Source organism: Arachis hypogaea, chromosome 6 (genome assembly GCF_003086295.3).
Source record: "Arachis hypogaea cultivar Tifrunner chromosome 6, arahy.Tifrunner.gnm2.J5K5, whole genome shotgun sequence".
Taxonomy (NCBI): Eukaryota; Viridiplantae; Streptophyta; class Magnoliopsida; order Fabales; family Fabaceae; genus Arachis; species Arachis hypogaea.
The window spans coordinates 109,649,887-109,721,975 of record NC_092041.1 but is presented as its reverse complement, the minus strand read 5'-3'; the positions used below and the strand labels follow the sequence as shown (position 1 = coordinate 109,721,975).

General features: G+C 32.7%; 4 protein-coding genes across 9 annotated transcripts; 1 reads left to right on the top strand and 3 right to left on the bottom strand.

The window, feature by feature from the left end:
• Positions 1-18,382: 18,382 nt before the first annotated feature.
• On the bottom strand, positions 18,383-21,572 carry LOC112755614 (exocyst complex component EXO70A1). Its single transcript, XM_025803820.3, has one exon. It carries the CDS (start codon positions 20,747-20,749, stop codon positions 18,710-18,712), a length of 2,040 nt encoding a protein of 679 aa, XP_025659605.1. The 5' UTR covers positions 20,750-21,572; the 3' UTR covers positions 18,383-18,709.
• An 18,224-nt stretch (positions 21,573-39,796) lies between these two features.
• On the top strand, positions 39,797-53,848 carry LOC112755613 (uncharacterized). Of its 6 annotated transcripts, none has more exons than XM_025803818.3 (9): positions 39,797-40,062; positions 40,306-40,456; positions 40,992-41,759; positions 41,933-49,524; positions 50,584-51,391; positions 51,560-52,245; positions 52,836-52,977; positions 53,076-53,157; positions 53,242-53,848. In XM_025803818.3, exons 4-9 carry the CDS (start codon positions 41,938-41,940, stop codon positions 53,342-53,344), a joined length of 9,408 nt encoding a protein of 3,135 aa, XP_025659603.1. In that variant the 5' UTR covers positions 39,797-40,062; positions 40,306-40,456; positions 40,992-41,759; positions 41,933-41,937; the 3' UTR covers positions 53,345-53,848. The 6 variants fall into 6 exon arrangements, with proteins under 6 accessions (XP_025659603.1, XP_025659600.1, XP_025659598.1 ...); XM_025803815.3 differs by having other exon boundaries at positions 39,802-40,062; positions 40,992-41,772; positions 50,587-51,391; XM_025803813.3 differs by having other exon boundaries at positions 39,802-40,062; positions 40,992-41,772.
• Positions 53,849-55,915: 2,067 nt separating this feature from the next.
• Positions 55,916-56,461, bottom strand: LOC112757777 (uncharacterized). The gene has a single exon (XM_025806335.1). The coding sequence runs from the start codon at positions 56,459-56,461 to the stop codon at positions 55,916-55,918; it is 546 nt and encodes a 181-aa protein (XP_025662120.1).
• Positions 56,462-62,344: 5,883 nt separating this feature from the next.
• Positions 62,345-62,881, bottom strand: LOC112757776 (uncharacterized). The gene has a single exon (XM_025806334.1). It carries the CDS (start codon positions 62,879-62,881, stop codon positions 62,345-62,347), a length of 537 nt encoding a protein of 178 aa, XP_025662119.1.
• Positions 62,882-72,089: the final 9,208 nt, after the last annotated feature.

Here is a 72,089-nt window from a genome sequence, read left to right as displayed (position 1 = left end):
TTTTTATTTAAAAATTATTTTTATATTATTATATCTAAATATAATTAATAAATAAAAATATATGTTTACGTGAAATACAAACATCAAATTACCTTTTTAAAAAAATTGAATTACCAATTTTTTTAAGAAAAGTTCACCTAAACAAATTCTTTATATTAATAATTTCAATCGGTTATTTTTATATTATTTTAGAAATAATATATTTTAACATCTAATTAAAAAAATATCATGCATGTGCGTTAAATTAATCAAATGATCAAAATTGAATATTAATTTAAAAAATTATTATTTACTTATATATCTTTTGATTTAATATGCTAATATCACAACGACGACAATAAAAATAATAACATCAACAACGATAAAGTATTATCAACAAGACAACAATAATGACCACAACAATAATAATAGCAGATTAGCAGTAGTATAGCTGCAACAACAAGACACTAGCAAAATAGCAGCAACAGCAATGACAAAAATAAAAGTAACAATAACAATTTATAGAATAAACATCTAAATTGGTTCTAAGAACTTTTAAATTAGACATTTTAGTTTACAATAAATATTTATTCTCTAAAGTCCTAAAAAACGAGATACATTGAACAAATTGATTCTTTCGTCGTGTTTTGATAAATTTATAATAAAGAATTCATATTGTTTTAAAATAATAAAATTAGAGGATAAAATATCCTCTCCTTTAAATAAGGCGTCATATTGTCTTTTATAAAAAAATTATTAGAAAGCGTAAGTTATTCTCTTAATTTTTAAATAAAAAATATTTTGATATTTTTTAAAAATAATATATATACAATATACTTAAATTTTTACCTATTTAAATGTTAAGATGATGAATTAAGAACAATTTTAATAAAATGTTTTTTGGATATTATTTTTTTATATTTATAATAAATAAACTAATTTAAAATTAAAATTTGTATTGAATATAATATTTAAAATGAATAAAAAAAGGCTTTATCACTTAAAAAAAACCTAATTAAATATTATCATTTGTATAATTTATTAAATTAAATAATAAAAAAATTATAAAATTTAAATTGAGTTAGGACCAAATATTAAAATAACAAATTTTACATTAAATTTTAAATTAATTTATATTTTTTATTTGTATCATGCCATCAAGTCAAATGCTTAACGATTAATTTTTTAGACACTGCAAAGGCATAAAGTGAACAATTCTCCTAAGCAAATAAATTCTATTTCTATTTATCTTCTAGAATTGAGAAGAGATGGTTAAAGAATACAAATCTTTATTTATCGGTATCAACTTGTGTTAATTAATTTGTATGATATATAATCTTACAAATATACACGTGACACTTTATAAAATTCAAAATAAAATTAAAATAACGAAGATCAAGCCTTGGAGATAAGACTGTAAATCATCAGTGTTTGTGAAAATAGAGAGGTGGCACTTAGCTGGGCTTTTAATTTAAACTTGTTATTGGTTCTTGGGAGTTGTACCTGCCAGATTACCATTACAGCCGTCTTTTTTGTTTGCTTGGATTTCCAGTATTCCACGTTCCCAATTATGTGTCATTGGGTTGCAAAACATTATTGTTCTCCTTCTCCAGCAGTTCTTGCCCTGCGTCACAGCTTTCAATTTCTCATGTCAAAGGAGTTATTCCCATCTCATCTGTGATTGTTATCCCTTCTCGTACAGTTCAAGTCACTGCAATTGATGTGCATAGGTCGTTCCCAAATCAGTTAAAGTCAAACTTACTTGTATTCTTTCATTTTTTCCATGACATGTAGAGATCCACAACACATTGCTGCTGGCCTTTTTTGCTAGCATCAATTAGATGATCCGCTATTATCATATGCTACCCCTTGATCAACCAATGACCTACCACTTGAACAGTGACTCATTGTCTTAATTGTAATCATTATTTGATTTTGGAATAGACTCCAAATTAAGAAAAGACGAGAAACCAACGTGGTATAGCAAGAACTTGAATGCAATTAATGTGTCTCATCAAGATAGTAATTAGTTGTCAAAATGAAGCCTAAAAATTAAAAAGAGCATCACAAAAAGTCATATTTACTGTATCGATAATTTGATTTTGATAATTATATTTTGAAATATACTTCAAATCAAGAAAATATGAGAAATCAACGTGAGTATCTAGTGAAAATCAGAAGAGATCTCGGCAAAAAATAAGAGAAAAGAAGAACTTAAATATAATTAATAAAACCTAGAAATTAAAAAAAAAACATGATAAAGAAAAGTACGTACTTGGACTAACTCGGCACCTTGAAAATATGAGAAATCAATGTGAGTATCAATTAAAAATTAGAGAGGGTCTTGGTAAAAAATAGGAAATAGCAAGAACTTGAGCGTAATTAATAAATCTAATCAAGATAGTAGATTGTCAAAATAAAATTTAGAAATCAAGAAGAGCATGCTAAAGAGCAATACTTTGGAACTTGGAAAAGATGAAAAATTTACGTGAGTATGCGTTAAAAATCACAAGGCATCTCGGCTGAAAATAAGGAATAGTAAGAACTTGAATGTAATTAATGTGGCTCATTAAGATAGTAGGTTGTCAAAAAAAAGCTTAAAAATCAAGAAGAGCATGATAAAGAACAATACTTGGACATGGCCTCGGTGCCTTGAAAAGATGAGAAATCGCGTCGGTATCCATTAAAATTAGAAGAGATCTCGGCGTAAAATAAGAGATAGCAGGAACTTGAATGCAATTAATGTGTGTCATTAAGATGGTAAAATTGTCAAAATAAAACCTAAAAATAAAAAAGAGCATGACAAAGAGTGATGTTTAAACATTGACTGAGTGCTTTTATTGTATCGATTATTTTATTTTGATAACTATAAGTTTTGAAATATACTTCAAATCAACGTGAGTATCTAATGAAAATTAGAAGAGATGTCGATGAAAAATAAAAGATAGCAAGAACTTAAATGTAATTAACGTGTCTCGTCAAAATAGTAGATTGTCAAAATGAAACCTAAAAATCAAGAAAAACATGATAAAAAAATACAAAAATATTATTCGTAAACTAAAATTAATCACTAAAATTAGTTACTAATGTATTTGTGTATAAATACATGTGTAATTTAATTTATTTTTAATGTGTATTTATATTTTAATATGTACCTAACTTTAATGATTAATTTTAGTGTACACGTAGTATTAATTAAAAAAGTACTTTAAAATTGACCCCATACCTTGAAAAGATGAGAAATGATAGTAAGTATCTATTAAAAATTAAAAAGGGAACTCAATAGAAAATAGAAAATAACAAGAATGCGAATGTAATTTAGAAATCAAGAAGAGCATCATAAAGAGCAATACTTGGAGAGTGACTCCCTGTGTTAAAAATATGAAAAATCAACGTGGATATCCATTAAAAATCACAATGCATCTCAGCAGAAAATAAGAGATAGTAAGAATTTGAATGTAATTAATGTGTCTTATCAAAATAGTAAGTTATCAAAATAAAGCCTAAAAATAAAAAAGAGTATGATAAAATAAAACAATGCTTGAACATTACCTCAGTGCCTTGAAAAGATGAGAAATCAACGTGGGTATCCATTACAAATTAGAAAGGATATCGACAAAAAAATAAGAGATAGCAAGAACTCATGCAATCAACGTGTCTAATCAAGACAGTACATTATCAAAATGAAGCCAAAAAATCAAAGAGAGCATGATAAAGAATAATATTTGGACAATGACTTGGTGTATTGAAAAGTTGAAAAGATATTCGTTAAAAGACACAACAAATTTCAACCAAAAATAGAAGATTGTAAGAACTTAAGTGTAATTAATGTGTCTTGTCAAGATGATAAATTACCAAAACGAAATCTAAAAATCAAGAAGAACATTATTAAGAGCAATATTTGATCTTCTTGGACTCATCACGAATATGTTATTGCAGAACATGCAGTACACACTCCTAGGTTGGGGTGACATCACTACTCGAAGTCGTGGGTATCCATTCCGTTCTTATTCGTTCGAAGCGGATAATTACCCGTTCCAATATAGAGCGAAATCTTGAATAGGGCAGAGGGTCTTAGATAGGACGGAGTAGGGTCGGGTTTAGATATTAGCTACTTCTACCAGCTCCGATATATATAATATATGTGATATATGTAAAATACTTAATAATATTGTATCATATTTAAATTTTTACCTTAATTTATATTATGAATGTGATGATAGTTATATAAATTTTAAATTTTTATTTTATTTGTTGGATTTTAACAATTATAAGGGCGGATAGGGGCGAAGCGGGTATCACTGGGGCAGGAGCTCGCGGGAGTGGGTTAATGTTCAACTTTTTACTACTTGCGAGTAGGTGTGGGAAAATGATAGGCGGCCTGTCAGGGACCTGCAGCCTGGCCTGTGTTTGGCCTGGCCAAACATGGCCTGGTCTGATATAAAAGAGGCACAGACTCAAACTCTTTTAAAAGCCTTAATATATTAATATGTCAGGCCCAAGCTCACTAATTAGCTTTACTAGCCTGTCAGACCTGTCTGTAGCTGTTAAAACATAATTAAATATATAAATAATTTTTAATTATTAACAAAATTATGAGATATTTTAAATTTATTATATTTTATTATAAATATCTTTGTATATTTTAAATACTTTAAAAGATTAAAAATTCTTATAAATATTAAATATGACATATTACATATAAATATTTTTATTATAAAAGAATTTTTTTAAATAATATTTTTATTTTTGTAAAAAAAAAAATACCAAGCCTTTTAACAGGTTTCAGGCAGGCTAGGCTGAACAACAGGCCAAACCTAGTACTTTATAAAGAGCCTATAGCAGGTTACAGGCCAGACTCAGGCCAATTAGCTATATGACAGGCGAGGCCTGTTAAGAATAAAGCCTGGCCTGACCTAGCCTGTTTTCGCCCCTACCTGCGAGTATGAATAGAACAGGTTCTATACGGGTTATTGTAGGGCAGGGCAAGAACCCGCCCCATTACCCCCCTAACTTCTAGCAAAATAAACCACATGAAATAAATGTCATTAAGGCATAGTTATTAAACTTGAACCGACTTGGTCGGTCGAATAAAAAATTCGGTCATTCGGTCATTAATTCAGCTTGGATTATTATTTAAACTGGTTAAGTAATTAATCCAGTCAAAGATAGTCAAATCCGATAAAATTTGGTCAAATTTGTTCAAATCAGTTAAAATCAATCCGGCCAAATCAGATTGAGCGAGCTAAATAAAATTATTTTTCTATACGTATTTTTTAATTTAAATGTATTATGTAAATTAAATTAAATTATATTTATAAATTTTAAAAAAATATTTTATTAATTACAATTATTTTCTATGTTTATAATTGTTATTTTTATTTTTTATAAATATTTAAAGAGTATAATAAATATAAATTTTATAAATACTTAAAAAGTGTAATTAATATAAACTAATTGATGAGTTATTAAAATTTAAAAATAATAATTAATTGAATACAAGGTAAAACTAAAAACATTTATTATGGAAATAAAAAATAAAATAAAATTTTATATAATTATTTAATTATGACTGAATCAAACGATTTAATTTGAGATCCACCGATTGAATTAGTAATTCAATAATTTGGTAATTTGACTGGTTCGATTATCAGTTCGGTTTTGATAACTATAATCAAAGGAAAAGAAACCATATAAGACAAAGTGGTATAAGCCTAAAACACAAATATGAATATTGTCAAATTAACTAGGTTTATATTATTTGTTTGAGAAAGTATAAGGGGCTAACTCCCTAATCAGCCAACTTAAAGAACTTTATTAAAAATTGATTCTTAAAATTGTTAAAAATGAGATTTTGAATAATTAGGATTAAGCAACGTAATTATACTCTTCTCTAATTAGTAGTAGTTATGCTGTGTGGATGTGAAGCTCTATCATCACGTTACTGGGCCGTCAACGCCAACTGACCGTCGTGCAGGTGTTATGTAATGGCCCCACATCTCTGAAAGTGCGCCATTGCAACGATATGGGATATTTCTTTCTTTAGTTATTGGATGTTTCCTTAGTTATAATGCTGGATGTTTCTTTTATTAGTTGGTAGGATGTTTTTTTTTTTGCCCTATGAAAGGTTTCTTTTTAAATAAGTGGATGTTCTTTGATAAATATATGGATGTTCTTTTGTATATAATATATGGGATGTTTCTCTCATCAGTTATTGGATGTTTCCTTCTCACATGAACGTATACTCTGAACCCGAAATAGAGAAGAAACATTCACTAACTTTTGAAGGATGGAACATGGTTCAACCACGCAACGAAAAAGGAGGAGGAGGCGAGGCACGACGAAGGAGGAGGAAGAGATGCTGTGTCACGGCTTCACGGCAGAGATGGTTGAGACACGACGCGATGGAAGAGGCAGATGACACACAAGTGGCGATGGATGGGAAGGCTGTGCAGCGCAGCAGAAGAGGCGTACGATTCAGCATGACTTCTCGATCATGGTAGATGACGTCCTCGCAGCGAAAGCAACACAGCACAATGGGCTTGTTTATGGCAGCACTGGAGGAGGTAATGACAGCGCGCACATGGTCTAGATCGAAGGTTGACGACGCGAGTGACAGTGTGCTGAGTAGGAGAGTGAGACGGCTAGCTGCGGTATTTTTCTTTTACTTCACTATCAAAGTATCAATTAGATAAAGTTAAAACTAGGGTTAAGAGGAGGATAAATGGAGTGGGATATTTTTTTGCTCTAGTGGACTTTGGAGTGTAACCAATAGGAATTGGTTGAGGTTGGCTATATATATCCGTGTTGGTTACTTTACGGATTGTATTTCTTTACATTGCTTGCTTATAGGTTGCTTATTATTTTTGTTGAAATGTGATGAGAGTAGTGAAGAATAGTAAAGATGGCTGGCGACATGTATATATGTTAGGCAACTAATAAGGGAAAGTTAAGATCAAATGACACCAAAATTATGTTAATTGAGACCTTTTAATTTCTTCTTTCTCCAAGACTAAATTAAATGTCTTTGGATGCTAGCTTATTTATCTTAATTGATTTTTGCTGAACATTTGAACTTGTTGTGATTGTACTCAAATTTGTAATGTGACGTCTACCAATTCGATTTCATTTGTTAGATGTAACCTTTTGGGGTTGTCATTTTAATTTTCTCAATGCTCTCCCTTACAACCTTGTTTCCACCCTCTTCCTCAAGAACTTATCACTAAAATTGTTAAACTCGCGAGTCTAAATAAATTCGTGGAGCTGACCTAAACTCGACTCGCAAGTTAACTCGTAGATATATATATATATATATATATATATATATATATATATATATATATATATATATATATATAAAATGTATATTTACTCAATTCTACTCGTTCAAAATTAATAATATCAATCTTAAAGCACATAATAAATTAAAATAATAGCATACATTATAACAAATACTTTAAAATACACATTCAAATTCTCTATAATTATTCTTATACAAATACAATATAGAATACACAAAATAAAAAATTCTAAATCTGTAATACTAAATCTTTACTTGAATATTGAACAGTATCAAATAATCAAATTAACTCTAATAAAAATAACTAATTACTAATGAGCTATGAATGGATGAACCATTTGGCCATCTAACATAAACGATAAGCAATAAGCTAAAATTAGAAGCAACAAAATTTAAAAAGAAAAAAAAAACTAAATTAAGAAGCAAAGGCTCAAAAAAAGGGCAAAAGACATACAAAAAATAGAGGATACGGAAGAAAAAAAGGGGCAAAGTTCCAGCAACAGCAGATCGAAGACAAGAGTACAGCAGGTAGTGGTGGTGAGGGTGCAGCAGCAACACGAAATGATGGCGACAAATAGTCATGGATTTCACGACGGTGTAAACTAGAGCAGAGATAGGACTGTAGGAGAAGTAGTCGAACTCGTGAACGGTGATAGCACGATGGAGTTGCGAATAGTGGAGATGTGAAGAAATATAAAGTAGAGGGCAACATAGGTAAAATTCACAAAGACAATGGCGCAAATCAGAGCAGAGGTAGCAGATGCAGGCCAACAACGGCAGCTCGACGTGGAACGGCGACTGTGGCAAAACATGAAAAAAGTGAGACTTGAGAGAAACGACGCAGGTGAGTGAGTTATGAGTGAGTTTTCTTTCATTCTTTGGGAGTGTTATCGTAACCCTAATAAAAAAGTATTTTTTGTTTCAAAATGACGCTTTTTTAGCAAAAATGAAGAAAAACGCAAACTCGCTAACTCGGTCTTAGACTCACGAGTTTGTCTGAGTTTGACCGAGTATATTCGAGTTTACTCAAGATAGAGTCTATACCCGAGTCAACTCAATTCGATATCTAAATTCGTAAACTCGTACGAGTTTACGAATTAACTCGAGAGTTTGACAACAATGCTTATCACCACCTATTATCGTTGCAACCAATCTATTTATTAGACTGAACCAGTTAGCTGGACTAGATTAATTGAGAATTATTGACCTGTTCAGTTTGGTTGTATGTAGCTGAAACTTAACAACAAAAGAACCAACAAAAATCTGTAAACCGCTTGAATTAGTACTGTTTTATATGATTAATCTTTGATTGAAGAATAATTTTTTTAAAAAATATATTTTATAATACCATCGATACAATAAACTACAGATACTTTGAAAAACTATCTCCACAAAAAATATTTATAGACTATTTGTAGAATTAATATTCAAATTGATCTTTGAAATTATATTGGCATTTTCAATTGGTTTCTAAAATTTCAATTTACTCAATTTAGTCTCCGAAATTTACATACGTAACTCAAGTTAGTTTCTCGACTATTTTTTATTAACAACATATTAATATGACATGCTGATGTGGACCGTCAATACCGCATATCATAACATGATTTGACCACGTAATAGAATACTAACGTAGCAATTAGTGACACATGACATACATGTCAACATCGATGGTGTTGTCATGTGATAGAACGAAATTTGTCCACGTGTTGTAACATAATTTGTCCATATGTTAACATGTCATCGTTGCAAATGACTCAATTTAGTCTCTAGATTTTGTTACCTAACTCAATTTAGGGGAGTGGATCCTCTTCAATGAAGAAAAAATTAGATGGTATCAATTGTGATCTCTCACCCTTTATTATTCTCTCTCATATTAAATTTTGGTTCCACTTATAAAGTTAATGGTAAGAGATCATATTTCATTTCCTCAAGTGTTAAAAAAACTGGAGAGGATCTATTTCCCTCAATTCAGTCCCTAAATTTTACTAAGCGACTCAATTTAATCCTTAAAATTAAAAATCGTAAATTAAAGTGGTACCTAAACTATTTTTTTCATTTTTTTTAGCATACTAATTTTCCTTATATTTTTTACATGTAACTTAAATAATATTATCATCATATAATAATTAAAAAAAACTATTTAAAAAACTTACGATACAACAATTTATTTTATAAAAATAATAATAACATAATTTATATATTAAAAAATTATTCTCTTTATATAAATACCAAGGTTGCGAGAACCGGACCGGTCAATAAACTGGTGAGGTCACTGGTTCAATAGTTCACTGGTTCGACCGGGATTCAACCGGTTTAATTAAATATTAAATAAAATTATAAAAAATTTAAAAATAATTTTAAATATATAAATTCAATAATTTCTAACTTAATAAAATTTAAAATTTCACATAATAAATTATCCATAACTTAATATTAGAAGTTTACAAACAACTTCAAACATCAAAGTTTATAACTAAACAACTTCATAGATCATTAAGGAAGAGAAATATAGTGATATTAAGAATTTGAAAAATGTCACGTTCAACTCTTAAGTAACAAGTTTAAAAACAGAGCAATTTCTAGAAATTTGGGTAGCAAGTAGCAGCAAAATATAAGCACGTGAATCCAAAAATTGCAATTAACATGAGAAAAGCATGGATTGCGTGTATAGAGGCAGCATCAAACTTAATTTCACAAGTATAGTTCAGCAGGGCAGCAGGTAGAATCAAGTCACATGAAGCAGAAACAACACATTAATGATCACATCAACATCATTCAGCAAACAAGCAGTATTAAGCCATGTTGGATAATCAAGAACGGAGAAATTATCAGGTCTAGAATCCTCTAACCACAACCTAGCTACCTAACAGCATATATATCTATCTATTCTAACAAACAGAATTATTAAGAACTCCACAGAACATGAACTCCTCCTCTTAGAATCCATAGTATGAGCAAGTGAAGGCTCCAACAGCTGATCATAGAGTAGAGTTCCATGCCATTCAACCATTCATACACAACTTTCCCCACCAATGGACCGTATAACACATACTGTATTTATCAAATTGAAAACACACAAGTAGTTAGACTTATTCTATATACATAACAGATGCATCACATAATATAATATACCTTGAATAATCCAAAATTCTCCCATGGCCAGCTTGATAAAGGAGCACTACCCATTTCACTGCACTAGGTTCTGCTAGTTTAAGATATTTACAAACCTTGTTAAATGTATGTATGGTATCTTTCTTCTGAGGAAAAACTCTTACTTTTGTAGCTTTCTTTTCTTTCTGTATTCTCCTAAAGCTGAATAGAGCCCCAAAAAACTATGGCAGCCAACGAGCAGAAACTGGAAAAGATCCCAAAACTAAATAATAATGATAATATCAGAGAAGAAGGAAAGAAAACAAAAAAGAATAAAATCGTTTTTTGTTTCAATTGGGGATCTCTTACAATCACCACGTTTGAGCTACAATTAGAAGCATTTATTCCTACATCACCTATTTATAAAGGCAGATCAAACTAGTGTATGTGTGTATCAAGTTAGTTCAATGCACACTGGCCCTATCTTTATACATGTCTCTTTCTCATCATTCATACCAATTTCTTAATTCTATATTATGATTAATCAGCAATCTAACTAAAATTAATAACAGAATTAATAAAAAAAGTAAAGAAACAGAGCAGGAAGTAGGGATAAGACAGGAGACCTGAAATATAGCAGAGACAGACTGAGAAATGGAAAGGGAAAGAAGAGCAGAAGTAGTGCCGCCCAGAGTTGGTGGTGGCCGGCTGAGCTCGCAGCAGAACAATGCAGGACAGAGAGATTCAGCTTCTCTCTGTGGCAGTGACGAGAGCTAAGTGGGGGCAGAAGCGTTCGAAGGGAAAAGGAGAGGCGAGAAGAGAAGAGGGAAGGTAAGAATGGTGGTCAGCTTTCCAAACGATGGGTCGCCAAAGACTGCTGTTGTTGGCTGAGAGCGAGACAAGGAGGCGGGGGCTGCTGGCGCCTGGCTGAGAGAGAAAGAGAGAGAGAGAGAGAGAGAGAGAGAGAGAGAGAGGGAAGTAGCACCGTAGTGGGTTAGGGATTTGGGTGAGTGAGACTGATGAGAGGGAGGGAGAAGGGAGAAGGGAGAAGGGATGCCATGGTGGTTGCTGGGAGTTGATGTTGGCGGCGGTGTTTTCTCTCAAAGGTTAGGCAAATTAGAGATTTGGTTGGAATGTGAGAGTGAGATTGAAGGAAGAGGGTCGGGTGTTTTGGGGGTGGGTTTTTTTTTTTTTTTTTTACAGAACTGGTTTTTGATCCGGCCGGTTCATCCGGTTCACCGATTAACCACCAGTTTGGCCGATTTTTAAATCGGTTTTTTGCAAGACGGTTTTGCGTGTCAACCGGACCGGCCATAAGACCGGTTCTCGATTAATCCGGTCGAACCGGCCGATCCGGTCCGGTTTTCAGAACCATGATAAATACTATTCTCTTTTTCTATTGAGTTGAATTTTTTCATTGTTTCTCAAATATAAAAATATTGAATAATCATTCTAAAAGTGATACCATTTTAGTTGATGTAATACATGATCACCAATTAAATCAAACTATGTTTAAAAATCTATAATATGATGGTAATGATAAAAGAAAGTTTACATTTTCTTAATTTGTTACGTTTATTTTTATGTATATTTTAGTCAATCATATTGAAATGACATAATTATATATTGTCAAATTTATTAATATTAAATTACTATAAAAGATTATATGATTAAAATTTAAAAGTTAACATATTTATAAAAATACTTCTATTTAAATAATAAGTAAAAATAAAAAATAATATATTTAAAATATTAAGAATTTTGAATTTATAAAAAAATTAATCTTGCGAATATTTTAATTCTTGCTTTTTAATTTTAAAGATTAAATCGAGGCGTCTTAAAAAAAATTCAATAACCAAACTGAGTTATTTATAATGATTTGGTAACACAGATAAATAATATTACAATACGTGACACTAAAATGACACGTGAATAAACTGTATTCTGTTACATAATATTATTGTTCACGTTGACATGTCATGTATAATTGATTGATACATCATCCTATTATATGGACAAATAGTATTTTAACATATAACACTAGCAGTCCATGTTAATAGTCAAAAAATTAAATTGAGTCACAAAACACAAAGGAAAAGTCTAGGGGGCCAGCAGTTTTGTTGAATTTTGGTCAGCATTTAACCATCAGAGAAAGGTGAGTTATTGGATGAAATCTCACACCATCAAATTATCATTGATGGCTAGTTGATGGCTAACAATCACAAAAATTGCTGGCCCCCTAGCATTGCTCAAACACAAATGTAAACTTTGGAGTTTAAATTAAGTAAATTAAAATTTTAGGACCAATTTAAAACGCAAGTGCTATTTCAAAAACAAATTTAAGTACTAACTCATTACGAGAGCCCAAGACATTAGGTGCTAATAAATTAGAGAAAACTATCATTCTGGTTCAAAAAATTTCAATTTTTAACAAAATCATCCTTAAAAAAATGACATTGTAACTCTCGAAAATTGATCCTAGATTGACAAAATGCATTAAATATAGGAAAACATATATTTGAAAAAGGAGTCAGAAATAATTAATAATCAAATTTCGATGTGGTGTTAGAAAAATAAGATTTTTCTATTTTTATAAGCAAATTTCTTTTAATAATTTTTATATGAATTAAAAAATTGAAAACTACGTTTAGATATGATTAATCTTTGTCTGTTTTTCATACATATTCTAAATATTTTTTAAATATTCTAATAAAAAAGTATTCGAATACATAATTTGTTTGTCACTTATAAAAAGGAAAAATGGTGCAATTTATTAAATTAATATATTTTTATAATATCAAAATATTATTTTTTTTGGACACTATTTCATCAAAAATTAACTCTTGAGGATTAAAATAATAATTCATTCGTAACAAATAAAAGAAAGAGAGGTTACAACTGAACTACGAAAATGTATATATATATATATATATATATATATATATATATATATATATATATATATATATATATATATATATATATATATATATATATCAAGATCACTAGTTTATACTCATTGTTAACAAATTGCCATTCAATAATAAATAAATCATTCAAGGAATAAATCGCGAGTGACAAATATGAGATGATGATGATGATGAGCGTTTAATTAAATAAATAAATAATATATATGAATGCATGGGAATGGTGGCAACATTAGTTGAACAGTGATAGCAAGTAGTTGGAAGAAAGCAACAATGAGACTAAACACTAATAGCAAGGGCCAAGAGCAATGCAAGTGGAGAACGAAGTTGCAATCTTATGTGGTCTATCACACAATTTCAATAGTGAAATAGCAATCAATAATAAGTTTCCAGAAGAATCAACGCTTGTCCCATTAAAGTGATAAAATAGTTTATCAACCTTAATTAATTTTTTTATTTTAATCAATGGTCTCTAATTTGGGATCGGATTTGGACAGAGAGGAATCAGAGTTTGATGCTGAAAGAGTCATATTCCTAATATGAAATCTCAAATGTTTAAACATAATTATTTACTTTTAGAAAGAAAAGAATACTTGTAGTTCTATTAGAAAATAAAAATGAAAATGTCCTTTTGTTAGAAAAAAGAATGAGTGTAGTAGTGGCCAAACAGGAAAAACGATCTGAATATATTTGTTCTTTTATTTTTGGTATTTAATTTATTTTTGGTTTAAATAAACAACTATCTAGTTGATTATCCATTATGACACATGATTGTTAATTTTTGTTTTCTCTACTTAATTATACATATACATATGCTCCAGATGTTTAGATTGCGTTTAGTTTTGAAAATAGAATAAAATAAAATATTAAAAATAAGATATTAAAAATAAAAATATAAAAAGTGATGGGTTCTCTGCCCCTGCGAGGATGGAGCGAAAGAAGTTTTGAGAATTCAAGAGAAGGTCACGGCGAGACGAGTCGTTTCTCATTAACGATAGGTGTCAAGTGGAAGTGCAGTGATATATGCAGCTGAGGCATCCTAACAGATCGGTAAACTTGAACCTTGTTCCTACATGACCCGATCAATTCGATCAGGCACTCGCCGTCTATTTTCATTGTTCAACTCTTTGACAACATGAAAAAACCAAAAGCTCTGCCCCCCTCTATCTATCCAAGGGATGGAAGGGCAGAGGCTTTTGGTGTCCCCTCCAGTCAAGAATTAGGGCCTCACAATGAATAGCCAATATGCTTTTATCTCATGCCTTTCTTCGTTCATGGTTATAATAAATTAAAATAAATTATAAAATTTTAATTTATTTTTTTATATAAAATTTTTTTTAAAAAAATATAATAATAAAAAATATAATTATAAAATTTTGATAAAAATAATAAAAAATAAAAAATAAAATTTAAATTATATTTTTATTAATAAATTTTATATATTTTTTTATTTGTCAAATATAATTTTATATTTTTGTATTTCTGATTTATTTGGTACTTATAAACAATCGTACCCTTAGTATTTGGTTAATTTGTAGAATATTATATAGTTTGGCATAATATAAATAATATAATGTGATAACTGATAAGACATGCACTGGTTAGATTCATTGTTGCTAACAAAACATGATTAATGCTATAGTATTTTGTAATCATAATTTGAAAACTAATAATGAAAGGCAGTATTATTATGGGAAGATATGTCACACCTATAACAGTGCATGGTCCATCCATTTGTCTTTAATGTGAACTTTGCAGTTGTTTATATTTTATATCCCATTCTGTTATTCAAATCGGCACCTGAAGCTAGATCGATATACATACATACATATGTGTATGTGTAATAGTTTTTTAAACATTTAAAGAATGTATTTTCTATCATGGTTATTTATGAGCAAAATTTACATTACAAGGAAGAAAATATCATTATTAGCAACGAGTAAAAGCAAGAGTCTTGTTAACAAATGCCTGAAAGATATTAATTAAGATGCTTAATAGAGAACATTTTATAAAAAAAAAAAATTTAAATCGTTGGAGTTATCAATATACTTATAATACATTTATTAAGACAAAAAAATTTTTTTTTTTTTGCTAATAGAAACTTTAAATAATGTCCTTAAGACACACTTACTAGAAAAGTCATTATTTTAATAGACTATAAAAATATTAATATTATTAATGGTCTGTAATGATTTAAAAAGGATATTTTTTTTACGATTATACTGATTCTTGATAATATATTTAATTTTTCTATTTGTTATCTCTTTAAGAATATTTTTCTCATGGCACTTATTAATTTATTATTTACTGTTAATAATAATTAAATATTAATAAAATTATAGTAAAAATATTAACAATTAGTGATCTTGAAAAGTATTCTTTTGAAAAAAAAAAAAACACATTGTTTTGACAATTTATAAACTGCAAAAGTATTATATATTTTTTGGAGACTTATATGATTCTATTTCTTTTGAGATTTATCTTATCTGAGAAATTGAATTTTCGAATATTAAATTGGTGGTTTACCTGTAATACTTTGTTTGGTATAAAAGAATTTGTGAGAAAAGAAAAGAGAGGAGATGAAAATTGATGGAAAATTTATTCTTTTTCTGTTTGGATTAGCAGGAAATTTGTATGGAAAATTAAAAAGTTTACGTGGGGCTCAGTTAAAATTTTTCTGCCCAAACTTGCGAAAAAAATTGGGATGAAAGTATAAAAATGTATAAAAGTACATATATACCTTTTTATTAATAACAAATCAAAATTCCTAATTCTTTTAAAAAGGAAAACACATATCTCCATCTTTTCTGTTTTCCGTCATCTTTTTATTATTCTTTTACGCAGTTATTTACATGTATTTGTTTGGAAAATATTTTTTCTTTTATCACATTTAAAATTTTAAAAAATAATTTGAAAGATTTTTTTATTAAAAAATAATTTAAATACATTAATAAAGTATTATTTATTTTTAAATATGTAAGGGTAATAAGATAATTTTATACTATTATAATTTTTTCTCTTCTACTTTTCTTCTTATTCAAACGAAAGAAAATTTGTTTCTTATTTTTTTTTCATTTATTTTCTCTACATCTAAATAATATGCAAAAAAATCTAATTTTTCTTTTATTTTCTTTCCTCTCATTTTCTTTCCTTCTATTTTCTTTCCTCTCATTTTCTATCAAACATCTAAACAAAATGTAAGTGATTTGATTTTTCAAATACATTTTGCCGAGGTAACAACATGTCCTTAAGTCGCGTGATAATTAACTTAATTGAAGTTATATATAAAAATAACAAATAATTCATCAAAAACTCCTCTTCCTAGGTGTTTATATATATAGGGTCGCTGAATATTTTAAGTTGATTTTGGTGGACTTTTTCCCTATTGGCAGACAGATATTCTAACGAGGAAATTTTATAATGAAAAATAAAAAATTATAGTCAAACAAATGTTATTGGTGCTCTTACACTCAGCGATTTGTAAGCCTACCCTATCTATTTAGATAATAGTAAATAATTAACTATGATTAATCAATCAATTAATCATATAAACCAGAGATGTGGTTCCTCAGTTCCTGGCTTAGCTTAAGTATTAAATATTAAACTTGTGCTTTGATTTGTGCAAAACTCATAAATGCAAAGCATTATCAATTATCTAGAGGCAGATGGGCTGCCATAGGGAAGCCCAAAAATAAAGATTTTATAAGCCTTTATTGAAATAAAACAAAGGTTTCCTGTGCAAGAATTGATAAAATAAATGCAAGCATTTGACAAAAAAAATTAAAATAAAGGATAAAGTATTATTGAAATACTTTTTCTACCTTGTTTTAGTCATTTTACATAAGTTTACATAAGACTAATAAAAAAATTGTGTGTGAAATTTAAATTAGAGGGGAGAGAAATAGAAGAGAAGAACGACAATAATAAAGAGAAGAACGACAATAGTTAGAGGGTTTTTTTTTTTTTTGGTTACTTTTGTTTTGATAGAGTTTTAATTCTAATGTGAATATTTTGACTTTTAGGGATATTGATTTTGCATTTTAAATGTAAGAGAAAGAAAATGTGAGATACATACAATCTGAATATATTTTTTGCAATTATTTAGCTCGGTTTCTATGGATAATGGTTGAATAAAGTTGAAAATATAAAATCAATTGTTATATCAATTATTAAATCAATCAATTCTTATTTTGTATAATTAATTTCAAATAAAATAAATTCTAAAAACATTTTAATCCAAATACTCTGTAAAATTCCGACAAGTTGCCAACATTTGAAGATTTAATTCATGTATTTGTTGGAACAAACTATCAAGAACACAAACCAAATTTTTTAAATTTTATAATACCAGAACAAAAGGAGAAGGAAAAAAAAAATAAAGTAACAAAACAGTTTATGCTTTACAAGGGCAGATTTATTTAAGCCTAGAATTAATTTTGTGGAATATATATATATTACAGCTAATGTGATCTGGCTCAAATTAACAATGCAGGCCTGAGTATGTCATAAGAATTCCTGGATTGATTCTCATTAAACAAGCTTAGATCAACTGTAATTAAATTAAACCCCAAAGTAGATTCATCGGTTCTTAATAGCTATCCAATGTTTTTGGTTTTTTATAGAAACGGGGTATAAGCCCAGAAAAAAAAATCAGATACCAAGTAAGCGCGAATTTGGACTTAGATTATTCAAATGTCGTGGATATAAACACAGAATTGTTGACAATATTTTTATCCAATCTCTGTGTTGAATTCACACGGTTATAAACCTAAAATTCAGAGCATACCACACAAAATGTTACTTGAACAAAAAATGTCAAAAAAATGGAGAAATTTTAAAAGTATACAAAGAGGATTGAGATTTGAGAATAACCTAGTCTGCTGAGGCTAACTCCCTTTAAAACGGGTTTCTGCATTTACATTCTACAGTTTAACTTCACCCTCTACAACATTGATGACTGAATATTCTGCTAACACTAAGCTAAAAAAGTTGTACATAAAATCTGCATACAACGACCCTGCTGCTAAACACAACTGAATAATGGATAAATATGAAAATGAAAGAGAAAAAGAGAAGAAATTCCTTTAGCTGGGTGTATGACCAATGAACCTAAATGGAAAGGTCCATATTTTATTGATCAGGATTGCATAACTTTAGCAGAAACCTCCATCTGGGGGAGACACATTAACCAGTTTTTTTTTTTTTTTTCAATCTCAGAAGATACAAAATTCCATTTTCATGGAAATACATCAGATATTTGAATGGCAATACTCAGAAACTTCCCTTCTCAGAATCATAGAAAGTAATATGCACGGCAGGGCTCAGTAAAATTATATACAGTAGCCAATCAATCTGAGGAGATGAGAGATAATCAAATGTTTACCCCTTTTCGATAAATGGGATTAGGAAACTACACAACTGCAGAAGCTGTACGACGAAGATCTGGCATTCCATTGCCATATTTTCCGCTGAACTGCCGACCCCTCAAACTGGCATGCCTCACAGGCTTTGGCCGATAAAGACATGAAAGCATCTCCTCCAGCTTCTGCACTGTGTATTTTGCATATTTTGTGGAGCTAGCTTCTTGCTCGACCAAGGGGCCGTAATTCTGCATGTAACTCCGGTAAACAGGGACCACAGCTTGCACTATAAGCTGACATGTCTTCTCCCTCAGATCTCGCTCCGGCATGACCCAACCCGACTGCTTCCCATACATCTCATCGAAAACTTCATTGAACTTTTTTAACCTTTTCTTGACCAGATCCCGAGCAGTAGCCCGCCCTCCGGAGAAGAGAATCAGCCCTTCTCTACTCAAGTGTGAAGGAAGCTTTCCCCAGCTCTCTCGCAAGAAGATTGTCGAGTAATATTCTTTGTAATTTTCATGTTCCCTTAACCAAGAATCTCCCAAGAGATCCCCAAGCTTTGTCCCTTTCAAATGTTTGTAAAGGTGCCAGTGATTGTTCATAGCGAAGAAGTTCATCAACATAGGATCTTCATAAGCCTTGATCCATGTTTCCAAATTCAGTTCAACAGCTTTCACAATGTTCAAAATTTCAGTAACAAGAAGTTTCTCCTGAAAGCTCTGACGCTTCCAACTTCGGTGAATGATCAAGACCTGTGTCAATATTGGCTTATAGTCATCACCAAGTAATTTGTTACAGTAATCGGTGATAAAACTCACCAATCTCGGAACATTGCCGTCTAGAGGGGGTGGACTCTGCCTCTGCAACTCCACCTGTAGCAGAAGTTCCCAGAAAATCTCTGCCGCACCATCGATGACACTCTTAATAAGATCCCTAGTCAAATTCTGGATTTCAGCACATGCTGCTCCTCCAAATAGACGGTTGAAATCAAGCCTCAATTTGTTCAAAGACGCGAAAATATCCAACAACTTCAAAAGTTTAATGGGGTCTTTCTTACTCTCCGTGACAGTCTTCCCAAATTGAAGAAATGCTAGTATACCAGCTTGCGCAGCTATCCTCGAAAAACAACCCATCCAAACATCGAGCCCCATCCTCTCGAATACGTCATTACAAAGCTTATACTCAGCCTCAAACAAATGTTTCACTGCAAATTCTAAATGTTTTCCCCATTGCCCTATATACCCCTCTATGCTCTGCACATCATTGAATTCAGACACCGAAATTTCAAGGTAATCCAAATTGAGAGCCTGCAAACTGGCTCTCACATTAGAACTACGGACTTCAACATAAATCGATATGCACTTCTCAAGTCTATTATTAGCTTTCAGTCTACCAAGAATAGCTTGCAACTTGTGAATAACAGATACAGGCAAAGGCGATGGTGCGATGCACGCTTGATCACCAAGCGCAGCCGCCATTGGAAGCGGCACACTATTCTCAGTCAAGAGCTGGCGGAACTCATTCTCCAATTTATCCAATGCAGCTTCCAAAAGCCCGCCATCAAGCCGCGCCTTCTCCTCATCATTCTGCAACTCCCTAAGATTCTTCAACGCCTTCTTCAAATTCGCGAGATACCTCTCGTCGGCAACCGTGTTATCCTCCAAATACTCCACTATATCCTCCAGCCATTGAATTGCCAACCCACAATTCTCTCCCAAGAACCTCAGTGCCTCCTCAAGGCGCTTCAACACCGCCATGTATCCAGCCAGATCATTTCTCGGATCCGACAAGAGCGACTTTTCAAGGCCATGAACGGCATCAAATACCTTAAGCACCGCGGCCGCAGGACCAACGGCGCGATTAATGTGGCCGCCGACGGCCACCAGAGCATCCTTATCGGCGCGAATTGGGCGAACCGCAGCTTCAAGCGAGGGCAATCTTTGCCCAATCTCCTCCAATCTAGGCCCTGCTTTCTCCAATGCTAACCCTAAAGACTTTGATTTCTCTAAGCTAAGCTTCAATGACTTCCTAGCAGAAATCAGATTCTCAATTCTACTATCACCATTGAGGTTCGCAGAACCAGCCATTCAAATTTGCAAAAATAAATAAAGAAACCCCTCAACAATCCAAAGCCAAACACAGTAATCAATTTTTTTCCTTGGAGCTCAAAAAAAAAATAGCTGAATCAAACGGGAGAATAACAATTTTCTTTTCCTGCTAAGTGAACCAGATCGGGGTTTTCCTTGGTTTTCTTAATTTATGAATATTTTTATTTTCCATCGGAATCATCGAGAAACGGTGTTCAAAATCAACCCGGAACCCAACATTGGAAATTGTGCATTTCGAAGCTCAGCGAACAACACCAACCGAAAACACTAGAAAGAAACGAAATAGGAACGAAGAGATAGAAAGAAGAGAAGAAAATAAATAAAACGAGAGGGTTTAATGGTGAGAGAGAGAGAGAGAGGTGGAACTCACACGGAGAAAATGAGTTTGACGGAGACGAAAAGGGGGTGAGTCAACCCGGCGAGTTGGAACTGAGTTAGCTGAGTTGTTGAGAAATAAAAGGGAAACGGGAGTTTTAACTGTTTTAAGAGGGGAAGATGGGGAGATTCTGAATCTGGAGCTATGATGAGGGATGAGAGAGAAAACCAAACCCTAAAAAGAAGAAAAAAAGAATGTGAATTGGGAGAAGAAGTGTTGTAAAGAGAGAGAAAGAGAGTTTTAATGTGGTGTGTTTGGGGGTGCAAATTGCAATGTCCAACTAGTCTTACTACTACCGCCCCAAAGTGCATGACAGAAGGCAAATATGCTCACACAACTGTTACTTCCTTTTTCGGTCTTCATTAGTTTAATCATTCTTCTCTCTCTTCTTTCTTTCAAGTTTCAACGTCTTTGAATTTTCCTCTACTTCTCTTTTTGCGTTGCCTTTTTTTTTGTTACACTTTCTTAATTCGATCAGTGAGATCACTAGATCGGCACTAATCTTTGCCAACTTTATAAACTTTTGGCTTCTTTTCATAAATAATATGAAATTGATTCCAAATTATAATAATTCGGAAATTTAATTTGAATATGGAAGTAAAGAAAGTATTGGACTCGCGTATGGAGAAGAGGAGTGTTTCACCTCGTTGTGGGATCAGAGAAAGCAGAATTTGGATTCTATAAGTTGTGTCCCTCAAAATGTAAAAAAAAAATTATCCAGAACAAGAAAAATGGAGGATCCGAATTCCACGTTTCAGATTTCAAATTCCATCAGCTGTAAATCGAACCATGCGATTTGTGAAGCAAAATTTCATCACCAAAGAACTCGCATGGTCCGAATTGTGTACTCTGAGTTTTTCCAATTTTTTAACATCCTCCGATTTGTGTACTCTGAATTTTTTTAAACTTTTTAAACACCGATTTGTGTATTCCCATAATTTTAAAAAATACCAAAAATTACCATGTTAAAGTATATCACTCATTTTGCTTCCATATCAAAATTTTTTAGCCTTATAATTCTTCTAAATAAATTTTGATTACATATATGTATTTTTTATTTATATAAAACGTTAGATGGTGGTAGATGTTATTATCTATTTGAGGAAGTATAAGGAGTCAATGGAATATATGTACAATGTGTATAATGAGGGTTTAGTGATATTCGATTCAGTAGGATATTAGATGTTTATTATCTCTCCCGAATGGTTATTTTAGATAATATAGATGTATTGTATTTGAGAAATTAATAGTATTTTATCTTGAATGTTCATTTTTTAACTTATTGGACCAAATAAACAGCTTATTATACACATTTTACAGATACTCTATTAACTTTCTAGCGAAATTCTATCTATTTATCTATCTGTCCACTTAATATATTAAGGTCAACTTTTTTAAGGAAAATACTAGAACTTTTTTAAGGAAAATACTAGAAGCTAATACTTTTAATAGAAAAAATTGAAAAATTAATTAGTATTAATACAAATGTAAGACAAATGTCATGGAAAATTTTTTGCCATTATATATTCTCTACTTTAATTTCTTTTCTACAAGGGCATTCAATAGTGTATTTATAAATAATTAAATATGTACATTATTTTTGTTTAAGGAAAAGTTGTGTTTGATATATCTGGTTATTTGTTCATTTCATTGTTTTTTATTGAAATAAATAAAAAATATTAATTTCTTAAATGCACATGACCTAAAAATTGGCGATTTTTTTATTATTAAATAAAAAACAATAAATTCTATGTCAAAGTCATTATTCTCATTAAGTCTAACCAAGTATTTTATCTTTTTCTTTTGTTATTGTTATCACCAATACCACCACTTTACCCTCCTTCTTTTCTCATTTAAAATTCTTCTTCTTTTTCATTTTTTTCCTCCTCCTCCATCATCATCATGATCATGATCATGATCATCATCGTTATCGTTATAATCATATTCTTTTTATACATATCGTCGTTATCGTTATCGTCGTTATCGTTATAATTATTGTTGAATTTTTACCATATTAATGATGTTGTCCGATCTAAAATTGATTTTGAATGTATTTTTGTTCATGATTTAGTCTTGTTTGTGTGCTTATTTTCGAAGTTAGTTTATGTGTCACAATTATTATGAAATTTCGGTTCATTTGTGAGTTAATTGTATCGCAATCATTATATAATTTCGGTTCATTTTTTAGTGAATTAAGGTGCATTTGTACTTGTTGTCTTGCACAATTCAAAACTATTTCTCTTCTTCCTCCTCATCTTCTAATGCTTCTTTTTTTTTTCTTTTTCATCTTTTTCTTTTTCTTCTTTATCTTCTTCTTTTTTCATTTTCTTATAGTTCTTCTTGTTTCACTCTCTTAAGGAAAATAAAATCAAGAAAAAGGGAAGAAAATGTCACACAAAAAAGAAGAAGAAACATATTAATGACGTTATCTGATCTAAAATTAATTTTGGATGTATTTTTGTTCATTATTCAGTCTTGTTTGTGTGCATATTTTCAAACTGAGTTTATGTGTCGACATTATTATATAATTTCGGTTCATTTCTGAGTTAATTGTTGTCGCAATTCATTATGTAATTTCGGTTCATTTTTAAGTGAATTAAGGTGCGTTTGGACTCGTTGTCCTGCACATTTCAAAACTTTATTTCTCTTCTCTTCCTCCTCATCTTCTACTACTTCTTCTTCATCTTCTCCTTCTTATTTTATTTTCTCAAAATTCTTCTTGATTTACTCTCTTAAGAAGAATAAAACCAAGTAAAAAGAAGAAAATATCAAACAAAAAAGAAGAAGAAACATATTAATGATATTGTCTAATCGAAAAATGATTTTGGATGTGTTTTTGTTCATGATTCAGTCTTGTTTGTGTGCTTGTTTTCGAACTGAATTTATGTGTTGCAATCATTATATAATTTCGGTTTATTTCTGAGTTAATTGTGTGCTTGTTTTTGTTAAGGTGCATTTAGACTCGTTGTCCTAAATAATTCAAAACTCTTTCTCCTCACCTTCTACTGCAATAACAGCAGCAACAAAAGAATGACGACGCGGAGAAAACATGCAGAGGAGGAGGAAGAAGAGGAGGAGGAGGAGAAACGTAAAGAAGAAGATGACGATAACGTAAAACCCCGTGCGTGAACATAAATGACTTGGTTGGAAGAACGATATGTGCGCATGTAACCACGTTTTTTTTATTTAGAGTGGTTTTTGTTGGTGATAGGTCCACTTAGTTAGACTTGTATGGCAACATTGCTTGGATGTGTAGTAAATCTGATAAAAAAAATATTTTCCAAAAAAAATATTAAAACTTTACTTTCTGATATTCAACTTTTTTTTGGTGAAAGACAAGTTCTCCACTCCCCTAATGAACTTCAAATTCTTAAGTTTTTCTACGTGTTAGGAAGTACCATTTTTATTACATAATTGTTGTCTGTATGCATATAATTTCATTTTATTTTGTCCTGAGTTTCAAAAGTATGTATTCTTAAAAAGCTAATGTAAAAGTGCAAAAATTCCAAGTTATTTTAAATATGATTTATTCCTGTGTACTCTTTGTAGAAGGTGGCTGCAAAACTTAGAAAATTGAAGTTGGCCAAGGAATATAATGAATTTTATGAATTTTATAAAGTTCGTTGGGGTGTGATGAACTTTCCCCACCTAAAAAAATTGGATCTCTAAAATTAAAATTTTAATTTTTTTGAGAAATATTTTTTTTAATTTTATAATAAAAATTTCAAAAAATGATTTAAAAAAATATTTATCAATCAATTCCTCTCTTGCTGTGAAATGATTTTAACCCCTTATCTTATGGACAGATATTCGCAAACAGTTCAATTACACATCTAAACGTTTTTGTATCTAACTCCAATCAAGTAGGTCAAGACTCAACAAAACCCACTTTTATTACACCCATGTGTACACATGCGCGTTTCAATAGCGCTTTTTCTTTGTCTTCATCTTTGTTTTTGCGTTCTTCCTTCTTCTTCTTTGCTTTCCTCCTTCCTTGTCTTCACATTCCTTCTTCTTCTTCTTCTTCACGTTCTTTTTTCTTTTTCTTCGTCTTTCTCCTTCTTTTTTTTTGTGTTCCTTATTCTTCTTTACGGTTTTTTTCTCAATCGTCATTCTTTTATTGTTGTTGTTGTTGTATTTTTTCTTTTTCTCCTTTTAATTGAGGTTCATTTGGATCCAAAAATGAACCGAATTTGGTTCAGATTTAGTGAATACTTAACAGTAGTATCAAGTGAACCTAACTCAATTTACAAATGAACCGAATTCGGTTCAGATTTGAACAAAAAGTGATAAATATTCAATCAACAAGAAAGCACATTTCAATTTATTTCTACATGCAAATGAACTCAATTAAATTAAGAGATGAACCGAATTTCTTAAGGAATAACAGATTTAGTGAATACTTAAAAGTAGAATAAAGTGAACTTAACTCATTTCTCAAATGAATTGAATTCGATTCAGATTTGAACAAAACATGATAAATATTCAATCAGTAAGAAAAACACATTTCATTTCATTTATGCATGTAAAGGAACTCAATTAAATTAAGAGATGAACCGAATTTATTAAGGAATAGTAAATTTGGTGAATACTTAAAAGTAGTATCAAGTAAACATAACTTAATTCATAAATGAACCGAATTTGATTCAGATTTGAACAAACAGTTAAAAAATTACTTAAAAAATAAAAATTTGGTCAACACTTATCAGTAGCTTCAAGTAAACCTCAATTAACATACAAATGAATCGAAATAAACTAAGAAATGAACCAAAATTATTTAATAATGGTATCAGAAAAATCAGAACTAATAAAGATGTTAGCAAAATGTTGGTGTTATTGGTGATGACGATAATGAAAAATGAGAAGAAGAACCTGCGTGTGTGAATTTGGAAAAAGAAGAAGAATAAGAAGAATAAGAAGGAGGAGAAGAAGAAGAAGGAAAGAAGAATGACCTATGCAAATTTAGAAAAAGAAGAAGAAGAAGAAGAAAAACGAGGAGGAAGAGAATGAGAAAGAAACAGAGAAAGAGAAGGAGAAGGAAATGGAGAAGGAGAAGGAGAAGGAGAAGGAGGCGCGTGATTTAAAAAGTTATTATAACAACCAGTGGCGGAATTTGAAACAAAATTTTGGGGGGGGTCAGATAGAGGATAATTGTCAAGATGCTTTTGATATGGATCCCGTTTAAGATAAACTCGTCTAACCTCATCTCTTTAGTTTGGGGAGTTAATACTCAAATTGGCCCCTGAAATTTGACCCCGACTCAATTTAGCCATCAAGGTTTCAATTGACTCTAATTGTACCCTGAAATTTTGACCCGCATCTCAAATTGGCCCTTATAGCGTTTTCCGTCACCGAATAGTTGACCTGACAATTTTAAATGACACTTGGCAGTCTCAAAATGACGCCGTTTTACTGTTGGCGCCGAAATCCTTAGAAACAACGTCGTTGACATGAGAAAATGGGTTAAATGAAATCCAAACATTAACCACTTCAAAAGTGAAACCCAATTGACCCTTTCTCTTCCTTCTCTTCCCGTCATATACGTTCCCGTCAGAGAAGCACCATGAGTATCACAGTAATGGAGGTTTGAAGCTTTTCTTACTTGTTTTGCTCCCCATTGTGAAGATTAATTACCTGGGAGTCATCTTTTGGAAAACAGGTTAGTAACAAAAATGCTGCTCTCAACTACCATGCTCTGTTTTTCTCAAAATATTGTTATGGGTTGTTTTTCATTTTTCTAAGTCTGCTTCATCAGTGAAACTTTGGGAGAATGTGGTTGATTATGGTTGTTGACGATGATAGAGTTTTTGTTTGTTAGGGTTTAATTTTTTTGCTTGTGTGTGACTGTGATCAACTGAATCGTTCAGTTCTTTGTTCGTTTGAGCAGTCTTTGATTCTTCATATTCCATTTTAAAATAACAATTTTACACCTTCGTATCCCATTTTAATTTAATTGTTAACTGGGTAATTTCTTATAAAAATAAAGGATTTTTGGTGCTGAACATTGTTTGTAATGATCATAATAAGAATATAATTTTGATAAAAAATGCTACTTTTATACATGAACTTTAAGGGTATGATTACTAGTTGGAATATAATTTTGCTTAATGAACACAGCTGACAATTTTACTTTCATGTGTTTCCTTGTTCCTTCTTATACTATTATTTATAAGAGTACTGATATAGTGGAAAGGGAGTACTGCATTATGTAATGATCATAACAGGAATATAATTTTGATAAAAAAAAATTCTACTTTTATACATGAATTTTAAAGGTGTGATTACTAGTTGGAATCTTTGAGGAAAGGAATGACTTAATGATTAAACTGAAGTCTATTTTATTTCTCAAGAACCATTCCTTTAAATTTTATGCATGAGTATTTTAACACGAAGAAGTAGATTGGGCGCAAGTGCTGGACAACAGAGAAAAAGGTTCTAAGGCTGGAGAGACTAGAGATCTAGCAAATACTGCTACTACTAACATCCAAACTGCTGAGATTAATGAAAATGCTCCATTAGCACCATGGCAAGCTGTTGATGATGCAAATGCTTTAGAGATTGATCTCACCCAACCCACTTACTCACAGCCAGAGAATCAGGAACAGGTAGTGATTGGTTTCTAATATTTGATTAACTGTTAACTAGTTTGTATTGGTTTATAATACATGAGTAAATGTTGGGTAGATCCAATTGATTGATACTATTTGATAATATATTGCTTTATTTTTATTGGGTTGTATTGGTCACTAATTCTGTTAACAATTTCACTAGGTCCCTCCATCAGACCTACCTCCACCTCCACAACAGGTCACAAGGCCTGACAAGCTGCAATCTAAGAGGAAAAAAACTTTCAATGTGGACCCAATACAAGGAACAAGTTCTTGGATAGCTGCACGTTTGGCAGAGTTTATGTCATTCGTCCCCACCCCGGGCTTCAAACCACCAACAACAAAATAGAAAACGATTTACAATGTTGACTAGAAGTTGTGTAGAACATATTTTGTAGAGAGCATTTGATCAAACTATGCTCTTTTGATATTTTGTTACTATGTTATGTAGTGTAATCTGTTTTGGTTTAAGATATTTGAAACTATGTTATCTAGGGTATCTGAAGTATGATATAGATACTGTTATTGCTAATGCTGTGATATTGACAATGATTAATGACTATGAATTACTTATTTGTGGGTCTTTTGTCAAGTGCAAGAACCACAAAAGGTTCTATTAGATTTTTTTTGTCACTAATGGAAGTTCATACTATATATATAATTATCAGAGCCAGCTCCTAATCTTATCTTCATATATAGAAACATAACAGCTTGACTGATTTGATCAAACTATGCTCTTCTGATACTTATTTGGTCATAAGTTATACCTCCTCTTTTGTATAATCTCAATTTTAAAATTTTTTTACAAGATATATCATTACCAAGAGAACATAAAATTTCATTTCTATTTTGTCATTAAATATATAACAATGCTTCATTCACATAACTGACATCACAGTTACATATATTTCATCCCACCTAATCCATAAGCTACAATCACAATTCAAAAAATAATAACAAACACAGACAACATAATATTCCACAATTTTAATATTCTAATTTCAGCTTCAACTGTACTAATTTTCCATCCCAAAGATATTTTTCAATGGTCTTCACTAACTGAACTTTCATTTCTGCCAACTATGGCTTCTTCTTCTTCAACCCACAACCGCACCAATGCGGAACCTTTTCACCTTTGTCACGGTGTGCGTTCTTCACCCAGCCACCATGCGAACGAGCTCTACTAGAGCTACCTGAGCCTTGGCTGCTGCTTCCCAACATTCTTCTCAACTCTTGGAGACACTCTTGCGATTTAGAAAAATTGGGACTTCTAGGTTTTATTTAAAATTTTAAGGGGTTAAATTGATACTTTCAAACATTTTGCCATGTCATCTAACTGCAAGGGTGCCAGGTGTCAACCAAAATTGACAGGTAAGCTTTCTGGTGACGGAAAACACCGGAAGGGCCAATTTGAGGCTCAGGTCAAAATTTTAGGGTACAGTTAGAGTCAATTGAAACCTTGAGGGCTAAATTGAGTCGGAGGTCAAATTTCAGGGGTCAATTTGAGTATTAACTCTAGTTTGGGTGATATTGCCAAATTTAAAACTATTTTTCAGGGTCTCGTTCCAAAAAATTAAGGTCAAACTCATCAGATATAACTTTTTGAACTTTTGAAGGTTGTATCTCACTTTCTTCGTGATTTATTAAAGTAGAAGAACTACCTACAGGTGTTGATATTGTAAAAGTTATATGTTCTCTTTCTTAAATATTAGCTTTTCTCTTAAAAAATTGCATCAATTATTTAATTTTTATTATTATTTTATATAAAAATTTAAATGTATATCCTGTAAAATATGTAAAGAAGAAGTTAGAAGGACAAATATTAAAATTTATAATATTTATTGAATTTTTTATAAATTTATACAAATATAATAATATTAATACTTATTGAATATTCTATTTTTTATCATATAAAAAATTAAATTAAGTAAACAGTAAAATATAAAATAATATTAAATTAAATAAATAAAAAATATCTAATTTTTTATATTTGAACTTAAAGATAAAGGGAGTGTTGCTTATTGAACTTATTGAGTACTTTAAGTCATAGTAAAGTATTTAAGTCAATTAAACTATTTTTTATCTTTTGAAAAAATACTATTAACTTTTTTATAAAAGGTTTGGGTGGCCATGACCCCCTTTGTCTGAACTAAACTCCGTCCCTGATAACAACTTGGTTAGACTTAGGCTTAGTTTGGTAAAGTTTTAACGTTTTAAAAAGTATAGCATTTATGTTTGGTAAATCAAATTAAAAATAACTTTTAATAAACACAAGCAACAACAATTACGTTTGGTAAGATAACTTTTAAAATTTAAAAATACTATAAAAGATATAAATTTAAGCGTTAAATTTGAAAATTAGTTAATATAAAAGATTATATTAGACTTTTAAATTTTAAAAAACATAAGCCAACTTTAAAAAACTCCACCTTTTTGCTTTCAAAACTCAAAAGCATCCTGATCTTTTAAAAGTTACAAGTAGGAGCATGTGGTCTTTTTTATTATCAAACACAAAATGAAGAGTTTGTACTTTTAAAAAGTACAAGCGCCTCTAGGGATGTTCATGGATCGGATCGTATCCGTAAATCCGCGGTAAATATCCGCATCTGATCCGAAAATTGCGAATAGGATCCGATCCGCACTCTTTACGGATCGAATCGCGGATATCAGCTCTGCATCTGCGGATCCGCAGATCCGCACAATAATAATTATAAAAAGTATATATATATATATATATATATATATATATATATATATATATATATATATATATATATATGGTATTATATTAACTTGTTTGAATGTTTTAGTTAATAGTTATTATTCACATGTTATTTTATTTTATTTTTTTATTTAGAAAAAAATTTGATTAAAAATATTTTAGGAATAAATAGGTTTAAAAGTGTGAAAGAAATATTTTTATTGAATTTCTTTTACATAGAAATATGATTAAAAAGAGAATGTTCAATTATGCGGATATACCCGATATCCGATCCACAAAAATGTGCGGATCGGATCGGATCAGATCTGACACTAAAAAACGCGGATATCATATCCGATCCGATCCGATAAAATTTGTGCAAATCGGATCGAATTTTCGGTCATATTCGATCCGATTCACGTACACCTCTAAGCACCTCTTCAAAAAACTTTACCAAATTATCACGCAGTTGTTCCATAACTCACGCAGAACTTTGAAAAATGGCTCGTGGTCTACAAATTGTCAATGGCCATAACTACACGACCCTGATTATAGAAACCAATTCTGCTTCAGCCTTCCAGTTCATGCTTAACGGGTGCCCTGCTAACCATTCCTGTGCTCCTATTATTGAAGACATTTGCGTTCAAACCAAAAGAATTGGTCATCTCACTTGGTCTCACTCCTTTCGAAAAACTAACTCAGAGGCGAACCTTTTTGCTAAGAAGAGACAATCCCTTCTGTTCAGATTTCATATTTTTGATGATGCTCCACCAAATATTTCATTAGCTTTAAGTTTTGACTGTTTGAGATCCTTTCGTGTGAGAGGGTTTTGATTTTGTTTTTTGTTCTTTTTGTGCTTGTTTTGCTCCTGTTGTTCGAGATCTTTGATCTCCTAATTTACCAAAAAAAAAATATTTTACTTGAATATAAAATTTTATTCATTCGCAAAATAGACTGTTGTCCAAATATCTTTTAATTCATGAGAAATAATAATAGGAAATTTATGTCAATATGAATAACCTAACTTGTGAGTGATAAAATTGAAAATATAGTTCCTTCAATTCGTAAACGATACAAGTAGAATGACACAAATTTTTTATTGTCATTTTGTATGAATCTAAAGAGATTTGGGCATCAGCCCATTTTATAGGTGCCTTTCATAAAACGAAAACTAAATCCATTTTACAAAAGAATGAGGCAAATTAATTTGATACCTATTCTAAGCCCTTCTTGCAAATTGAGCTATGCGCATTTAAAAAATTAATTATTTTAAAAATTTATTTCGATAAAAAAAGCTCATTTCATTAATTAAAAAAACTATTTCATATATCATATTATTGAGTTGTATTTGTAATTTTATTTATTCTCTCAATTCCGGATTGTTTTGCTTTTTCTATCTTTATTAATCTTTATTATTTATCCACGTAAAAAATGATGTATGATAGGGAAAATATGTCGGTAAAGAATTTTATAAAAATATCGCGTTGCAAGTATAGTTCTAAACCGATAATTAAACATTAGTCAATGTTTAAATTGTTTGTCACAAATATAAACCCAATAAAATTAACCGAAGTATTTAAACATCGGGTCGTCTCTTAAGAAATTGCAGGAAAATATAGTTTATTATTGGCTATGAAAAAAGTATATTTTTGGGTTTTGTAACAAGAAATAAGAAAGTAAAAAGGCAAGAAAATAAACTAATAACTAAGAAAGCTCTTAGTAAAGATTGATAATTAGAAGTCCTATCCTCATCATCATCGTCAGTTGTTATGGTAAATATGAATTGCCTTCACTTAGTTAACCTCTAACTAATGGAGGAAGGTCAAGTGCATACAATCAACTTGAGTCAACAAGTCTTAGTCAACTCATAGTGAGAGACTAGTTTTGGTGAAGTTCAAGCTAATCCGCAATCTTCAATCACCAATCAACAAAAGACTTTTAATAACTCAAGAGTCTCTAAATAATCAATCCAAGTTAAGAATAGAAACATCTAATTTAAAATCCAACCAAACATTTTATCAAACAATTGAAAAGTATAAAATAAAAATATAGAAAACTAACAAGACCTAGCAAAATCTAAGAGTAACAATTACAAAAGGAAACAATAACAACAAATTAAAAAAAGCAATCATAAACATGAAAACATAAATTCCATTAATATGGATTAAAGGGAACAAGAAGAATTCATAAACTAAATTGGCAACATCAAGAAATCAACAAGAGAAGCAGATAAACTAAAATAATAGAACAAATAAAAATAGAAGAAACCTAAATTAAAGCAAGGTAGAAATATGAATTTGAGAAGAAATAACTCTAAAATCTAGAGAGAGGAGAGGGAAAACTACATCTAAAACCTCAAAATTGTGAATGAATGATTATGCTCCACTCCCAGCCTCTAATATGCATTTTCGGGCTTGAAACTAGGTCCAAATCAGCCCAGAAATCGCCCCCAGCGTTTTCTATTAATTGCAGCACGTGACGCTCTGTCACGCGTACGCGTCGCTGAACATATTCCTGGTCACGCGTACACATCGCCCACGCGTATGCGTCGCTTGCCTGCTGCACCGATCACGCGTGCGCGTCGTTGCCTGGTTTTCTAAACTTCAATTTCTTGTATTCCTTCCACTTTTGCATGTTTCCTTTTCATCCTCTAAGTCATTCCTGCCCTATAAACTCTGAAAACACTCAACAAACATATCATGACATCGAATGATAATAAAAGATAATTAAAATTAGTAAATTTAAGGTTAAAGAAACATGTTTTCAATTACAGCACAACATTAAAAAATAAAAATATAAAACATGCGAATTTTACGAATAAGTGTGAGAATAATAGATAAAATCCACTCAATTTAATCTAAAGTATACCATGTTAGTACTTAATATTGCATATCTTGTTCTTAATTTTTTATAAAATATCTTAAATTTTTTATTCTCCAATTAAATAAGTTAATATTAATTTGCATAAACAGCCAAATTAATCTTTAAAAATTTAAAATTAAACACTTTGATTCTCAACGAATTTTTATTACTTTGAAAGCTTTGAAGATGGATTGGCCTCTCAACAAATTTGTCTGTTATTATTTGTTGGAGATCAATTTGCCATATAAAAAATTGTTAAGAATGTATTTGTCTAAAACACATATTAAACATTTTATTATAAGTAATAGAGGGATCAAACTGTCTAATAGAAATAATTCTCAAAACGTCTAAAATAATAAAAAATTTATTTGATACCAAAATATTTTATCTAAAATTTGTTATGAACCAATTTAAATATATACTCTATTAATTTATTATGCATCTTTTTACTTGTTACAAGTTGAAAGAATTTGGCCAATAAATTATAACTCAGTATAATCTTCTAATACTTATTTAAGATGTTGCGGTTCGAATTTTTTTATTTTTGATAAAAAAAAATTTGAAAGAACCTGATAAAGGAGAAAGTGCTAAGCCACCTGGCAAAGTCATGATGACTGCTACACGGGATGAAAAACATCCAAAGGAGGAGGAAGTTTGATGAAAAATCAACCAATGAGTAAGAAGAATTTTTATATGAATAACTACCGTATCACTGTATATCAGTCATACTACACAGTTTTTCATGTTGAAGATATATCATTGAAATATTTAATCTACAATATGGTGTTTTTTTGGGCTAAACCCTCATGACATCCGGTAACTATTTTTATTGCATATAATACTTTGTAAATCCAATTTTCATTTTCATTTGATGTCCTTATTTTCTGTAAATTGGAATTCAATAGGATAATAACTTGTTTAGTATTGTTTTCAATATTTGAGCATTTAGGATACTAAATTTTTTTATTTGTGTATTTCTCTCTTCATATTATATATTGTGGTACTAACTATTTGGATACGTGGTATTTATTGGCAGAGAGCTTGTTGAGAAGAAAAAGAAAAACAAAAAAAAGAAGTTAATTAATATCTTGAACTCTTATTGTATTTTATTTTTTGGCTCAGGGATGAGGGTTGGGAACAAAAGAAGAATCACAGTTCCACCATCTATGGGGTATGAACTTCTGTTCAGTAACTTCGGTTCCTTCTTCTTCACTCTTATTGCTAAGTGTCTTGTTTTATGTTTTTACAGATACGGTGGTGACAGACGGGTTGGAAGTATACCACCAAATTCGCGGCTTGTGTTTGATCGCTCACTTCAACTTTTTGGTCCTTCATATTCAATCTCCTCGTATTGGAAGGTTAACACAAAAAATATCTCCGAATTATTAATATATTGACAAAAATGTATTCGAATTTTATTATCAATAAAAATATCTTTAAATAATTTAAAAATATAATAATAATATCCAACAATAAATATATATTTTTAAAAAATATCTTAAAAATTGAATTTTGATATAATTTTTTACAAATATGATTAAAAAAATGAAATATTATTATTTTTAAAATTTGATAATTTTTTTTAAGTATATATTTTTTTGTGATTTTTTAAAAATATTATTAGTTGTTAATTAAAAAATCACAAAAAATATATACTCAACGAAAAATCACCAAATTTTAAAGATAATAATATCTCATTTTTTTAATCATGCTTGCAAAAAATTGTATCAAAATTCAATCTCTAATATATTTTTTAAGAAATACATATTTAATGTTATATAATCTTGCAAAAAAAACTAACATTAAAATATTTATTTCTCAACAAATACATTAGAGATTGAATTTTGATGTAATTTTTTGCAAGCATGATTAGAAAAATGAGATATTATTATTCTTAAAATTTGGTGATTTTTTGTTAAATATATATTATTTTCATGTTTTGTGATTTTTTAAAAGTATTATTGGTTGTTAACAAAAAAAATTATAAAAAATATATACTTAACAAAAAATTACTAATTTTTATGATATAATAATATCTTATTTTTATAATTATACTTACAAAAAAACGCATCAAAATTTAATCTCTAAGATATTTTTTGAAAATATATATTTACTGTTGAATATTGTTATTGTGCTTTTAAATTATTTGAAGGCATTTTTGTTAATAATAAAATTCAAATGTATTTTTATGAGCGTTTTAATATTTTGAAGATATTTTTGGTAATTACCCCTTGAAAAAGATATTAAGTTCGCATGTACATCCATCTTGAGAGTTTTAGCCTTAGAGCACAATTTTGAAGGAAATTTTGGATTCATAAGAAGGGTTTAATTTTTGTTTTAATTTAAAGTAAGGAGTTTCAAGACCAAATATAATGAAAGAAAAGGATTGTGAAAATTGTGGCAAACGATATGTATTATTACATTTAATTAATCAACTACTTTTTATTGGGTATTATAATTATTGATAGGATGTGTTCGAAAAATTTTCAGTTTTTATATTATCTGACGCTGTAAATTTTCAGAAGAAAATTAAAAAATGTATAATTCATAATATAAGAATGACAATTCTAATTTAAAATAAGAACTCTTATTAAAGCTTCCATCCATAAGAGAGTTTAATCATTCTTCATTTCTTCTAATCGTTTTGATATATACAACTTGTTAAACAAATTTTCAGAAACTCTAAACGATTTTTGTTAACCAATTTTTGTTAAAAACCGGTTAAAATTTGATTTTTGTTAAAGTCAGTTTTTAAAAACCATATCTATATTATAAAAAATTAATTAACAAAAAATCAAATTTTAAAAACCGATTTATGTTATTCTTGTTTTAAATTGGTTAACCGATTTTTTTTTAAAGTCAGTTTTTATTATTATTTTTTGAAAATCCAATTTTTCTATATAAAAAATTAAAAACTGTTTTTTTTTTAGAAAAATTTGCTGTTTTTTAAAGTAGGTTTTTATTTTTATAACCAATTAAAAATCAATTTTTAAATTTTCTAACCGAATAATAACTAGTTTTATTATATAAAATTAATTTAATTAATTAATCAAATTAAATTTTTAATTAACCAAAAAACAAATTTAGTTTTTAAATTAACCAAACCATATTCAGTCCTAATATGAAAAAATTAATGTTCTTAATTAGAGGCATTTAGACTTAATAGTGCAAAACAATTTATCACACGCTGCAATATATAAACGCCAAGGTAATTCACTAATATAGTAGCATATGACACATTCAAATCGAATTCAATAATCCAAAAATTTCAAATACATGTCTGTAATAGAATGTAGTAACATTAATCTTCCAAAAAGAACCATGACCATAAAATTTCTAAAAAACAGAAATCAAACCAAAAGTGATGTGCTTAATGACAACGCAGTATAGGAGGTAGCACTGATGAGAGTAACATTAATGAATATAAACATATAAACGATGTCATTGCTGCTAACATAATAATATTTACAATTGTCTTCAAAATCCTCTTCCCTAAGGACCAAACCTGTAAGGTTCTTCAACAATGGATTTCCTTTGTGCAATAATGTGTCGGTGAGTGGCCACACAAGTTTTCCAAATCCTGAAAGGACTTGAAAGCATCATCAAAGAAAATTGTTCTCTCCATTTTTTGCATAATCTCCCTTTGTTTCTTCCTTTGCAAAGAAACTCTGTTCTGTTGTGCAGCTTCAATGGTTTTCTTCTTCTTCAGTATCAATTTAGCTTCGGCAATAGCAATTGACAAATCTGAACCAGAAAATTGTTTCCTTTTCTGCCCTGCATTCGATTTCAAAGGCTGTTAATTTGGTTTTGACTCTTCTTTCTCTAACTTGTTTTCTTTAGCTAGCCATCTTCCCTTCAAATCCTTCCACTTTGTCTCGAAAAGATCGCTTAACTTCGCGGCGGTTCGATGAACTTCATGCACCGAGGGATACTGCGACATGACATTGCGAAACACCGTTCTGATATTAGCAGCAAATTGATCAGTTTTGTTGTACAAATTGTTCCGTAGCTTCCGCTGAACTCTCTCCAAATCCATCAAAGCCTTTCCTTTCTTGAAATACACTCCGTCTGGATGAACCAATAACCTTTTCAGCGTTTCTAAACACTGCATATTCTTGAATCCATCCATACCCGAAGAACTTCGTTTCTTCTTCTCTTCACATTCCTTTATGGCATCAGTAGTAGTTCCCTTCTTCATCCTTGAATTTTCTTCACTCTTTTCCACCTTAGCTCTCTTGTTGGCACGAGAATCAAGAACAATGCTGTTACTAATAAGAAGTTATTGGGGGATTAGGGAGTTTAATAAAGTCGAAACATTAAAGTCCCAAAGAAAGGGTTGGAAGGGAGATAAGAAAAAGAATGACACAAAAAGACACAACAAAAACATAAAAGAATAGATGAAGATTTTTTATTATACTTCTAATAAATCTGTTTTTAGCAACCTAGGTTACTGAAAGAAATTTTTTATTAAACTTTTAAATAATTTGTTTTTGACAATCTAGATTAGAACGATGAAAATTAAAAGAGATTAGAGAGTGGACTCAACTGCTCATGATGGCACATCAACGCACAACACTTACCTCAATCACATACAATGCAATAAGGTTTCTCCAACGAAGAGCTAGTTACCAAACCCGGATTATGTAGTTCTTTACTTAGCAATATATGATGTTCGAGTTATTCTCTTACTTAACCGAAAGATGATATATAATACAGTTAGAAATTAAATTTGATTTTTAATTGATTTTATTCGAAAATTAACGTCTAGTAGACCTAAAAAATAAATGCAATATGGCCTTATGGCCTAATTTTCTTTTCACATTCTTTGGCAAATATAAAAATATTTTAAGTTAGCTAATTGGAGTCAATTTAGATATAAAACGTTTTGTTAAAAAAAAACTACTTTAGACAAAGAGTTTCAATACTCTCTTTGGCGGAAGTTAATGATAGTGTTTTACAAATTTTTTGGTTTATTTTCTGTCGAAATGAATTTTAACTTATTAAAGTCTCCAGTTATTTGTTCAAGATCTATTTCTGTACATCCAAATTTTTTATTTTTTTTGAAATAGAAATTGAATGGCCTGATTTCAGAAATCACAGAGTTTGATATTTATAACCCATAAATCAAATGATTTGATTTCTTTATTTCAAATTAAATTGTGCCACATTTAAAATTAACACTCCAACAATTCATAATCTAAAAGAACATTGTTGTCAATCCAATATTAAAAATAAAGTGTAACAATTTAGTAAAATATAATTTATTTGTTAAAGAAAAAACAACGAATCAAATATAATTGAACTGTGATCTTAGTATTTGATAAAATTTGATTTTACTTGTTTAACAAAAAATGTGTCACATGTCCAATACTCAATTTTAAAACTTTTCTCAAAAAGTATTTTTGTTTCATTTCATTAGAATTATACACCTTATTAGTAATAGTGTATTACTTGCACCGTTTTATTTATTAAATATATAAAATTATAGTATATGTAAAATTAGTCAAGATGATAACCAATTATTATTTTAAACAAAAAAATTTAGGTTCAAATCTTATAAATAACAAAAGATATCTCAATATACATAATAAAGAATATTTTAGAAATAAAATTTGTACACTAAACTCTTTCCAAGTTCTCATTATATATATTATAAATAGATATACAATAGATTATATACAGTAGATAATATATAATAAAAAATAAAATATTTCTATTTTAAATTAATAATAATAATAATAATAATAATAATAATATTATTATTATTATTATTATTATTATTATTATTATTATTATTATTATTATTATTATTATTCAATAAATGGGAGGATGGAATTACCTATTAATCCACCGGTAAATATCTATTTCTTCTACTAGAAGGTAGGATATATGAATAGTTTGATGTTCAAATTTTTTTCTTTCAAAAATATTATTTACTATATAATTATAAAATTTAAAAATAAAATACTTTATTACTTACCAATTTAGCTAATTTTAAATTTGTTATTGTTACCATATTTACATATAAAAATTTGGAGTAATAGGCAAAATGTCTCTTCATACAACAGTAAATATAATATGAGAAAAATTAAGCGACTAATACTTTTTATAAATATTAGGTAATATTTTGAGTTAATATTTTATTTTTATATTATTAGAATTTAAAATTTAATTAATTATATTATGTGTACATTAAAATTAATTACTGAATTCAGTCATTAACGTAAAATATATATTAAAATATAAAATATACAATAAAAATAAATTAAATTACACATATATTTATACACAAATATATTAATAACTGGTTTTAATAATTAATTTTAATGTACAAATAATATTTTTAAAATTTAATATTTAAAATTTAGAGTGGGCCAAAAATAGACGAAAAATTTTTTTGTTAGTTATATAAATATTTTACCAATTAAATATTTTCCTTTGTAAATATGATATATTATTTTCCTTTTCTATTTATCATTAATTCAATGAAAAAAAAAATTGATGTTGCTTGTGTTTTGTGTGATTCTGACACTTGACCAATGGAGAAAATAACGCTTACGTTTGTGCTTTAGATCTCAGAAGAGAGACGCTACGCTCCCACCACCAGCAACCCTCTCTCACCCCCTTCTCACAAACGCAAACAGAAAGAGAGAAGACGAAGAAGAAAAAAGAACGCACGCACTCCTTTACATTCCAAGGGACGCCCGATACGACGTCGTCTACCTTTGGCCAACCCTTAATCCAGGTCCCTTCTTCTTTGCCTTATTTCATTTCTTTATTATTTTTTTCTTTCTTCTACTATCTAATTTCCAATTTATTGAAACGTTTTCTTTCGAATCAGATTGCTATTCATATTAATTTTGAGAATACAATCATTTAAACAACGAATCTTCAAAATACAACGCGAGTGTTTGAGAATTCCAGGTTCTTAATTGTATGAATATTTTATTTATTTGTTTATTTACTTATTTATTTATTGCGGGAGCAGGATAATAAGGTATAGAAATGGTTTCCAAGGCTTGGGTGCGGTGATTGTTGCTGTTACAGTGGGGAGCAATAACGGAGTGGATCGCAGAGTGGATCGGAGAATGGACAGAAGTAAGAGCCGTACCGATCTACTCGCAGCCGGAAAGAAGAGGGTACAGATTTTTATTTCTAGATTTATTTTGTATATATGCATCATCAAGAATCTCAATTTTTGCTCGGATAAGTTTATATGCTTGTTTAGTTTTGAATAAGATTGAGCTGCATTGCTTGTTTTTATTGTTATTGGGCACTTAGGTTGTTCAAATTGGTGTTGGATGATTGCATAGTTGGAATTAGAAAAGTAGAAAATCATTTTACATTGGGATCTTGCAAAGTAAAAGGGTTTGCTTCGGAGAGTAATGTGCAGAATTGATAAACGTGGATGAGAAAACCAATAGTTTAAGATTTCATAATATACGAGCTCTTTGCATAATGTATCATGGATATGCAGGAATTTAAGTGCCTTGATTTTCTCATTGGCACTTTGGCAGTTACCACCTGCACCTTACTCTGTAAAGTTCACCATTCCCTTTAGATGCCTAAAATCAACATAAGAAAAGTGAATAATAGTACATGACCTTGTGGCATTAATGAATGGAGTTGAGTGGTTGCAGTTTCTTAATTTTATTATTTTGTTTTTATTTCCAGCTTCAACAATTCCGTCAGAAGAAGGACGGTAAAGGTGGTAGTAGCCGTGGGAAATCAAAAAAATCTGATAAAAATCTAATACCTGAGGACGACACTGATGGACAAAGTAGTCCTTCTATGTCAACAACATCATCTCAGGTTACAGATGGAAATGTTGAAACTGACAATGAGTCTAATGCCGTTAGCGCGGAATTATTAGAGTCCCAGTCTTCACCAAACTCATTAACTCTTGACAATCTTGATCCATCTGCTGATTCATCACCACTGGCTATTACAAATACTATAGATGAGGAAACAGAATTGGATTCTGGTAGAAAGTCAGCCCTTGCAGTTCAGGAGGGCCCTGAGGTTGATTCTGAGCTGTCTTCCCAAGATCAAGGGAAACGTGCTCAGTATGTTGGTGCTGATGTGGCTGAGGATGTTTCTTTGCGAACTTCAGACGAACAGAAAGATCTGGAATCGGATAGAAGGCCAGGTGCCGAGGCTCAGGAGGTCGGTAAGGAAGATTCTGAGTTGTCTTTCCACGAACAAGGGAAAAATGCTCAGAATGTTGGTGCTGCTGTGGCTGATGATATATCTTTGAAAACTACAGATAGCCTGGGTCCTGAAGGTGGACCAACTTATGATCATGAGTCTGCACCTGCCATTGTTGCAACTGCAGTCGGCGAGACTGTTCCAGTCACAGCAGAGGGTGATAGCAGGGAAGTATCCTTGCTTTTATCTGAAGATACGACCATTACATCCTTGATGCAAACAAGGGAAGATAAGGTAACCAACTTAGGTTTGTGCTCCTTCTCTTTCTCTCTCTTGTGGGCTTTCACTCTCCCTTTTAATACAATGTTATACGTTTACTTTTAGGCATTAAGGTATTAGTTGCGCAGGCTGGAATATTGATTTGTGTATTTGTTTTATAATTTATATTCTCATTTGTTGCTGGGTAGGGGCAATGCAGGATGCTGATGGTTTGGATACAAAGAAATCTGGTCAAAGCACTGATGTGGAGGAGGCATTTCATAAAACAGAACAACTGGGCAAGTCAGTTGAAGTTGTTTCCTCTCCTAAAGACATTATGCCAGATAAGCATTTGACTTCTAATCAAGGGCAGGGAGATGATATTGCAACTGGTGGTCCTTCTGTGAAAAATCTGGAGGGAGAAATATTATCAGGTTCATCCCATGAAGAAATGCATCTTCAGCCTATTCAAGAACAGATTGTTGAACAGGTTCATAGTGGACATGGCAGAGGACTTCAGGAGGAGCCTTATCAGCAAAGCACTCCTGTTGGATCTATAGCTCTGGATCCAAATCATGAGTTGTCAATGGGAGATGACGCAGTTAATTTGGCCAGGCCAGTGGATGCCTCTCATAGTTTTGATGCAAAAACAGTTGATTTCATGAAGCTGGCTGGAATTATAAAAGATCTTAATGAAGATGTGCTGGCTGAAATTATAAGGGGGCTTAATGAAGACGAGTTTTACTTTTTGCTCAAGTCAAGAAGGGAAGTTTCCGATGCAGATCCTCTAGCCACTAGTTCAACTCTACCTGATGGTGACTTTTCAGAAGCATTTCAGAGACTTAAAGAAGAATTGTTCCTTTCAACTTTAATGAAAAGTATATCTGACATGCAGTTAGGTGAACACTTGGAGCTACAGCTGCAGGCTGACAATGAACATCCCCAGGTCATTGATGAAGTATCTGAGCTCCGAGCTTCTCATCTCGAAGTTAACGAGAAGAATCAACTCCTTATTGAAGAGCTTTCTAATTGCCGTGCTGAACTGCAAGATGTTTCCCAAAAGTGTGTTGAACTGCAAAACCAATTTAATGATGCCAAGGGTGTGGTTGAAACTCTTTCTGCCAGAGTAGTTGAGCTGCAGATTAGTTGTGAAGTCTCCCAAGAAGATTCATTGAATCTGTCAGCAGATTTGTCCGACTGTAGAAGCTTGATCTCATGCTTACAATCTGAAAAGAAGGGTATGAATGAAAATCTTGAGTTGGTGTCTTCTGAGAAAATCAGGCTTCCAAATGAGAAGGAGGTTCATCTAGGTGAAAGTAAGAGGCTGTCAACTGAATTATCCGACTTAAAGAGTTCCATGGAAGTTATAGAAGTTGGAAACGAAGTCTTTGATGATTCTCTTGGTTTTGTTTCGTTGAAGACTTGCTTGAATGGAATGGAGAAAATTTTGGCGAAGCTTGAACAGGCAACTAATGAGTTCCATTTTCAATCAGTCGGCAGGTCTGGTGAACAAGTTTCTCCGGCTGCAGCATCAAAAACACATGAAGATGAACATGAGGTGGAGGTAAGGGATTCAAATGAAGTTCATTCGTCATCAGAATCATTTATTATGTTTGCCAAAGAGGAAACTGGAAACATGAGAAAATTGCTTTCAGAGTGGAAGGGGCATGTTCAGAGTGCAGATGCGTTGTTCAAGGGGGAGCGTGATGGTAGAAAAATTGGTGATGCAAAGAACCGTGATCTCAAAGATCAGTTCGAAGAATTGAAACAACATTGTTCAAATTTGGAAGCATCCAATGTTGAACTTACAGTTCAATGTGAAGCTGCAAAACAACTTCTGGGTGACTTTCAAGAAAAGAAATGTCATCTTGAGGAACTCTGTGAAGCTTTAAAACAAGAAGATATCCAACTCAAAGCCAAAAATAACGAACTTTATGAAAAACTTGGGCAGTTTCAGTCAAAAGTTAGTGAATTGTATACTGAAATCTGCGATGTGAAACAAAGTTCAAATGAGATGTCTTCTATTATTGGTGATCAACTGGAAAATTTGCAGAAGGAGTTGACTCAAAGAACTATGGTGCTCGAGCAAGGGTGGAATACTATTATGGCTGATATATTTAAATTAGTTAGCAAGCTGAATGAATCAGTTGGGGAAACATCCTCAGCCGTCTCGTTTGATGCTCATGATAACTTGGATATCAATAATCTGTTAGCAGTTTCTGTTAATGCAGCCACTAAAATGATTTTTGATCTTCGGAAGAAACTTGAAGCTACTTGTTTGGAACATGAAACAATCTGCTCATCATTTAAAGAGGTGAATATGAAATGTGAGGATCTGCTTGGACGGAATGAATTGGCCGTTGGTGTATTGCACAAGATATACAATGACCTGTGGAAACTTCTGCTCAGTCATAGTGGATCTATGGGTGAAGAGAAGATAGATGTACAAAGCGAAGCACTGCCTGATCTCCTTAACTATGATAGCTATCAGAATATCATGAGATGTCTTGTGGATATATTGACTGAAAAGCAGGAGCTTGAGTCTGTTAACAATGAGATGAAGTCAGAAATGGAGGAACTGAAGATTAAGTGTCTTGATCTAGACTCTGTTAGCAAGTTAATTGAAGATCTTGCCGGCGCTCTGAATATAGAGCATTCGCAGATTGAAAGAAATAAAACTCCTCTTTCATGCTTGGATTCATTAGTGTCTAGCCTTCTGCAGAAAACCAGAGATGCTGAAATCCAGTTACACATGACTAAAGAAGGCTATGGATATAGCGAGACTGAATTGGCTGAATTGAAGGACCAAATGCATTATCTAGACACACTGCGTCTTGAGAAAGAAAATGAAATCCTTGTTCTTAAGGAAATCTTACACCAAGCTGAGGAAGCTCTTACTGCTGCTCGTTCTGAATTGCATGAGAAAACAAATGAACTTGAATATTCAGAGCAAAAGGTGTCCTCCGTGCGGGAGAAACTTAGCATTGCAGTTGCCAAGGGAAAAGGCTTGGTTGTCCAGCGGGATGGCCTCAAGCAGTCTCTGGCTGAGACATCTAGTGAACTGGAGAGATGCATGCAGGAGTTGCAATTGAAAGATGCTAGACTTCATGAGGTTGAAACAAAGCTTAAGACCTACGCAGAGGCTGGTGAGCGCATGGAAGCTATGGAATCCGAGCTTTCATATATTCGTAATTCATCTAATTCCTTGAGAGAGTCATTTCTTCTTAAAGATTCAATGCTTCAGAGGATAGAAGAGGTTTTGGAAGAACTAGATCTCCCAGAGCAGTTTCATTCAGGAGATATAATTGAAAAGATTGATTGGTTGGCTAGGTCAGTTGCTAGTAACTCATTGCCTATGAATGATTGGGAGCAGAAGGAATCTGCAGGAGGAGTTTCATACGCTGATGCTGGTTATGTTGCCAGAGAGTCCTTGGAAGATGATAGTCAGCTGCCACCAGATTCAGGGGATGATTCCCGGAAAGATGATAGTCAGCTGCAATCAGATCCAGGGGATGTACGGCAGCAACAAGAAGAGCTACAAGCCAGTCTTGTCCCACTAGATGGAGATGATCTGAGAAAGAAATTTGAGGAGTTACACAAGAAGTATTTTGGTCTGGCTGAGCAAAATGAAATGTTGGAGCAGTCATTGATGGAAAGAAACAGCATAGTTCAGAGATGGGAAGAGCTTGTAGACAGGATTGATATGCCTTCACATTTACGGTCTGTGGAAATGGAGGATAGAATTGAATGGGTAGGACGAGCACTTGCTGAGGCTAATCATCATGTTGATTCTCTGCAGCTTAAGATTGAAAAATACGAAAGCTATTGTGGATTGCTAAATTCTGATCTTGAAGGGTCTCAAAGGACAGTGTCTGCTCTTCAGACAGACCTTAGATCTCTTACAACTGAGAGAGAGCACCTTTCTGAAAAACTGGAAGTACTGATGTTTGAATGTGAGAAACTATCTATGGAGGTTGGGCAAGCTGAATATCAGAATGAAGTGATGCATAATGAAATATCTAGTTTGAAGGATATACTGGAAAAGAAAGAACTTGAGAATGAAAAGTTGCATAATGAACTAGCTAGTTTGAAGGATATATTGGAAAAGAAAGATTCACTTGAAGAACAAGTATTTGCCATTGATAGCAAGCTCAGAAAACTGCATGACTTACTTGGTGATGCGTTGCCAGAATCTGAAATGGAAAATCTGGTTTCTGGAACTGCAAATATTGATTCCTTGGAAGAACTGCTGAGAAAGCTTATAGAAAATCAAGCTAGTCTTCAATCAAAGAAGGATGCAATTGAAGAACAAATTTTCACCATTGATAGTAAGCTCCAAAAACTGCATGACTTAGTTCGTGATGTCTTGCCAGAATCTGAAACACAAAATCTGGTTTCTGGAAGTGCAAATATTGATTCCTTGGAAGAATTGCTGAGAAGGCTTGTAGAAAATCAAGCAAGTCTTAAATCAAAGAAAGATGCAATTGAAGAACAAATTTTCACCATTGATGGGAAGCTCAGAAAACTGCATGACTTAGTTGGTGATGTGCTGCCAGAATCCGAAACCGAAAATCTTGTTTCCGGAAGTTTAAGTATTGATTCCTTGGAAGCACTGCTGAGAAAGCTTATAGAAAATCAAGCTAGTCTTCAATCAAAGAAGGATGCAATTGAAGAACAAATTTTCATCATTGATGGGAAGCTCAGGAAACTGCATGACTTAGTTGGTGATGCGCTGCCAGAATCCGAAACTGAAAATCTTGTTTCCGGAAGTTTAAATATTGATTCCTTGGAAGAACTGCTGAGAAGGCTTATGGAAAATCAAGCTAGTCTTCAATCAAAGAAGGATGCAATTGAAGAACAAATTTTCATCATTGATGGGAAGCTCAGGACACTGCATGACTTAGTTGGTGATGCGCTGCCAGAATCCGAAACTGAAAATCTTGTTTCCGGAAGTGCAAATATTGATTCCTTGGAAGAACTGCTGAGAAAGCTTATCGAAAATCAAGCAAGTATTCAATCAGAGAAAGGTGCAATTGAAGAACAAATTTTCACCACTGATGGCAAGCTCAGGAAACTGCATGACTTAATTCGTGATGTCTTGCCAGAATCTGAAACACAAAATCTGGTTTCTGGAAGTTCAAATATTGATTCCTTGGAAGAATTGCTGAGAAAGCTTGTAGAAAATCAAGCAAGCCTTCAATCAAAGAAAGATGCAATTGAAGAACAAATTTTCACCGTTGATGGGAAGCTAAAAAAACTGCATGACTTGGTTGGTGATGTACTGCCAGAATCTGAAACTGAAAATCTGGTTTCTGGAAGTGCAAATATTGATTCCTTGGAAGAACTGCTGAGAAAGCTTATAGAAAATCAAGCAAGTTTTCGATCAAAGAAAGATGCAATTGAAGAACAAATTTTCACCATTGATGGTAAGCTCCAAAAACTGCATGACTTAGTTCGTGATGTCTTGCCAGAATCTGAAACACAAAATCTAGTTTCTGGAAGTGCAAATATTGATTCCTTGGAAGAATTGCTAAGAAAGCTTGTAGAAAATCAAGCAAGCCTTCAATCAAAGAAAGATGCAATTGAAGAACAAATTTTCACCATTGATGGGAAGCTCAGAAAACTGCATGACTTAGTTGGTGATGTGCTGCCAGAATCCGAAACCGAAAATCTTGTTTCCGGAAGTTTAAGTATTGATTCCTTGGAAGCACTGCTGAGAAAGCTTATAGAAAATCAAGCTAGTCTTCAAACAAAGAAGGATGCAACTGAAGAACAAATTTTCATCATTGATGGGAAGCTCAGAAAACTGCTTGAATTAGTAGGTGATGCGCTGCCAGAATCCGAAACTGAAAATCTTGTTTCCGGAAGTGCAAATATTGATTCCTTGGAAGAACTGCTGAGAAAGCTTGTAGAAAATCAAGCAAGCCTTCAATCAAAGAAAGATGCAATTGAAGAACAAATTTCCACCATTGATGGGAAGCTCAAAAAACTGCATGACTTAGTTGGTGATGTGCTGCCAGAATCTGAAACTGAAAATCTGGTTTCTGGAAGTGCAAATATTGATTCCTTGGAAGAGCTGCTGAGAAAGCTTATAGAAAATCAAGCTAGTCTTCAAGCAAAGAAGGATGCAACTGAAGAACAAATTTTCATCATTGATGGGAAGCTCAGAAAACTGCATGAATTAGTAGGTGATGCGCTGCCAGAATCCGAAACTGAAAATCTTGTTTCCGGAAGTGCAAATATTGATTCCTTGGAAGAACTGCTGAGAAAGCTTATAGAAAATCAAGCAAGTATTCAATCCGAGAAAGGTGCAATTGAAGAACAAATTTTCACCACTAATGGCAAGCTCAGGAAACTGCATGACTTAGTTTTTGACGTCTTGCCAGAATATGAAACAGAAAATCTGGTTTCCGGAAGTGCAAATATTGATACCTTGGAAGAATTGCTGAGAAAGCTTGTAGAAAGTCAAGCCAGCCTTCAATCAAAGAAAGATACAATTGAAGAACAAATTTTCACCATTGATGTCAAACTCAGGAAACTGCATGATTTAGTTGGTGATGTGTTGCCAGAATCTGAAACAGAAAATCTGGTTTCCGGAAGTGCAAATATTGATTCCTTGGAAGAACTGCTGAGAAAGCTTATAGAAAACCAAGCAAGTCTTCAATCAAACAAACTGATGCATGTGGTTGAACTTGCTAGTGACAGTTCACAACAAGATGGTGCCACTATTCTGGAGGCAAGAAGTACAGATATGCATGATAAGGAGGAGGCAGATATTGATAGATATAAGAAAGATCTGGAGGAGGCTTTGAGTGAATTGGAGCATGCAAAGGAGGAGAGAGAGAAAACTTTGGAAAAGCAAATGTCTTTATCCATTGAAGTTGAAGCTTTGAGCAAAAGAATTGAGGAGTTGCAATTGCTTCTTAATCAGGAGGAGCAGAAGTCAGCTTCTGTTAGAGAAAAATTAAACGTTGCTGTCAGGAAAGGGAAGTCTTTGGTCCAACACCGAGACAGTCTTAAACAAACAATTGAAGAGATGACTACTGAGATTACGCAGTTGAAATCTGAGATCAGTAATAGGGAAGATACTCTGGCTGAGCATGCTCAGAAGTTAAGTCATTTGTCAACTTACCCAAATAGATTGGAAGCTCTTGAATCTGAGATTATACATCTGAAGAACCACTTGGCAGAATCTGAGCACCACTTGCAGGAGAAAGAATATTCTTTGAACCTGATTTTGAACAAGTTAGGTGAGATTGAGATTGGTGGTGAGGGTTATATAAGTGATCCAATCAAGAAGTTGGAATGCATTGAGAAACTTTGCTCTGATCTGCATGGTACTGTTGCCTCTTTAGAACAAGAATCCAGGAAATCTAAAAGAGCAGCAGAGCTCCTGTTGGCAGAGTTGAATGAGGTTCAGGAAAGAAATGATGCTTTTCAGGAGGAGCTTGCAAAGGCAGATGCTGAGCTTGTGGATCTCAGGAAAGAGAGGGATTCATTTGAGGCTGCCAAACTGGAAGCTCTTTCACATCTTCAAAAGTTGTCAGCCTTGCATGAGGAGGGAAAAAAGAACCATTCTTCCGAGTTGACGGCATTAAAATCTAGCATGAATGAACTCTGCACAGGATTTGGTGAGATACAGCATTTACTGGTTAGTGCGTTCTCCATGGATTTGGAATCTTTTCAGAATCTGGAGGCTGGTCTCAAGTCATGCATAAAAGGAAGCAATGCTACAAATATGTTGGATTCATCTGTTGCCAAAACACATAATGGCATGTCACCTTGGTCATCTATTACTAAGGTATTATTATCATATGGATACTCAAACCAGTCATTAGAAAATATTTTTTTAGCACTTAGTTTTGATTACATTTGATTTTCTAAAGCAACTTCTTTAAATGCTAAAGCAATTAGAAATTTAAATTAGAAAGCAGTTACTGGATGGGTGAAGCTGTGTAGATTTGATTTCTTGTACTTTTTTTTTGTATGTTTTGTTTTGTTTTTTTCCCCCCTCTCCCAGGGGTGCTTGCCATTCCATCTAATGCTATTTGAATGGGCCGTTAGGTTCATTTCCATACTTTGATATATGTGTTACCATTCAGATGCAATGTTTTTTTTTTTCCTTTTCTTTTTTTCTCTCTCCCCAACTGCATGCTTTTGTCCATAAGCATGCAATACTAGGGATTGTTCCTAGCCTCTGTTGTTCTGTGAATGGTTATTTGAAAGAGCTTCTTGGTCTGATATACGATGCATAGGGATATTACAACTTGGCTGCATGTTTGAGATTTCTATTCTCTCTGTTTTTGTTATCTCAAACCATTGTAATGCATTATCATTTAATTGATTTAGATTTTTTCTGAGTTGTGACTTCTCAAACTAGAATAAACTGAGCACTGGTGACAAATTTCAGAGCCAGAAAGATTATTTTGTTCTATCCCAGAAAAGGATAGAAGTTTGTATTCAGTAGACGCCGACTTGCTGCATACATTTTATTGTTAACTTGTAGGCATTACTTTGAATAACTTCTTTATTGCATGTGGTTTTGTTAACCCATTTCCTTAAGATTTCAGAAATTTCTATAACCAGTTAGAAATTCAGGTACAAAAATATTTCCCATTTGAGATCTCAGTCCGTAATGGAGGTAGAGATTTTTATCTTTATTATAATTGTAAATAGAATAAAAATGGATTGATGCAGTTGCAACTTGAAACTCAGTTCTCTTCTCTCTTTATGACTCATTTATATTCCTTGCATATTTCTGGTTTATCTTTTAGTTAATTTTTCTGATAAGGCTTACTTGCAATTCTTGTTATTATTTTGTTGAATTTGTTCTTCCTAATATTGTGACATTTCTCTCCAGAAGAGCTCCTTGTCTTCAGATTCTCGATCTGATTTTGACACAGTTGGAAATTTCCATCTTCTTCGGAGTCAACTGCAAGAGGTATTGGTAGAGATTGGTTCTCTTAAGGAAAGAATAACTATCCACTCAAGTTTGATGCTGGAGCAAGACAAAAATCTGTCTGAACTAATGGCGAGTATTGAAAAAGAAATGACTATCCAAAGAGAGTCGTGTGAAGCCATGAAGCAAAAAGTTACTAATCAAGATGGGGAACTAGTTGCATTACGCGGGAGCATTGACTACCTTTGTGAAGCATGTATCAGCTCAGTCAATGAAATTGAAAATGGAAAAGCTGAACTGGTTGGAAATAAGGTTGAATCAGATCCAGGGATTAACTTGATGCTGACATCATTTGGCGATGGAACATCTGAAGAACGCATCAGAACCCTCGTAGATAGATTGCTGATGGCTGCAAAAAGTGTTGCTACTATAAGAACTGGATTTTCAGATGCTAATCATAATGAAATGAAGGCTACTATAACAAATTTACAGCTAGAGCTTCAGGAGAAGGATGTCCAAAGAGAGAGGATTTGCTCAGAGCTGGTAAAGCAGATCAAGGATGCTGAAGCTTCTGCAAACAGTTACTCTCAAGATCTTCAATCTCTTAAGATTCAAGAGCACAATCTTAAGAAACAGGTGGAAGTAATTGAGGCAGAAAGGAAGATACTGGAAGAGAGAGTAAATGAGCTGCAGGAAAAGCAACGAATTGCAGCTGAATTGGAGGAGAAAACCAAATCTCAGACTGATTTGCTGGCCGCCAAAGACCAAGGTGAGCTTTATGTGGTTTCTTGTTTTTTTTTTTTTTATTAAACATGTATTTTATTTATTTTTGGTTATGAATGAGAATTTGCTGACCCCACCTAGTGGGACAAGGCTTCGTTATTGTTGTTGTATGAATGAGAACTTAATATATCTTGGACCTGATGGTTTGTTGTAGAAATCGAATCACTCATGCATGCACTTGATGAGGAAGAGATGCAAATGGAAGAGCTGACAAATAAGATTGTGGAACTTGAGAAGGTTGTTCAGCAGAAGACTCGGGAGATTGAAAGTCTTGACTCCTCTCGTGGTAAGGTTATGAAAAAGCTTGCTGTAACTGTAGGTAAGTTTGATGAGCTTCACCACCTGTCTGCAAGTCTCCTTTCGGAGGTTGAAAGGCTTCAGTCCCAATTGCAAGAAAGAGACAGTGAAATTTCTTTCTTAAGACAAGAGGTTACAAGATGCACGAATGATGTTCTTCTTGCAACACAAATGAGTAACAAGGCAGGTTCAGACGAGATCTTTGAGCTTTTGATGTGGGTTGACACAATGATATCTCAAGAGGGGATGGATGATATACTTCCCGACCTCAAAAGCAATAGTCAAGTTCATGAATACAAAGAAATACTTCAGAAGAAACTGATGTCTGTATTATCGGAATTGGAGAATCTAAAGGCTGTTGCTGAAAATAAGGATGCAATGTTGCAAGAAGAAAAGAGTAAGGTAGAAAAGTTGAACCACAAAGCAGAAACTCTTGAGAAGTCCTTGCATGAGAAAGAAATGCAGTTGAATTTGCTTGAAGGTGTTGAAGAAAATGGGAAGGGAGCTAGCACGAGCTCAGAAATTTTGGAAGTTGAACCAGTGGTAAGGAACTCAGTTATTTATCTACTTGTTCATTGCTAGTCTCTTAACTGAAAATGTGTTTGGAGATTGTTACTATTTACTTAGGTACTTCATTGACATCTCTATACTAGGAATTAAAGAAGCACAACATGAATAAAATTGTAGTTTCCTTGGTTTTCTTGCATCCTTTACTCTGCTGCCAAATGCAACTAGCGCAAGAATCTTATCATAAATTCAGATCAAATAAAAAACCTCTTCAAAGTTGATCTTAAATTAGAATAAAACATGAAATCTGTGTGTTTATCTTGTGATATTGCTTGCTCATTATATTTTTGCAAGCAAATATCTGCTAGCAGTTTTAAAAGTATAGTAGTTATATTCTGTAGAATGTGTTCCTTCTCTCTTCTGGCATCTCACTCTGATAGAAAATGATAAACACACACTTACATTTCGTTTTTGATATTATGAAATTAACTTTATTTGATGTGGTGATTGGAAACTGGTTATAGTTCTTTTCTGGTTGAAATGCATCCACACAGTTGTCGGTTCAATTTGAATTTGGAGGGGTTGTGTTTGTTTGACCTTTTTATTTTAATTTTTTTCGTGAATAGGTGAACGAGTGGAGAACAACAGGGCCTTTTGTAACACCTCAAGTCCGCAGTTTGCGCAAGGGCAATAATGATTATGTTGCCATTGCTGTAGATGAAGACCCTGTTAGTACTAGTAGGATAGAAGATGAAGAGGACGACAAAGGTATTTTTCTGCGACCTTACTTTGAACTGGCTTCTGCAATCTCAACAAAACATTATGGTCTCTTTTACTTACTCTTGTTTCCCCTTATCTTGTTACAGTCCATGGTTTCAAATCACTTAGTTCTTCAAAAATAGTCCCGAGATTTACGAGACCTGTGACAGACTTGATCGATGGCTTGTGGTAGGCAACGTGATTCTTTCACCTTGTTTTATTTGCTTTTTAGTTTGATGAATTTAATGAATGTCATGTGCTCGTTTCTTGCAGGGTTTCATGTGATCGAACTCTTATGAGACGGCCAATATTGCGGCTCGGCATTATAATTTATTGGGCCATAGTGCACGCACTTCTTGCCTTCTTCGTAGTTTGAGGGCCTTCATTTGGCACCGAGTCAGGTGTTGGCTTTGTAGAATTAGTTGTGGCACTCCCAAATCCTGAGGAGCACAGGAAGTGCTGATAGTGGGGGTGGTTGATTGATTGAAATTATAGTTTGAAACAAATTACTTTAGTTGTACAGTGTCTTCCTTTCACCTTATTCTTGATATAATAATAAAGTGAAAGATGCTACTGCCAGAAAGAACATGCAGCTTTAGAAGAAAATGATAGCAGATTGCTCAAATATTTGAAGAGCCTGTTACAATAAAACCTTGGTGGTTTTACCAGATCCTGATGCCATTTTACCTTTAGCAAGATCACAACACTTTTCTGGAGGGGTTGCTACTGTACCTTAAATATTGAACATTTTTAGAAAGTAGGATACATGGACAGATAGTTATAGAGAAACATAATTCTTTTGTACCTTGATTTTTTATATCTTGCATTTTGTGATGACTCGGTCAACCATAATATGCTTTTGCTTCTGTATTTAGCGGAATAGTCGTGCCTAATCTTAAGCAATTTGCTTTTACTAAAAATCTCACGTGACCCACGATTAGATCATACTTGAAATAGATACAAAGAGCATAAGCTTGTTTTGTATCCTGTTAATTTGCGTTCATGCTCATGAATTTTCTTTTATGTTGTGTGGGTTATCAAATGAATGTGTAAAAATAATGGATTAATTCATACAAATAGTTCTTTTAGTAAAAGCTCATGATGCACGGAAACACGAATTTTAAAATTTTATTATACACGGAGACATGATATATATACAATATAAAATATTTTTTAGATAAATTTCAATGAATTTTTGATATTTTATTGATATTAAAATATAAAATAAATTTTTAACTGTTTTTAATGTCTTCTTTTAACTATATAAAAATATTTAAAATATTTTATTTTAATAAATAATATATATTATTTCTAGACTCATTTCAAGAATACATATTAAAAATAAAGTTGGACGCTGACAAGTAATTATATTTAGGTGTGTCTGAAGAAGAATTTTTTATTTTTATTAAGACATAATTAGACATAGCAGACACACGTATCGGACGAGTATCGATAAGTGTCGTATCCAAGATGTGTCTGACACGCGGACACGACAACTCAACGAAGTTTCCTACTTCATAGGTAAAAGCAGTATTTTGAAATGGAAAATGATCTTAAGCACGTGTTGCAAATAGAATTAAGAATAACGGGTTCATATATACAAGAATCCAGTTTCACATAGGCAGAGTAATCCTTTCATATTTTCAAAGAACTAAAATTTGATAAACTGTAGTGATATTTTTTAAAAGAATATGATCATGTAATTAAATTTCTCGAAATGGATGCTTATTCAAATTCAAGATGAGAGACGTACTTCTGAGTAGGGGTGTGCATGTGTCGGGTAAAACCGGATTTGATGTGACTTAAATCCGGTTCGAAATATATAACAGGTCTATTTGTTAGATCCGAACCGACCCTAGACACGATGAAACTTATACACTTTCGGGTCACGATTATACCGGGTAAAAATCGGGTGAAAACTGGACTGTTAACATTACATTACCTTGATACCTTCTTGTAAGCTAGTATGTGAAAATATCCAAATTTCTAAGACTCCAACTATTATTTGACATGGTAAAATTCACTTAGAAAAATATAACAAGAATTAACTCTTCTCTAAAATTAAAGCATAACCATAATCAATACTAATATTGTCTAATAAGTAAAAACATCAAATATTTAAATCAATACAAATAACACAATATTATGTATTAGTCTAAAGCCTTATGCATTTTAAACATAAAACATTACCTTATAGTCTTATAATGACTAATAACACAAAATATTAAGGTTTACAATATTTAAATTCCACATAAGAATAACCATTAACCATCACTAATAACACAAAATATTAATTGTGTATGATGACCGGACCGATTTTGGATGACCCGAACTATGACCCGGACCCGACCCAAAATAATGACCGGGTAAGTTATATACTTATATAAGGTACTATAACAATCACCAAATAATATATAGGAATAAAATATAGGTTTACTTAAACAAGTGTTGGAATTTGAATCCCGCCATGTGTATGTAGCAATTAATTGGCCAGCCGACAGACTTTTAAATGGAACTCAGATTCGCGATAAATTAGTCTTTGATCTATCGGGTTGGGGGTTACTGTAGCCAACCAAAAAAAACTATTATTACTAGATGGAGCTAAATTTTCGGAAGAAATATTAATACAAATTATAAGTTATAAATATTTTTGAACTTTTTCAAAGAACGCCAAAAAGTATATTAACTTAGATATATAATAATATATTATAGTTATCTACTCAAATCACAACCTATATATATTAAATCAAATACAACACAGCACTTCCATTCGGTTTATTTAATATAAATAAGTTCAAACCCTTAATTTAAACCATACTTATATATAAAGGTCGATCCATAAGCTTTAATTAATAATCTATCCACAAGTAGCTCATAAGCTAACTTGATTTATTTATTGCAAGCTAAGCTTAAATGGATATTATCCTCGTGTATGTTCTGCTTCAATTCAATTTGGAGTTGGAGGTGTGACTATAATCACTGCAGATAAATTATCCCTTGGGTGTGGCATTGCCATAACATGTCCTTCAGGAACTGAAGACGCAACCCAACATGAAACATGAACAGGTTTGTTTGCTTCACAAAATGCTACATTGTACAATCCAAACTCGTTCCACGTTGCTAGGGTGATTTGATATTTGAGACCCAACCTCTTAACATTGTTTCCACCATTATTTGAGCAGCTTTCAATTGTGATGACCCCACTTGATGATGAGGACGAGTGTTTCTTCACAAGGAAAGAAAATTTTGAACCCATTTGTATGTTATGTTTTTGTTCTAAGTTTTTAACACAAAGCATGGCTAACTCCCTCCATGTTTCTTGATTGATACTCATGATCATCACATCAGTGGTGGAAGTGATCTTGAAAATCATGCTTTCTGCTCGCTTTCTGCTGAATGTGCGGCTGATTACATGGCTGGGGAGAACCTCATGATCTTTCACTAAAGGGTGGATAAATATGGATTTCTTAATTTCTCCATTTTGGGGTAACATTTCTTGGTATATCTCTGTCCATTTCTTGAGGAAGTTGTCAACTGCCAAAACCTCTGTCAATAAGAAGAGGCTGCAGCTAATGCCAATTGAGTACCCTCCACATTCAAACTTAGTCACCTAAGACAGTGAGTGGGGAAAAACATATCACTTTCAATAAAATGTTCAAAACATTTGAATTTCATGATATGAGATGTTAACTTTGAATTTCAGTTGGCTGAAAAATGAATGAAGAAAGAAAAATGGTAAGTCAGCTTACATTTTAGGTTCCCATTATAATAATATAAAAAGTACAGAGAATTAATTTTTAAATAGTCGAAATTAATCCATTTTTTTATTATTAAAATATTTTTTTGCTTTATTTTTTGGGAATTTAGGATTTAATATTAAAATTTTGGATTAAAATTTAAAATTAAAAAATTAATTGATGTCGATGGAAAAAGTAATATAATTTGAACAACTCGAATAAGCAACTTTTTTTTATATGGCCTCCTGTAGTCCTATGCAAATATGCATGTAAGGGCTTATCGAGTAGTCACACTCACTAGAGTTGTTAAATGGACTAGCTAGTACGATCTATCTAGATTCAATTTATCTTTTTTTTTTTTTTTTTTGGGTCAAGAGATTCAATTTATCTATATCCCCAGGTTATACAAATTGACTGAATGTTTTGTTCATGGGCATAAATTTTCAGTCCAAATCCTTTATGGTCAACCCAACAAATTAAATGGGATGGCATATTTTACTTTGCATTTGTCTTTTTAAAAAATCATTCTTGTAAAGAATATTGACAAAAAAGTGTTGTTTTTGATAAATACAAAAGAAAAAAATAATTTAGGTTTGAGAGAGATGAGAGAGAAAGAGAGAGAGTGGGTGGGAAACACAGGGATGGCGTAGAACTAGGCATTTGAGTAGAGATTTGAGGGTTTAGAATCGAGAAGAGTTCCATCGTTTGGAAAACGAATCGTTCTCTATTTTTGTAGATCGTCTTCCGGAGGATATATATATATAAGAAGGAGTTGTACCACTTGTTCAACTAGACTGGATGTATAAATGATATCTATCTGTCACGAAAACAAAAGAATGGATCTATATACATTTTTGCATTCATCCGGTATACTATGAAGGGCGGAGCAATGAAGGCTATTGCGGAGATGAACAGAATGAGGTTACGAGGTAAGGTTGTTTTGATAGGAGAAGCCAAGTATCGGCGTACGAATGAAGTGAAGAATATGACGAGACATCATGGGGCGGATGACACCCAGATTACTGTTAAGCATCAACCTCGTCGTGATGAGAACCACGGGTCTTTTGGAAAATTGGTGAAAAAACTGAAGAAAGAGGAGGAGAAAGAGGATCCATACGTCAATGGGTGGACAAAAAAGATAGATGTACCTGTAGCAAAAGAGAACCTCGACTGGTTACAAAGTAGTCTAATAGGAGGAACAACAAAGGCGATTGATTATAATTTTTTAAAGACCCTGATTGGAAAGAATTTGCCTCAAGTAGTGCAAGTTCGAGAATTAGGAGCGTACAAAGCGTTACTGACTTTTGATAGTGTAATCAGCACAGAAGAAGCCTTCACGTTCAAAATGAATACTTTGCTGCAATTCTTTCATCATGTATGGAGATGGGATGAGGAAGAGCGTAGTGAAACGAGAAGAATATGGCTTGAATGTTTTGGTGTTCCTTTGAATACGTGGTCAACAGAGACGTTCATGATGATAGGAAGCCAAAGGGGAGAAGTTATTCAATGTGACAAAGCCACAAAGTCAGGCCTCTCTTTTAGTGTGGGAAGAGTACAAATTGATACTTGTATTATGGATAGTATTAACGAGTGGATCCACATCACGATTGGTACTAGTGGATTTGATTCTTAGTTAAAGAGGTTGGCCGTGAGAGTTATGGTCTGCAGTGCAAACTTGAGGATGTAAGTGTACTTTTTCGCTCAACAGAATGTGAGATTTTGGGTGAGAGCAGCCTGAGTGCGATAGTGCCAGTGCCAAGCAGCGATTTGGAAATTGAATTGATGATGGCGGTGTCGAGGGAGGAAGAAGCTAAGGATAGATTGGTAATTACTGAAGAAATTTTGAATGTTCAATTTCAAATACAAAGGGTAACAGATGATGCTCTTTTAGAAGGAAATGCTGATTTTATGGGATACAAAGATATGGCTAATGATGAGGAATCAGAAAGAATGGTGATCTGGGGGTATAATAATGTTGGGCTGAAGACAAAATCCAACTGGGAGAAAGAAAATGACTAAAAAAGGATTCCTATATGGCCCAACAAGGAAATGTGTGCCAATTGTGCTGAGATGAGAATGATGGGCCTTATCCCATCTAACAAATGCCCAAGTCGGGCTGATGGAGCTGGAGGAAGAGTTGGGCTGGTGGACGGGAGACTGGGTCAGGCAAGGAAGGATCGGGCAGGAGGGGAAGGCGGGCTAGCGATAGGGAGACAGGGTCGGGTTACGCCTGCTCCTACTCCAATTCTGCACAACGCTCCCACACCTGGGTTGTGCGCTGCTAGAACAAGTTAGAATGGTTGCACGAACCAGGGCTGCGATGGCGTGGCTTTCTCTCGCAACAACATAGAGGGCCAACCCAGAGAGCTATGGCGCCACAGTCATAATCCAAATTATATATATAACTACCAAAACAAAAATAGTTAATAGCAATTTATTCTCAAAATGCACTATTCATAAAGCAAACCAAAAAAATTTTTAAATTTCAATTTGGTTAAAAAATAAGAGAAAAAATAATAAGTCAGACTTACACAAAATTATAATAATAAAAAATATAAAAAAATAATTTTTAAATAATTAACATTAATCAAATTTTTTATTATAAAATTATTTTTTTATCTTATTTTTTAAGAATTTAGGATTTAAAATGAAAAATAAAAAAAATTGATTGATATTGGCTGAAAAAACAATATTATTTGAACAACCCAAACAAACAACTTTTTCATATGGCTTTATGCAGATATGCATGAAGGGCTATTGAGTAGTCACATTTCAGGTAGGGGTGTTCAAAATCGATCCGGACCGAACTAAATCGACGAACTGAACAAAAAAAATTGAGAACCGAATAAATTGAAAACAAAAAAAACCGAAAAAAAATTGTTTTGCTATTTTTTGCGGTTCAGTTCGGTTTTTGATTCTTACCATGAAAATCTTAACCGAACCGAACCGGTTGGACCAAAAACCCTAAAAGCTACCAACCCCACCCCCCCAAACGAGACCTAGTGACTAGTGTGCTACTGTTGCGTGATTCCCCCCAATCCCTAACCCCCAAATCGAAACCTAACCCCCAAATCCCTAATGGAAACCTAACCACGCAACGCACCTCGCACCATATCTCGCCCTCTGCGCAGTGCAGTGCGCACCCAGCCACGGAGCCAGCCAGTAGCCACCCACGTCCTTGAGTTCGAGGCCGGCAGCACCGACATTCCTCCTAAGTCCCACTACCTCGAAGCCTTCCTCCGAATCCCACCGCCGAACAGAGCAGAGATTCCCCACCGCCGGTGCACCACGAACGCGAAGACCCAGATCAACACAGCACCTCGCCACCACCGACTGACCCAACAGGGCAGCATAGCAGACAGCACCCATGAGGCCACGATCAACACAACACCTCACCACCTCCACCCAGCAGCGTTTCTGGGTTCTGGCCACCCATGATCAACACAGTAGCTCGCCACCTCCACCTCAATTTATTGTTGATAACTTGGGTTTATAATTATGAAATAGTTAGGGCTCGATTTTGTTAATTATAATTTCTGTGATTCTGAGTTGCTGGATTTGTTTAGCGTTTTGTTAGTTTCTTGTTAATAACTTTGATTCTGTTCTTCTGAGTTGTTGGGTTCAAATTTGTTTGTTTTGCTTAGTTCAAATTCTATGATTCTCTGATTCTGTGATTCTGATTCTATGGTTATGTGATTCTAAATTGATTTTTGGTTTTCTGCACTTATTTTGCTTGTTTTGAAATTTTGTTAATAATACTGATGAGTTACTATGTAATTTCACTAATTTTTGTTCAATAATCATTGATTCATTATTGCTGTTTGTTGGTTTGTTTACTTTATTGTTGATATTCTTGTTTGTTGATTCATTGTTGCTCTTGCTCAGCACTATTTCGGTTTTTTCTTCTTCCTTCCTTGAATTTGTTTCACTTCTATTTCTATTCTGCTGTCTGATTTTGTTGAGCCTCTGCTTTTACTTGGACTTTCCAACACCATTTCTTGTTGCTTTCCATTTGATTCAAATTCGTGGCTTTCTTGTTACTTAGGATTCACTGCTGCTATTATTGATTATTGATGAGGTAATTCTGAATTGAATAGATTTCTTTATTAATCAAATCAAAAAATTTTGTAGATGTCTTTATTCTTTATCATGTTGGTGTTTACTCTCAAAATTTATTTTAATTAGATGGTTCTAGATGATTGATTAAGTATGTATGTATGTATGTATGTATGTATCAATGGGTTGATTAGATGGTTGCTGGATTGATGGATCTAATTGTAGTTTTGCTCTTATTGTTACATAGAAGGTTCTGATAACTGATATGATTCAAGATTCACCTTTTTAGTTAGCATGACTTATATGCTCTTAAACTTTGAGTTGATTCATTGATTCGGGCACATGTATCATGGTATGAATTGTTCTCTTTATTATTAGAATGTATAACTTGGCTATCTTTTAATGGAAATTTATTTTTATTTTCAGTTGTGTTGACTATTAAACTTTTAAACTTCTTTAATTGTTGTATTTGAATTTCTTTTGTCCTTAAATTTCATTAGACCAATACTTTGTTAGCTATTGTGTATTTGTGTTTGTTGATTTCAATGTTATGATTTTGTGAAATAGTATGGTAGTATTTTTTTGAATTGATTAAAAAAACCAAACAAACCAAACCAAACCAAACCGATTTTAATTGATTTGGTTTGGTTAGGATGGTCTCGATAAAAAAACCGAACCAAAATGAACTGCAGTTTAATTAGACGATCGGATTGAATGACTTTTTTTTTTTCAAAAACCGAATCAAACCATACCACGAACACCCCTAATTCTGTGTGTCTTTATCGTATATTTTGTATGCATCATTAGAGCTGACGATTTATCTAGACTCGATTCGTCTAAATCCGCAGATTATATAAATTGACTCATATAAGTATAGTTTGTTTACGAATATTTATGTCTAGATCGTTTATGGCCAACCAATCAACGAATTAAATGAATTAACCTGTTTAGTTTTTATTTGTTTTCTTTAAAAATATTTGTTAAAAAATATCACTTTTTGATAAAAAAAATTAAACAAACAAGTATTTTTTTAGTATAGGTTAAGTTTTTAAGTTAAATAAGAGGAATATGGATAAAAAAGTGCTATTTTTTGCAAAATAAAAATAAATGGATAACTTATTTAGTTCACTAACTAACATACTTATTTAACTTGAAATTTAAATGGACGTAATTTTAAAAGGAAAAATTTTGCCCATTTAAATAGAGAACGAATTTTAATCCATTTTGAGAATCCTATGCCCCACTAACTATAAAAGATATCAGGGTGTCCACTTAAAAGCTTATTATTCAGGTGGGAGGTTAAACTTATCCTTTGGGCATGTAAAATTCGATTTTTATTTATTTCTTCAATTCCATTCGCTTAAATTATGAAGCTTTTTAATTGTTGTTAGCATTTGGGTAAATGCACTAGTAATTCATTAAAATGGATACTAACATGATGACGTTTTCACATAAAGATAGCATTGTAAATTAGATGAATTAATAAAATTGACTAAATATGTTTGATTAATTATCTAAGAATTCACAATGTTATCCTTGTATAAAAATTTCATCATATGAGTATTCCCATTCATTAAACCCAATTAAAGTAAAGTATATGTAGAAGAAATAATAGTACTTGCCTGAACATAGCACAAGGGGGAGAACTGAGGAAGTGTCTCATCAATTTCCTTCCAGTAGACAAGCTCAGTCTCATTATTATTGTGTCTCTCATTGAGATCAAGAAACTGTGACAAGCTCCATTGACACTGTGCCGACAATAGTCGAAAGCCAGAATCAGTAGACACAATTTCCAGTCCCGTGTCTCTTTCCAGGAGCCTCCCAGATAGTATAGGGTAGTCCACTAGGACCATGCACAGTGACTCCACAATCCAACCATAAAAAGACCAACCACTCTCTTCACTATTATCATTATCATAGTAGAGCACTACTTTGTAGCACCCTCCAACAATGGTCCTTGGCTGCATGGTATCATGGTCGTTACTGGCCATCAAGACTTTGCGAGCTAGCCGTGGTTGAGTTTCCTTGCCCGGCATCATGGACTTCACGACTAAGGTCCGCACCTTTGGGAGGCTATGATCATCATCATGGGTGGCACCTTTGTCAAGCACAACGTCCATGATTTCTTGGGTTAAGTAATGGCCTTTGATAGTTGGAATGAATTGTACGGATTCTACTTCCGACTGTCATTCTTAAAATATATATATATATATATATATATATATATATATATATATATATATATAGGCAAGTAAAGAATATTAGAAGACTATTAAAATTTATTATTTTTTGTCAGTTACTTATCAATATAGAATAAAGTATATTGTTAGATTATTAAATTATAGAAATTAAATTGATGATTAAATGATGACATAAAATAATAAATTCTGATTATTTTTAATATTTATCTAACAAGAATAAAGGTTCTTGTATACCATTTTGTACAGGCTCAAAGTGAAGGAGAAAACATGACACTTTCTTATGCATGTTTAAATGACATTTTTTTTTATTTTTTTAAAATATATATTTTCTTTATAAGAACAATTAAATAATCTATATTTTAATCTATTTGAATAAAATACTCTTCAATAATATATTATAATTATATATATTAATATTAATAATATAAAACATATATTATTAATGTAATAAATTTAATTTATTTTTAATATTTTAACTTATTATAAAAATATTTAATTAAAATTTTTTAATATTTTATGATTAATGATAAAATATTAAAAATAAATAAATTTTATTACTTTAACAATAAATATATATTTTATATCATTATCATCATCATCATCATTATTATTATTATTATTATTATTATTATTATTATTATTATTATTATTATTATTACATAATATAAAATATTTTACCTTTTTTAAAAAAAATATTCAATTTAAAAATCTTTATAAATTTCATGATTAATGATAACATATCAAAATAAATAAAATATATTATAATAATAAAAAATATGTTTTATATTACTATTTTTACTACTATAATAATGTTAATAATAATATAAAATATATATATTACTATTACTATAATTAATTTATTTTCTTTTAATAATTAAATATATAAAAATTTTAAATTAAATATTTTTGTAACAAATTAAAATACTAAAAATTAATATCTATTACAATATTAATAAGTTTATATTTTATAATATATATTATTTCTTTTCTTGAATAACCAAATACTTATAACTAATTTATATACAAAAATAATTATTAAAGAGTATTTTAGTTAAATAGATTAAAATGTATGTCATTTAACTTTTGCTGAGGAGATTAGAGAAGTGTATATTTCAGAAATAAAAAAATATTATTTAGACATCTAATAAAAAAAGGTGTCATTTTCTACAAAGAATTATTATACATATTGAAATTATCTTCGTAAGAATAAACATTTAAGAAAATACAGGCTCACAATTTAGATTAATCAGTATCATTTATATTTATATAAAATATTTGTATATTAATTATAAAATTGTATGTTTTTATTATTTTGGTTCTTCTAGCATCTATATATACTCATATGTATTGTACCTTTGTGACATACTCAATAATATAATATCCTTTTTCGAGTTTAGTCTCTTGTTTCTAACATGGTATCAAGAGAATAAGTTCATTTTTTTCCATGAAAATTCGTTCATAACCCCTTTGTTTTTCTCTTCCGACAATGTTCTTTACCCCTGTTTTTTGACCTTTTTCTGACGCTTTGGTTTGTTACCACCGCCACCAGTGTGTTCGTCTCGTCGCCAAGATTCTAACGCCTCCAAACTCGCCGCCTGCCACCGCCGGACATGCCCTCATGCGCCGCCTGAATACCGGTGTATGTTTCAGGTGACTTTCTCCAGACGCCATTCAGCAGCGTTGGATCCACGCCCAGGATAAATGGCACCAGATAGCGCCACGTGTCGAAGCTAGCAAACACCCGCGAATCTGCTCCAGCTCGCGGAAAACCCGACTCGGCCCACCTCTCCGACCTGTGTGCCACCTCCCTGTCCGCCTCAGCACTGACGCGTTTTCCTTCTCCTATCACGCATTGCCACGTGTCGCCCTTTCCTGTTGACGTGGCTGCTTATGTGGCATCTAACGTGGCAGAAAGTGGAATCGCCCACCACGTCCTGATCACCTCAAGTATCATTCTCATCCCAACTTCTCCAAGAATGTGTCTGCTCCTGCTGTTGTTGCTACTACTGAATCTACCACCTTTGCTCCTCTCAACCCGTCTTCTGTCTCTCTATTTGATATGCGTCTCTTCTTAAGCATCTTCTTTCCCTTTCTGGTAATACTCCTGCTGCTTTTTTGACTCCTCTAGGTAATTCTAAATGGTAATTTGACTCTAGTTGCTTTAATCACATGTCTCCTTTGCATCATCTTTTCTCGTCTTTGTCAACCACTACAAATGCACTTTCTACCTATATTGCTAATGGTTCCCTCTTGCATGCAACACACAAGGGTTCTATCTCTCAGTCAACTCTTAATCTCCATGATACTTATTATATTCCAAAATTGAACTTCAACCTTATTTCTGTTGGTCAACTTGTTGATCTCGATTTTGATGTCAATTTTTTCATTTCTGATTGTCGTGTACAAGATCGTCGGATGGGACAAATCATCGGGATTGGATGTAAGGTCAGAAGATTGTTTGAACTCGAGAATCTTCATATTCCTCCTGTGCCAAATCTCTGTGATGCTTCTGCTCCATCTACCATTCACTTGTGGCATCATCGTCTTGCTCACAGCTCCTTAGGAAAATTGCGTCCTCTAGTGTCTCATGGTGTTTTGGGTCAGGTTAAAAAAGAGTATTTTGATTAAATTTCTTGTCAAACTACCAAACAACTTGATTTATCTTTTCAGAATAATTCTTCTCTTGCTTGCTCTTCTTTTAATCTTATCCACTCTAATGTTTGGGGCCTTGCTCCCACCGCTTCTATGGGAGGAGTTCGATACTTTATCATTTTCGTTGATGATTATTCATGCATTACTTGAGTTTATTTGATGACTAATCGCCATGAGCTACCTCAGATTTATATTAACTTTGCCACTATGATTAAAACTCAGTTTACCAAGATTATTAAGATTTTTTGATGTGATAATACTATGGAATATCGTGATTCCAAACTTTTAACCTTTCTTGTAGAATAGGGTACTTTGCCTGAGTTTTCTTGCCCTGGTACATCTCAACAAAAGGGACAAGGTGAATGCAAACACTATCACATTCTTGACTCTGTTCGTGCAATACTTCTTTCTTCTTCGTGTCCTAAGTAGGGGGTGTTGTAAATCGATACAGGCCGAACAAACCGATCAACCGAACCAAAAAAATCGAAAACCGAACAAACCGAAAACAAAAAAAAAAACAAAAATATCATGTTTTGCTGTTTTTCTTGTGGGTCGGTTCGGTTTTCGATTTTGACACTAAAGACCCTAACCGAACCGAACTAGTCACTTAAAAAGACCCTAAAAGGCTAACCCCCAAAGGCCCAAACACTAGATAACCTAAACCTAGGAGCGCCACTCTTAGTCTCTCTGAGTCTTTCCCTAACGAAGGAACATCAATCCCCAAGCCCCAGCCACTGAGCCCCTTCCTCTCAGCACCGTCTTCCTTCACCTTCCACAACACCGTCGCCAACTCACCGAATAGCACCTTGCGGACAGCACCTCGACGCGGTCTTCTCTTTTTCCCTTCCTCCTTTCGCAGTTCACAGTCGCTGTTTCCCTCCCTCGCATCATAAATTCTCCCTTTCCATCCCTCGCTCCCTCGTAGTCGCAGTCTCTCCCTTTCTTTCCATCGCAGGTGACGCCGCCGTCATCGTCGCTCGTCGCCCGTCAGTCACACTTCAAAGACATCGTCCATCGTCTTTCGCACTACAGTCAGCACAGTAGCATTCCTCTGCATCTAGAATAGGGATGCCTCTCAAGTAAATTATTTGTTCTAATTTTTTTGGATTTGGTTATTTGTTCTTAGTTCCAATTTTATTTTGCTATTATGATTTTTAGTTTAGGATTCTTGATCCTATTCTTTCTAATTTGTTTTTGCTGCTTTGATAATTTGTAGTTCTCTAATTTGAAAATTTGTGGATGTTAGATAATTTCTTTTTGAAAAATTGTTCTGAGTGTTCTTGTTTTAATTATCTAATTTGAATTTATGGTTTGCTATTCTAATTTATGTTGTTTTAATTTTAGTGTTGTTCTAATTTTGATATGTTTCTAATTATTTATTCAATTTTTCTTGTATATATATTATTATTTAGTCATGGTTCTCTGTTCTTTGCTGAATTTAGTCATTAGAGATAATAATGATTGAGCTATAAAACATAATCAGCATATAGTCAATCATGTTGCTACAGTATTCATATTTTTATAATATTTTTTTGAAAGACAGTTTTAAATCACCTAATACATGTACAGCGTATAGAAGTAGTGATTGATTGATAATAGTTATTGCTTTCCATCACCCTTATTCTTATTGCTATGATTTAGTCCATTTCTTTACCAGCTTAAGTTTTGCATACTATGATTCATATGGCTCTCGTATTATGGCTTAATTTTGTTAGGCAAGGATGGCTATAATTTTATATTTTTCTAATGACTGAAAAACCGAACAAGTCGAACTAAATTGAACCGCAGTTTAATTAAACGATTGGATCAGATTACTTTTTTCTAAAAAATCAAACCAAACTGCACCGCGAACACCCTTAGTTCTGAGCGTACTTGGGGTGAAGCTGTTCTTACTGCTGTTCATATTATCAATAGACTTTCTTCTTCTGTCCTTGGTAACATTACTCTCTTTGAGCCTCTTTATCATACCTCTCTAGATTACAGTTCTCTTTGAGTTTTTGGTTGTGTCTATTTTGTCCTTCTTCAGCCTCATGAACATAATAAACTTGAACCTCGAGTCGCTAATGAGCGGATAATTTATACGCTTTTTGGCATTGTTTTTAGTATATTTTAGTTAGTTTTTATTATATTTTTATTAGTTTTTAGTTAAAATTCACTTTTCTGGACTTTACTATAAGTTTGTGTGTTTTTCTGTGATTTCAGGTATTTTCTGGCTGAAATTGAGGGACTTGAGCAAAAATCTGATTCAGAGACTGAAAAGGACTGCAGATGCTGTTAGATTCTGACCTCCCTGCACTCCAAGTGGATATTCTGGAGCTACAGAAGCCCAATTGGCGTGCTCTCAACTGCGTTGGAAAGTAGACATCCTGGGCTTTCCAGCAATATATAATAGTCCATACTTTGCCTGAGATTTGATGGCCCAAACTGGCGTTCCAAATCAGCTCAAAACTGCCCAGTGTTAAACGCCGGAACTGGCACAAGAATGAGAGTTAAACGCCCAAACTGGCACAAAAGCTGGCGTTTAACTCCAAGAGAAGTCTCTACACGAAAATGCTTCAATGCTCAGCCCAAGCACACACCAAGTGGGCCCGGAAGTGGATTTTATGTAATTTACTCATCTTTGTAAACCCTAGGCTGCTAGTTCTCTACAAATATGACCTTTTACTATTGTATTCTCATCTTGGTAGCTATCTTTGAGTAGTCTTATGCTATCTTAGATCACGGGGCTGGCCTCACGGCCATGCCTAGACCTTGTTCTTATGTATTTTCAACGGTGGAGTTTCTACACACCATAGATTAAGGTGTGGAGCTCTGCTGTACCTCGAGTATTAATGCAATTACTATTGTTCTTCTATTCAATTCAGCCTATTCTTGTTCTAAGATATCACTTGTTCCTCAACATGATGAATGTGATGATCCGTGACACTCATCATCATTCTCACCTATGAACGTGTGCCTGACAACCACCTCCGTTCTACCTTAGATTGAGTGAATATCTCTTGGATTCCTTAATCAGAATCTTCGTGGTATAAGCTAGAATTGATGGCGGCATTCAAGAGAATCCGGAAGGTCTAAACCTTGTCTGTGGTATTCTGAGTAGGATTCAAGGATTGAATGACTGTGACGAGCTTCAAACTCGCGATTGTGGGGCGTTAGTGACAGACGCAAAAGAATCACTGGATTCTATTCCGACATGATCGAGAACCGACAGCTGAATAGCCGTGCTGTGACAGAGCGCGTTGAACATTTTCACTGAGAGGACGGGACTGTAGCCACTGACAACGGTGATGCCCAACATACAGCTTGCCATGGAAAGGCGTAAGAAGGATTGGATGAAGACAGTAGGAAAGCAGAGAGACGGAAAGGACAAAGCATCTCCATATGCTTATCTGAAATTCTCACCAATGAATTACATAAGTATCTCTATCTTTATTTTATACTTTATTCATAAATCATCTATAACCATTTGAATCTGCCTGACTGAGATTTACAAGATGACCATAGCTTGCTTCATACCAACAATCTCCGTGGGATCGACCCTTACTCGCGTAAGATTTATTACTTGGACGACCCAGTGCACTTGCTGGTTAGTTGTGCGAAGTTGTGATAAAGAGTTGAGATTACAATTGTGCGTACCATGTTGATGGCGCCATTGATGATCACAATTTTGCCTACCAAGTTTTTGGCGCCGTTGCCGGGGATTGTTTGAGTTTGGACAACTGACGGTTCATCTTGTTGCTTAGATTAGGTAATTTTACTATTTATTTTCAAAAAAAAAGAAAAAAATTTTATTTTGTTTTTCAGAGTTTTTAAGAATGAATTCTAGAGTTTCATTATCTGTTGAAGTCTGGCTGGCTGTGAAGTCATGTCTAATCTTATTGGACCGAGGCTTCAACTTATAAGCACAAGAGCTTGTTGATTTCTATCAATTCTGCTGTTGTGAGCAATGATCTGCTAAAGCTTCGCTGGCCATTGGCCATGTCTAGTGTTTTGGACCGGAGCTTTCTTTGAGAGCTTGGCTGGCTAGTAAGCCATATCTAATTCCTGGACCGGAGTCTTAGACTAACATTGCATGATTCCTGGAATTCTTATTAAAAATTTTGATCTTCTTCATTTTCTTTTTCCACATAATTTTCGAAAAAACCAAAAAAATTACAAAATAAAAAAAACCAAAAATATTTTTATGTTTGTTGTTTGAGTCTAGTGTCTCATTTTAAGTTTGGTGTCAATTGCATGTTTATATTCTTCTTGCATTTTTCGAATTCATTCATGTGTCTTCATTGATCTTCAAGTTGTTCTTGATGATTTCCTTGTTCTGATCTTTAAATTCTCTTGTCTTGAGTGTTTTGTTATTTCTCATATGCATTCTCAATTTGTAGTGTCAATAGTATACAAACTTCTAAGTTTGGTATCCTGCATGCATTGTTTATTTGATCTTAGTTTCATTTTGATTATTCCTCATTATTAAAAATCCAAAAAAATTTTAATTTGTGTCTTTTCAAGTCAATAATACAGAGAATTGAAGATTCAGAACATACAGCAGAGGAATTACACAGAAAAAGCTGGGCATTCAAAACGCCCAGTGAAGAAGGAAAACTGGCGTTTAACGCCCAAAAGGGTAGCATTTTGGGCGTTAAACGCCAGAATGTATACCATTCTGGGCGTTTAACGCCAGGATGGCACAAGAGGAAAGATTTTGTTTTTAATGCAAATTTTTTTTAGTTTTCATAATTTTTCAAAATCAAATCTTTTTCAAATCATATCTTTTCAATCATATATTTTCAAAATCAATTTCTTTCCATTTTCAAAAATACTTGCTAACAATTAATAATTTGATTCAACAATTTAAGTAAGTTGCCTTTTCTGTTGAGAAAGGTTTAATATTTGAATCATATCTTTTCTTGTTAGCCAAGTCATTAATTTTCAAAATCAAATCTTTGTAAATTGTTTTTCAAATCATATCTTCTCAATCATATCTTTTTAAAACTATATCTTTTCAATCATATCTTATTAATCACATCTTTTTCAAAATAAGTTTTCAATCATATCTTTTTGATTTCTACTTTCAAAAATCTTTTTCAAAATCATTTAATTTCTTTCCCACTCTTAGTTTTCGAAAATCAATTACTTTTTTTTTTTAATTTTTTTTTCAATTAATTCACTTTAATTTTCGAAAATTTCTTCCCCTCTTCTCACATCCTTCTATTTATGGACTAACACTCCTACTCAATGCACAATTCGAACTCTATCTTTCTAAGTTCGAATTCTTCTACCTCTTCTTTCTATTTTTCTTTTCTTCTGACACCTCAAGGAATCTCTATACTGTGACATAGAGGATTCCATATTTTCTTGTTCTCTTCTCTTTCATATGAGCATGAGCAAAGACAAAAACATTCTTGTTGAGGCTGACCCTGAACCTAAAAGGACCTTGAAGCGAAAGCTAAGAGAAGCTAACGCACAACTCTCTGTAGAGGACCTAACAGAATTCTTCAAAGAAGAAGACATGGCAGCCGAAAACAACAACAATGCCAACAATGCAAGGAAGGTGCTGGGTGACTTTACTGCACCTACTCCCGACTTCTATGGGAGAAGCATCTCTATCCCTGTCATTGGAGCAAACAACTTTGAGCTTAAGCCTCAATTAGTTTCTCTAATGCAACAGAATTGCAAGTTCCATGGACTTCCATTGGAAGATCCTCATCAGTTTTTAGCTGAATTCTTGCAAATCTGTGACACTGTCAAGACCAATGGGGTTGATCCTGAGGTCTACAGACTTATGCTATTCCCTTTTGCTGTAAGAGACAGAGCTAAGATATGGTTGGACTTACAACCTAAAGAAAGTCTGAACTCTTGGGAAAAGCTAGTCAATGCCTTCTTGGCAAAGTTCTTTCCACCTCAAAAATTGAGTAAGCTTAGAGTGGAAGTCCAAACCTTCAGACAGAAGGAAGGTGAATCACTCTATGAAGCTTGGGAAAGATACAAACAATTGATCAGAAAGTGTCCTTCTGATATGCTTTCTGAATGGAGCATCATAGGTATCTTCTATGATGGTCTGTCTGAATTGTCCAAGATATCATTGGACAGCTCTGCTGGAGGATCTCTTCATCTGAAGAAGACGCCTGCAGAAGCTCAATAACTCATTGAAATGGTTGCAAATAACCAATTCATGTACACTTCTGAAAGGAATCCTGTGAACAATGGGACGAATCAGAAGGAAGGAGTTCTTGAGATTGATACTCTGAATGTCATATTGGCTCAGAACAAAATATTGACTCAGCAAGTCAATATGATTTCTCAAATTCTGTCTGGAATGCAAGCTGCACCAGGCAGTACTAAGGATGCTTCATCTGAAGAAGAAGCTTATGATCCTGAGAACCCTTCAATGGAAGAGGTGAATTACATGGGAGAACCCTATGGAAACACCTATAATCCTTCATGGAGAAATCATCCAAATCTCTCATGGAAGGATCAACAG

Excerpts from the sequence above, each read along its gene's own strand:
- LOC112757777 (XM_025806335.1), bottom strand. The coding sequence starts at position 56,461 with ATGTTACCCCAAAATGGAGAAATTAAGAAATCCATATTTATCCACCCT.
- LOC112757776 (XM_025806334.1), bottom strand. The coding sequence starts at position 62,881 with ATGGACGTTGTGCTTGACAAAGGTGCCACCCATGATGATGATCATAGC.
- LOC112755614 (XM_025803820.3), bottom strand. The coding sequence starts at position 20,749 with ATGGCTGGTTCTGCGAACCTCAATGGTGATAGTAGAATTGAGAATCTG.
- LOC112755613 (XM_025803813.3), top strand. The coding sequence starts at position 40,406 with ATGGACAGAAGTAAGAGCCGTACCGATCTACTCGCAGCCGGAAAGAAG. Across the intron at positions 41,773-41,932 it reads AGATAAGGTAACCAACTTAG|GGGCAATGCAGGATGCTGAT; the intron begins GTTTGTGCTCCT and ends GTTGCTGGGTAG. Across the intron at positions 51,392-51,559 it reads GCTGGCCGCCAAAGACCAAG|AAATCGAATCACTCATGCAT; the intron begins GTGAGCTTTATG and ends GGTTTGTTGTAG.